The sequence below is a fragment of the Chenopodium album genome, chromosome 17, assembly GCF_948465745.1.
Source record: "Chenopodium album chromosome 17, dcCheAlbu1.1, whole genome shotgun sequence".
Classification (NCBI taxonomy): domain Eukaryota; kingdom Viridiplantae; phylum Streptophyta; class Magnoliopsida; order Caryophyllales; family Amaranthaceae; genus Chenopodium; species Chenopodium album.
Window position 1 is genome coordinate 743210 of NC_137850.1, and position 60027 is coordinate 803236.

Consider the following 60027-nt stretch of genomic DNA (forward strand, 5'->3'; position numbering starts at 1 on the left):
TACTCCCTATTTATTTCAATGTAGAAAGCATGGTTAGATTTGATTAATTCCTAGTATCATGTTAGGATGTTCTTTATTGCTTTCTAGTATCATGTTTAGGGTGCTTCCTATGCTTTCTAATATCATATTGATATCATGTTAGTATCATGTTAGGTTTAAAGCTTTGATCTTTATTGTTTAGTGACATGCTAGGGTTTGTTATTAATCTTGTTAGTATCATGCCTAGGATCTTGCTATTGTTATTATGCTTTATTATTAACATGGCTTATATTATTATTATTATGATTATGATTGTTATTATTATTATGCCTTATTGTCATTATTATCATGTTGCTTGATAAATATTGTTGTTATTGCTTGATCATGTCTTTTATGCAGGTTTGAAGGGAATTTGTACTTAAAATCACACCTAATAAGATATTTAATAATTTGGTTTAGGCTAATATGATTTTAATTCAAGTGATCACCAATAATAGTTTTATTTGTGCATTAATATTCAACCATCATAGACTAAACAGGTTTAGGATTAATCTAATGATTGCATGTTAGTCAAAAAGCGCACATGAATACGAGTAGAATAAAGTAGAGGCCTATTTCATAGGTGTAGACACCTACTTTTGGCCTCTTGTCCCGACAGAAAGTGCAATGACGATAAATAAAACCATCTTCGTGTTGGATCGAAGTGAAGAATGCTTATGGATAACTGGTTTAGCCACAAAACACAAAAGACTAGCCCAAACCAAAGAATAAGGCCAAACAAGGTCCAATTAATTAAATCCGATCATAATTAGGCTTAAGCCCGCGCTTAAAACCCAATAAAGACGGATTTAGGAGTGCCTAGGTTAAAATAAACGCTGCCGCAGAAAATGCCGCGCGCATCTCAACGAGTTGCGCTGGGTAGTCGCACGCAACTTATTCGGTTGCGCGCGACACTCCGCGCAACTGCTAGAGATGCGCTCGCGAGAGATTCAGAATTTCAAAAAATTGGAAAATCGAATCTTACCATAAAGCCGCGCGCAAGATAATTTGTTGCGCTGCCCATAGCAGCGCAACATAATCACTTGCGCTGGGATGCCGCGCGCAACTTATCCAGTTGCGCGTGACACCTGATGTGGCAGAATGCTCGAAACCCTAAACCTATTCATTCCCTATAAATATAGGCTTAATCCGAGGCTTAAACACACAGAAAATAACCCTAAACTCTGGCAGAATACTTTTGAACTTGTGCTATCTAACCACTCTTGTCCTAAACACTCACCCCTTTGATATTTTGTTACTACGGTGGAGGTTCCCGAATAAGAAGGAGTCCATAAGTGTTCTAAACGGAGATCTAGCAAAGAGAAGTGGTAAATTCCCGAGCACTTAGTTAAATCATATTTATTTTCTTGTTTAAAAGAACTTTAATTAATTAATTAGTGTTGCTTGATCACCTTAAAGGATTAATTAATCAATTCCACATAGTATCTTGCGTTAAATAAGAATAGAATTGAATTAAATAATTGTTGGTTGATCACTTAAGCCAAGGCGAATATTGTTTATTTCTTGTTCTCTTCACGAATTTGATTAAATAAATAATAACGACATTGCAATGTAATTCCTACGTGAATTGATGTGTGTAAATAAAATTAACTAACTTAGTTTTAGGTATCGCATTGCATATATTGTTTGGTGATGAAATTGTAAAAAAGGAAGAGCTAGTAGAGGCCGCACTAGGGCTAGGATAGCGATTCCCCCCTAAAGGGAACGTTATTTTAGTACCCTCGCTCCCGAACTCATTTCTGGTTTATAGACCAATTTGGGCATGGGTAAACTTACGATTTGTGCTAATTATTCCATGAACTCCACATGGAAGAAAGGCATGAACGAGGTTTATGAGTTTTCCCAAAACTCATTGGCGACTCCCTACTTGTTTCTTACAAAAAAGCGTGATGATAGAATCAATTCTAATTCAAGGTCCCCCAAACAGTTAGGAATTCAAATCCTACTACACCTTAACAAGTGTAAAGTCCTAGGCTTCTAAAGGGCCATGGGCATTTAAGGAGAATATCCCCTACAATGGGAACACCCTCCTTACAATAGGGCGGGTCCTTTCTCTTTTAGATTGGATTCGTACCCTCATCCTCGAACACCAGTCATGGTTCCAGGCCTATTGGAGTTGACGATCTCATGGATCGTTAAGGGGTGTAACCTTCACCCTGTGAACGGTTTACAAGTTCCTAAAACTTGTTTACGACTTTTTTGCTCTTGTTTCTTTCCCTTTGGACGCCACCATGCTTAAGTGTATATGATCACAGTGGGGTTCAAGTTTGGGATAATGCTTGAAATATTCCCTACGGTTTTTGGCAACTCCACTAGGGAGGATTAATTCCTGAAATTTATTTTGGCAATGATTTAGAATGAGCGGATGAGACTCGAAAAGTTCTAAGTATTTCATGTGTGTAATTTTGATTAACATTATTGTCATATGCATAAAAAAGGTCCTCATTGGATAGACCATCCAAAATGAGTCAAAAACATAGGATTTTTACACGTAGGAAATTTGAGAAATATCTTTCACAACAAGAATCGAAATAATACTGCGAAAACTAGAAAATTCTAAGAACACCGACACCTGTTGAGGCATGTAGGAACTAACGTCTAGAAAACAGAGCCCGTCGCCTATAAAATAGTTCTGTTGCCTGGAGACGACTTCGTCGTCTGCGACAGGGTTATTTTTTAGCGACAGTCTCTGTAGTCTGGCGCCAAGTTCTTCTAATACCGAGCCAAAACTCTGCCTTCTTGTTTTGAATGGTTCTAGCACTGTTGGCTCGATTCTACTTCCTGATTGAGTTTTTCTCTCTTTTCTGAAACCCATATATGTTCTAAATATGGCCATAACCCTCTGGGGGTTCACGCTCCATCTACCTAATCAAACGCTCCTGGCAACAACGGGTACATCCGAGTTTGTGAAACCACCAAACTGTGGAAGCAAGTTTAACTTGCGGGGTCCCATCCATACGCGCCAACCCTTCCAAAGGTAAGGCTTCCGCGCGATGCCTATGGACTCATAACCATGGACCCTATTTGACTAACCCATATCCTTGAACTTTAGAGAACTAGAGCCATGGTTAGGTTGCAAACTCATTGCATCATATTGTGTCTACTTGACTACTTGTGCATTATTTGCTTGTGCATTCTTATTATGTGACTAAACTAACCATTTGGTTTGACTTGTGATCATAAATATGCTTAAATAAACTAACCAATGACTAAAGGACTTTGTTTAATTAATTGATTAATTAATTTTAATTAATGAATATACCTTAAATCGAGTCATAGTTCCTTTGAGTCAACTCGGATTTTTATTTCTGTATACTGCACAAGTGTCAACTTGTTTTGGTCATAGATGAAGTTTTAGGAAGAACTACAAGTTTTAAAACCTATGGATCTGTAGCCTCAAGTTTTATCTTTCATTAGGCGTTGGTTTCGCCCTAATCAGCGTCACGGATCAAAAGTTATGACTAAAATACTACAGCCTGTCCAGTTTAATGCATGTACGTGAGGTTTTAATTTAGTCTTTGTCCAAGTCTAGTCACATAGTCTAGCCACATGGTCATGACACAAGTCTTAACATGTCACCTACACTCACTAGTCTTAGCACACACACTTTGTATACGTCAACATGACCCTGTCTTAGGTTCATGCATGAGTCGTTTTTTCGTCATTTGAGTTGAGAGTTCATCTCATTTCTATTCTCTTCCATGATCTCTTCCCATCTATGCATGTTAAATCGAGTTCGAGTCATGTGATTGACAAGAAAAAAAGTAATGATGACAAAATACAACACGAGGCGAGCTTTAACGACAAGATTTCGTGACCTTTTTTCTATTTCTTTTTCATTCTTGGTTTCCCCAATAAGTCTAGCATATGCACCTTTTTTCCCTTAGATTTTATTTTGTAGGTTTTTTCTTTTTCCCCTTTAATAAAATGAGCATTTTATTTCTTGCATATGATCATTGCATTACATTCAAAAAAAAAAATTATCGGACTAAGCACAAGGTATACCCAGATTAGAGGCACCTCTTGTAGCCATGTTATATCATCTTCACCCTTTCAAATATACATAATCCTTTCTTGATAAACTACTTTGAGCCTTGTCTAACGATAGACCTTTCTTTCTTCAACCCGCATCTACTTAACCTTCGGATGAGATGGTGTGTAACTTATGCAATTTTCAAAGAACAAAAGCTTGAGTGAATAAAAAAAAAGATTAAAATAGCAAAAATAAGCAAATAATAACAAAAGTGTGCAAAAGGGCAAGTGTTCCAATGTCTTTCATATGAAAATATCTTTGATAAGAACACGTCTCGGATTGCGTTTCTTATCAAGTGCTCGGTACCGTGCCTAAGAAACATGAATGCCAAGTGAGTGATAGACCGCATGATCGGGATTGCCCACACTTATCAAAAAAGGTTCAAAATAAAAAATGCAAAAGCAAAAAAGAGAGAGCAAAAATATAAACGATTTTCGACTTTAGACCGCATGATCGGGAAAGTTCGCATGTGTTTCGACTTTAGGGACCTTAATAAAGCTAGCCCTAAAGACGATTTTCCTCTACCACATATTGATATATTGGTAGATAACACGGCTGAACATGCGATGTTATCCTTTATGGATGGATACGCTGGTTACAACCAAATTTTAATGGCAAAAGAAGACGAAGAAAAGACATGCTTTATCACCCCTTGGGGTACATATTGCTACACGGTCATGCCATTTGGTTTAAAAAATGCGGGAGCTACGTACCAAAGAACGGCTACGACTCTCTTGCATGATATGATGCATAAAGAAATAGAAGTGTATGTGGATGATATGATCGTAAAGTCCAAAGATAGAATGGGACATATAAAAGCTTTATGCAAATTTTTCACTCGCATGACAGAATACAAAATGCGATTGAATCCACAAAAATGCGCCTCCGGGGTAACTTCTGGCAAGTTACTCGGATACGTAGTAAGCACACGCGGTATTGAGATCGATCCCTCTAAAATAAAGGCAATTGTTGACATGCCTCCCCCTCAAACAGAAAAAGAAATTAAGGGGTTCCTTGGCAAACTACAATACATTAGTCGATTTATTAATAAGTTGACTATGACTTGTGAGCCAATATTTAAAAAATTGAAAAAAGAAGAAAAACGTGAATGGGACGATTAATGCCAAAAGGCCTTTGAGAAAATCAAAGATTATCTCAAAAGTCCACCAATTTTAACACCACCAGTACCCAAACTACCTCTTAGGCTATACACAACAGTTATACACACGGCCACAGGCACCATGTTAGCACAAGAGGTAGAGAAAGTCGAGCGTGCAATATATTACATAAGTAAAAAGTTCATTCAATATGAAACAAAATATAGCACCTTGGAAAAGAAAAGTCTAGCATTAGTGTGGGCCACTAAAAAATTACGACATTATATGCTACCGCACACTAATGTGATTTCTCAACAAAATCCGATAAAGTATTTGTTTGAACAACCACCTATACAAGGAAGAATATCCAAGTGGTTGGTAATGTTGGCCGAATTTGAGCTAAAATATATTCCTGAAAAATCAATGAAAGGAAAAGTAATTTTCGACTTTCTGGCCCAACATCCAATTCAAACAAGTCATGCAGAAACTACTCATCTTCCGGATGAAGAGATTCTCATAACACAAGATGACAAATGGGTAATGTACTTCGACGGTGCGTCCAATCAAAAAGGATGTGGCGTAGGAGTGTTATTCATAAGTCCAGAGGGAGCACATACTCCAATCTCTGTTAAACTAGACTTTGAGGTTACTAATAATGTCCTGGAATGTGAAGCGTGTATTATTGGATTAGAAGGAGCAGCTAGCATAGGTTTGCAAAAATTAGAGGTATATGGAGACTCTAGTTTGATTATAAATCATATACTAAAAAATGGAAAATAAAGAACTACACGATGATATTATACCAAGCACACCTAGAGCAACTCATCGAGCATTTTGAACATATTGATTTTAAATATCTCCCAAGGGATGATAATCAATTTGCCGATGCGCTAGCAAAATTAGCCTCAATGATCAACATTCCAGATCACTTAAATATGATGCCATTATGCGTTGATAGAAGAGAAGAACCAGCATATTGTAACGCAATAGAGAAAATAAATGACATCGAAGGAGACAATCCTTGGTATGATCATATCCTCCAATATATTACCCATGGCACATATCCCGAAAATACTTCATCAAAAGACCAACGAGCCCTACAAACACTTTGCGGCCCAATATGGTCTAAATGGTCAATTATGTAAAAAGGGACCTAATGGTCAAAGTTTATTGTGTATAGACCAACCTGAAGCCACACGCCTTATGGAAAATACTCACATGAATGGTAAAATGCTTTCAAAAATAATTTCACGACAAGGGTACTATTGGTCCACTATGGAACATGATTGCATACAATATGTTAAAAAATGTCCAGAGTGTCAAATGTTCGCTAATTTACAACACCTTCCACCATCCGAACTATACAATCTCCCTTCCCCTTGGCCTTTTTTGACTTGGGGAATTGACATAATTGGAAAAATCTCTCCAACAGGAGCAGGAGGGCACGAGTACGTATTAGTAGCCATCGATTACTTCACCAAGTGGATTGAGGCTGCTTCTTATGTGAATATCACTTCTAAACATGTCGCAAAGTTTCTCGAACGAAACATATTTTGTAGATATGGAGTTCCACATGAACTAATTAGTGATCAGGGATCTCAATTCAAAGCTGAAGTCGAGACCCTCTTAACTCGTTATAAAGTAAAACATCATCACTCATCTCCATACAGACCTCAAATGAATGGAGCTGTAGAATCGACAAATAAAAACATAACAGTCATCATTAAGAAAATGGCAGAAAATTACAAGGACTGGCCGAATAAACTACACTTCGCACTATGGGCTTATAGAACGTCCATACGAACATCAATAGGAGTAACTCCAAACTCCTTAGTTTTTGGAATGGACGCAGTTCAACCAGTCGAACTGGAAATACCATCCCTACGCATCGCACTCGAAAGTAAGCTACCGGAAGCTGAATGGGTAAGAGCGAGGTATGAAGAGCTTTTATTCCTCGATGAACGACAATTAAGAGCTTTGCATCATGTACAAGTCTACCAAAGCCGCATTGCGTGTCATTTCAATAAAAGGGTAAAACCCAGAAATATCAAAGAAGGTGACTTCGTACTAAAAGAGGTTAGTGGTTCACCAACCGATCCAAGAGGGAAATTAATTAATTATTTTATTTAGTGAATAATTGGAATTTTATTAATTAATTATTTTATACAATAAATATTATTTACACAATTATTTTTAATTCCTTAAAACTAGCAAATTAATTCCCTAAATATCTAAAGCCACCATGATGGATTTTTGGGTGATTTATTTTGGTAAATTATATTTTTAATTATCTCCTTAAAATATCTTATTTTCCTTAATTCTATTTCTCCATCTTTTTAATATCTAATCATCATATTTTCTTGTCAATCATTCTTCTTAATTATTCCCCAAGTAATTCCAATGTCCTTATTATTTTTCATGATTTACATACATTCCATATTCAATTATACACAATCACCTTAATATCCAAACTTTCCTTAATTCTTTTATTCACTTCTCCAAGTAATTTCCTTAATTCTTTTTACCATAATTCTTCCCACATTCTCTTGCCATAATTCTTGCATGAGCTAGCCTATAAATACCCCTTCATACCTCTCATATTCTTCACACCAAAAACCCAATTCTCTTCTTCTCTCTTATTCTTCTTTTCCCTAAATATTTTCATACTTTTCTTCTCCTCTTTTCATACAAATATTATCCCGTATACCTTTGAAGCCAGTTTTCGGGCACTTCTGGTCAGTTTTTGGGGTATTGATGTTTCACAGAAGATTGTTTCTCTCGGAAAATCCTTGAGGTTAGGATCAAGAATCACCCAATTTGGAGTTATATTAAAGGAGTTATGACCTCTGCAAGTTCTGCCTATTCTTTCCAATGAAAATTCAATTCTCTTTAATCCTATTCTTTTATCTTCTTCATGGTTAGTTTTCTAAAATACAAATACCTATTTCAAAGCTATAATTTTATATTAAAGTATTATTTTAAAAGAGTTTTATAGTCCATGCACATTAGATTTGAGTTTATGTTGTGATAACCTTATGGTTATGTTATTTGCAAGGTATATTCGTGATTGAACTTTGAAAGTGTGAAGTGTTGATTGATAGTCGGAATCAAGGTTCTTGAGATTCTTTTTGTGTGGTTTTTCTAGCAAGGATCAAGGTACGTTTAGGTGGCTAGATACCTTTGAAAGTGATTAGTTTGAATAACATGTTTTACATGATTTGATTGGTAATTGAATTAAATTGATTTAAATTATGATTTTGAAATAAATTATGTTTAAAGGTATTGATTTTTAATAAAAGTATTTTGAATGATTGATTTTTAAATCATATTTTGAATGGTTTGAATTACTTATCGTGTTTAAATAAAGGAATTGACTTTAAAAGGTTTGTTGAATTAAATAAAAGGTTTTTCAAGGAAGAGTTATTGATTTTGAAAAGTTATTAATATGAGATTTTATTCTCAAGTATCTATTTAAAAGGTTTTGATTTTGAAAGTATGTGGAATTATTAAAAAAGGAGTTTGAATTATATTGGAATTTATTGGATATTAAAAGGACTTATTGAACCATTGAATTATTATTATTATTATTAATGCTTTATAAGCATGTTGGTAATCCCACTATGCGGATTTGGTTTATTGATAAGGCCTTGGACTTTGTATGACCGGGTCTTTCCTCAAGATAGCCTTGTAATATAAGGAGACTAGCTTGGGGGGTGTGCACACTTGGGCGAGGAATTGGATTAAAATAAATTGGTTCTTAATAAAGGAATTGTTTTATTAACTATTATTTTGAATATTGAATCATTGGAATCGGTTTTGGAATAATGAGTTTGGACTTTATTGGATTAATTATTGGAAATGATTTTTAAAGCATGTTTGTAAATAAATTGAGTTTACATTATCTTGCACTTGTCGTACTTAGCATAATTTGCTAATCCGTATTTCTTATTTGTTTTGGTTCGCCCTGTTAACCGTAATGGTAAGCAGTGTTGACTATTTTCAGGTGGAGTCAATAATTGAGCATATGGAGTCCCAGGAATGGTTTCACCTAGATTAGGAAATGTTGGTCTTGTGTCTTTATTTTGAGTACTCATAACAATGTTACTATTTTTATAAGTATTAATAAAAGAAAGTTGAGTTTCCGCTACAAGTTTTGTTATTGAGTTAAGTATTTTGAGTAGCCTTGCGTTATCACGCGGCGGTAATACACCTAAGTCTATCTCTACGGTATAATTATACGTATTATACTGGTATTTCCGTAAAGGGAGATTTGGGGGTCTTACAGATTTTTTCGAACATCACGACAGGCACGCGCAATCTCAGATGTTGCGCGCGCCACCTGATAACGAACTGCGAATTCGGATTTTTACGCTTGAATGAAGTTGCGACTTCTACTTGCGACAAAAATAGGGTGTTTCTTGAATATAACATGTACTCGGAAAATAAAAATTAAACTTTGATTTAAATTTTTAAACAAGGTTTGATTAAGGCGGATTCCACGAAAGATGTTATCATTGGTACTTTTTCTATTAACTCTATTCCTGTTAAAGTATTGTTTGATTCTGGTGCAACTTTTTCTTTTGTTTCAAAAGGTATTGTTTCAAAACTTAAAGACTGTTTAAAAACAATAGAAGTAGTTGATCTACCTATTACCATTCCTACAGGTGGGGTAGTGAAATGTACACCTTTAGAAACGTGCCTTTAGGAATAGAAGGGAAAGTATTTTTGTCTAACCTCATTGAGTTTGGGTTGAGTGACTTTGATCTCATTCTGGGAATGGATTGGTTAAGTAAGTACAATGCTGAGATCAGTTGTCGATCACAAAAAGCGAAAATGACCACAAGTGGGAATGAGTTAGTGACTTATTGGATGCATGGTGAAACCAAGTGCCCAAGGTTAATATCTGTGCTAAAATTGGCAAAGTACATTAAGAAGGGGCACCCAGTATACTTCTATAGTGTTAGAAACATGGATCATGAGCAAGTGACTAAACCGAAAGATATAGAAGTAGTGAATGAATTCCTGGATGTATTTCCAGAAGAGATTTCTGGAATGCCACCTAAGAGAGCAATTGACTTCACCATAAATTTAGTTCCAGGAACATCCCCAATATCTAAAGCACCATATCGAATGGCGCCTGCAGAAATGAGTGAGTTAAAGTAGCAATTGCAGGATTTGTTGGAAAAGGGGTACATTAGGCCAAGCGCATCTCCTTGGGGAGCGCCAGCCCTATTTGTGAAAAAGAAAGATGAGAGTATGAGGTTGTGTATTGACTACAAGAAACTAAATAAGGTGACCATAAAGAATAAGTATCCCCTACCAAGAATTGATGATTTGTTTTACCAATTAAAGGGTGCAACAGTGTTTTTAAAGATTGACTTGTGGTCTAGGTATCACCAATTGAGGATTGCGGATGAGGACATCCCTAAAACTGCATTTAGGACAAGATATGGACACTACGAGTTTACAGTGATGCCATTTGGATTGACAAATGCACCGGCAATCTTTATGGATTTGATGAATAGGGTGTTTCATCAATTTATGGATAAGTTTGTGGTAGTGTTCATAGATGATATATTGATGTATTCAAAGAGCAAAGAAGAGCATGTAGAACACCTAAGGGCAATGCTGCAAACACTAAGAGAAAACCACCTTTATGCAAAGTTCTCTAAGTGTGAATTTTGGTTGGAAAAGGTAGCATTTCTAGGTTTTTTTTTGTCTAAGGATAGAGTAGAAGTAGACCCAGCTAAGATTGAAGCTGTTAAGAGTTGGCCTACGCCTAAAACAGTATCTGATGTGCGCAGTTTCTTAGGTTTAGCAGGGTATTATAAGCGTTTTTGTTAAAGATTTCTCAAAGATCGCTAAACCTATGACTTCGCTAATGAAAAAGGATAAGAAGTTCGAGTGGGATGATAAGTGTGAGGAAGCGTTCCAACTCTTGAAACACAAACTAGTTACAGCACTAGTGCTTACATTGCCAGATGATAGTTGAATGTATGATGTGTATAGTGATGCATCAAAGAATGGCTTAGGGTGTGTGCTTATGCAAAATGCAAAGGTGATTGCGTATGCATTAAGGCAATTAAAGACTCATGAAGTGAATTACCCAACCCATGATTTAGAATTAGCTGCAATCATTTTTGCCTAAAGATTTGGCGCCATTACCTATATGGAGTGAAATGTAGAATTTATACAGACCATAAGAGCTTGAAGTACATTTTCACCCAAAAAGACCTGAACTCTCGTCAAAGAAGATGGTTAGAATGTACGACGGATTATGACTTAGATATATAATACCATGAAGGAAAAGCAAATGTAGTTGCAGATGCTCTAAGTCGTAAGATCAGTCATGGACTAAACACATTAGTAGTAGCTAATGAGTTGTGTAGAGAAATGATGAAATTGAATTTAGAAGTTGTAGAATGGGGAGTACCAGCAGGTATTCTTGCAAACCTAAGCATCCAACCAACAATATTCGATGAGATACGAGCAAACTAAGAGGGAGATGTGAAGTTGGATAGGATTCGCGAGAAAATTAAACAAGGAAAAGCTACAGACTTCAAAATTCATGAAGATGGGAGCTTGAGGTACAAAGGTCGATGGTGCGTACCACAAAAATGTGATGAAGTAAAAATAAAGTTGATGGACAATACACCCTACTCAGTACACCCAGGAGGGGACAAGCTATACAAGGATTTGAAAAAGATGTTTTGGTGGCCTAAAATGAAGAATGAGGTTGTAGAATTTGTAGCAAAGTGTTTAACTTGCCAAAAGGTGAAAATAGAGCACAAGAGACCTCAAGGGACTGTGCAGTCATTGGAAATTCCTAGATGGAAGTGGGATTGCATTTCAATGGACTTTATGACTTGCCTTCCTAAGTCGAAGAGTGGAAATGACACCATTTGGGTAGTGGTGGATAGACTTACAAAATCCGTAGTGTTTATACCAATGAAGGAGACTTGGAAGATGGAGCAACTTGCAAAAGCTTACATCAAAAATGTTGTGAGGTTACATGGGGTTCCAAAGGATATTGTTTCTGATAGGGATTCCAGGTTTCTTTCAAAATTCTGGAAAAGTGTACAGGAAAATTTTGGTACAACACTTAAGATGAGTACAGCGTTTCACCCTACCACAGATGGACAAACCGAGAGAACCATTCAAACCTTGGAAGACATGTTGAGATCTTGTGTTATAGACTTCCAAGAAGGGTGGGAAGATAGCTTAGATTTAATTGAATTTTCCTATAATAATAGTTATCATGCGAGCATAAGAATGGCTCCATTTGAGGCTTTGTATGGGAGGAAGTGTCGCAGTCCAATCTGTTAGAATGACATAAGCGAAACAATGATTCTAGGGCCTCAAATGATTGAGGATATAGTAAAGCAAGTAAGGGAAATTCAAGCTAAGATTCAAGTAGCTCAAGATCGCCAAAAGAGCTACGCAGACTTAAAGCGTAGAGAAGAAGAGTTTGAAATTGGTGATAAAGTGTTGTTAAATGTGTCACCAATGAAAGGAGCAATGAGATTTGGGAAGAAAGGAAAGCTTAGCCCAAAATACATTGGCCCATATGAAATACTACAAAGAATAGGCAAAGTAGCTTATAGGTTGGCCTTACCTGTGGAGCTTAGTAAAGTACATGACGTATTTCATGTTTCTCAATTGAGAAGATACATACCTGATAAATCCCATGTGCTACAACCTGAAACCATTGAGTTAGACCAGAATTTAACCTATGAAGAGAGACATGTCAAGATCCTTGATAGTAAAGTGCGTAGTACACACAATAAAAATGCTAAGATTATGAAAGTGCTATGGTCTAACCAAGAATATGAGGAAGCCACTTGGGAGGCAGAAGATGAAATGAAAATGAAATAGTTGTTTCAGGTATGTTGAGTTACGGGGATGTAACTCGTTTTCTTTAAGGGGGGTAGAATGCGGTAGAATTTCGCGCTTTTTCCCTATGTTTTTAGTTATTTTTGTGCTTTTTGCACAATTTTACCAAGTATTTTGAGTAATTGTGTTCTCAAAGAGACACAAAAGGGTAAAGCAATGACAAAAAGTACAGCAATATTATACAAAGAGAGGAAAATTTTGAATTTCATTCCCCCAAGTTTCGAGACAAAACTTCTTTTAAGAGGGGTAGACTGCAATACCCCGTATTTTTATACGTATTTTATTTAAAATATGTATTTTGTAAAAGTCTTTAAATAATTTTAATGTTTTAATTATGGCATTTTAATTATTTATTCTATATAAGTTTGGAAATATTTTTTAAAAGGAAAGTTTATTTGATTAATTATTTTATAAAAGTTGGGGTTTATTTTAGGAAAGTATGATTTTAACAAGTTTTATTAGAGTAGGGATTAGGAAAGAGTAAAGAAGGAAAGTTTAGGTAAGAAGGGTTTCTAGAGAAAAGGGTATATATATTCAACACTTAAGACAAATCAAAGTTTGCCTAGAGTGGAGAAAACCCAAGGTAAATTTCTCTCCCTTCCCCTTATTTTTCTTTCTTTCTTTTTCTTTCTTTTCCCCTTCCCCTTCCTTTAATTGCACGGCCGGCCACCACCATCACCACCGGCCACCACCGCAGGCCACCGGCACACGGCTAGCAGCCGCGGCGGCACAGGCAGGATGCGGCAGCAACCCAGCTATGTTGTGGTGGCTGCTGCTACTGCACGGTTTTTCCGGGAAAAAAAAAACCCCTTGATTTTTGTTTTAAATCCTAAACTAATCTTGAATCTAATTGTTAATTATGGGTTTTATGATTAAGATTATGATGTTTGAATATAATTAGTATACTACAAGAAAAAGGTGAATTAGCAACTGATTTTTGCGACTACCATAATAATTAGTTGCAAAAATAATTTTAGCGACTGAAAAAGACAAGTAGTCGCAAATTTTGCAACCGAATTTGCAGTAGTTGCTATGCGGTCGTTAATTAGCGACTGATTTTTGTGACTACAATAATAATCAGTTGCAAAAAATATTTTTGCGACTGAAAAAGACGAGTAGTCACAAAATTTGCAACCGAATTTATAATAGTTGCTATGCGGTCGCTAATCTGCGACGTTCTTATAATAATTTGCAACTAACACGGTAGTCGCTACTATTATTTTTAATATTTATTAAAAAGAAATAAAAAAAACCCTTAGTATAATATAAAAAAAACCCTTATTCCTCCAAAAAAAAAAAAAAAAAAGTTATTGCTGCCAAAAAAGACAAGAATTATCATATCAGTCTTATTCACCGTCAAAAACAAGAACTCTCATACTCTTCCTCGAAAAAAAAAAAAGGTTCAGAACTTCAAATCAAGCATCACCGTCGTCTTCCTCTGTTGCCATTGTGCCACCACTACTTCACCCAGGTTAGTACGCGTTCTTCCCCTTCCTACATTCCATTCAATCTTTCTCTTACTGCATTATATCAATTGCGAATTTTAGGGTTATCTTTGGGTTTTTTTGTCCAATTTTTTATTTTAATTTGGTTTCTATTGCGAATTGATATTAATCTGATTATTGATTGAATTGCAAATTGGTTTTAATCTGATAATATCACAGAAGCGAGAATTATTCTTGAAAATAATACGAATTAAGTAACTAGAATTAGGAATTATTATTTCTCGATTATGTTTATGGGTAATAAGGGGTTATTCTTGAAAATAATACGTAGTAAGTAACTAGAATTAGGAATTGCAAATTTTAGGGTTATCATTGAGTTTTTTTGTTCAATATTTTATTTTAATTTGGTTTCTATTGCCAATTGCGAATCCAGAAATATTGTTTTTTGTTTTTTTTTCTTCACATTAGAGTTATAATTAAGCTTAGAGATTCATCAGTGCTCTCACCTCTTTCTCAAAACTTCAAGGAAAACAACCCTTACTAGCATACTGTCTTTTTCTGTGGGGTCATGAATCAAAATATGTCACATTGTTATCAGCATTCCTAGTTGTTATCTTCCATACTTTAGTGGCTGGTATTGGTTGAAGCTTTACTGAAATGGAAGGAATGGGCATTTGGGAACAATTTATTGCTCGGTCTTAGCTTCTTTTTTTTTATGCAAGCTGGGGATTAGATTAAAAATAAAAAGGTTTAAAGGTTTACAGAGTAGTTAAGGAGGTCTGTCCTCCAATAAAACATCAGCTAGAAAGTTAGGACAAGAGTTTAAAGACAGCAGGTTATAATCATTAGTCGTACTAACTCTACAGTTCTTAGCCAAAAGGTCAGCTGCCTTGTTACATCTTCTAGGTTCATGGCTGATCTGGACACTAGGTAGCACCTCAAGCAGGTCCCTGCATTGTTTGGCAAGTAACATGTTAGCATCTCTAATTGAATCTTCTTGCTTCACTCTATCAATAGCAAGTTGAGAATCCGAGCAAATCTGAATGTTAGTCCACCCTCATTGCTCGGTCTTAGCATTTTTTGCCGTTGCAGTCTTTGTATTTGTCTGTTCTTCAGTAGCTTCAATGGTCTAATTCAGTTCAGCTCTCCTCCTCTAAATTGCCTGTGTACATCAGGATCAATTCAGATATTGGTTCACAGATGTAGCAGTAAAGATACTAAAGATAACACTACACCTGCTACTTCAAATAAAAATCCAAAAGTCTAAATAAATTAATTTTAATACATGACAAGGGGTGAGACTAGGTCGTTGGACTAATCCTCCCTTGTCAAAATGGCGCCGTTGCCGGGGAACGGTGTCTATGTTTGAGTGTTTTTGCTTACTTGTAAAAAAATGGCATGTCTATCTTTTCCTCAATATGATAATGAGCCTTTTTGTGAATATTTCCATAGACTTAAGGGATTTCTTAACTATCATCGTTGTAGTCTTTGAGAGGCTTGTGAGATTTGTTATTTTGGTTTGAATGAACAAACTAGGAATGAAGTTGAATGCATGCATAATGGTAGATTTAGAGCATTGTCAATTGATGATGCTTGGGATTTCTATGTTTGGTTTGCTAGAGATGTATATAATAGGGGTTATCATGTTTCTAATTTTGATGTGCAATGTGTTGATTCTTCTAATATTAGCATGACTTCCCATGATGTGTCACATGATCCCATAGTTGAACCTAGAACAAATGCTCCCGACTCTATTTTCTCTTTTGTTCATGATAATGAATTGCATGCTCAAGTTAACAAATCTCATATGTTTGAATGTGCCCCCACCCCCCAATGTGATATATACGCTCGTGATCTTAATGTTGATTCTTCCAATCTTGGTTGTACCTCTTCTTCTCTTGTTGAGCCTCAACTTTTTACACCTCTTGAATCTCCTAATGCTACTTGGGAAGCTCTAATGGAGGAGAGAAGAAGGATTAGTGAAGAGCTAGAACGCCAAATATCATCCTTGACGCTTGCTATTAAAAACTCCAAATCCAATGTGTGTGTTGAGAATGATAATGAGGATATTCACGAGCAACCAAGAGTGTGTGAGAGTCCTATTAGTGAGCATATGAGTGAAAAAAAGGGAGTCGAGAGTGATGATGATTTTGATGATATTTTGAATCTTGACATCTCTTCCTTTGTTGATTGTGATGAGTCTCAAGTGTATGTTTGTGACCCTTCAATCTATGAATACATAAACTCTTTTGAGGTAATGTCCCATTTGTTTTGTGAGAGTCATATAAAGATTTATAGATTTTTGGATGAGTTCATCGAGAAAGCTTTTTGGGATTTAGATAAGTTTATGATGACTGTACCTCCACTCATGCCCCCAAGCATTACGTATTGCGGCAGTTGGAGGTGTGTGAGGTGGTGGAGATTGCGGCTGACTGGTGGCGAAAATGGAGAGCTGCGGTGGCTACTTTGCGGAGGTAGAAGGTGGCTCTGGTGGTTGACTAGAGGTGCATGATTGGTAGCTATTTTGGGAGTTAAATGCGGTTGTTGTTGGAGTTGTCGCTGCTGTTGGTGAATTGGGGAATTAAGGAGGTGCGTGAATGTTGTGAGGTTGATGGCAGGTTGGTGCGTAAGGGGAGCTTTGATTAGTGTTGCTGTTGTGTGCTGGAACAGGGGAACAGGGAAAGCAAGGGAGATTGCTTGAGGTTGAGTAGTCGGTGGGCGCGAGCATCACCCTCACAACATGCTCTTGATGAACACTAAAGTATGCAGTCCCAAAACACTCCCACGGTGGGTTCAACACTACCCGACTTGAGAGCGCAACTTGAGAGCGCAAGGAGTTGAACTTGGAACATCCACCTACAAAACACACATGAAACCGAGGAGAAAAATAAAGTAAAATAAAACTAAAACCAACAATTAAAATTAAAAGAAATAAAATGAAAATGAAAATAATAAAAGAAAAAAAATATAATAAAATGAAAAGAAAATAAAAGAAAGAAAATGAAATGAAAATGAAAATGAAATAAAATAAACTAAAATAAAATAAAACTAAATCTATAAAATCTAAAATAAAGGAAAAGCAACTAAAATAACGAAAATAGAACAAATAAAGGAGAAAATACTAGAAAAGCAATCAAAATGCACAAAAGCCACAAAATAAGAGAGGGAAGGTAAAATAGAGAGAGAAAGCATAAAACTAAACATTTATTGAGAAAGAAAGCTATGAAAAGAAGGTAAAAACGACCTAAATACTCATCAAATGGGTGCCATTTATGACACCCATCAATACATATAACAACTTATGTTTCAGAATTTAGGCTTTTAAATAGGCTACAGTTATGTGAGTAAAATGTATAAAACAGAGCAAAGAAATTGCATAAAACTTCAAGGAAAACAACCCTTACTAGCATACCATGTTTTTTAGATTTTCCAACTGTACCACTTGACAAAAACTGACTTAAAACCCTGTATAATAATTTTAGATTATTTTTCTAATATTTTCCCTTAACACTAGATATCCTATTCTCATATATATGCTGCTTCATATTTTGATGTATGTAGTTTCCGGCTTTCTGTTGTTCTAAAATTTTGTTTCTAGATTTGGTAAAATATATTGAGTTGTACCTATCATTGTTTTGTTCTGCTTGTTTCACTATAAGCATATGCAAATTGTGGATATCATACACTGATGCATTAAGTTTCATTTTTTTGTTCCTATTAAGTTTCTTTTTTGGTTTTCTCTCTATTTATGTTGTCCCACCTAATGAATTGAACACTTCTTTTTCCATTGCTTCAAAAATAAAGAAAAAGGATTGTGTATACACTATATGACTTAACTGCTGCACCTTCTCTTGCTTATCTTTCTTTTGTCTTCTAAGTAATTGCCTAAATAACTAAGTAACGTGTATAATAAGAATAAATTACATATATAAGAAGACTATATTACATATGTGTGTATGATTAACAATGTCGTTTAATAGTTAGGATCATGGAGAAATTGAATCGAAAATGGATGTATGAGAGATTAGAAGGTCGACTACTAAGAAAAGAGTTCACAATTGGCGTGCGAGGGCTTATTGAGTTTGCTAAACAACACCGTGATTTTCAAGAATCTTCAAAGATCAAATGCCCTTGTTCAAAGTGTAAAAATGTTCCTTGTTTAGATGTTGAAAGTGTAAGAGAGCATTTGTATAAAGAAGGATTTCTTAATGACTACTATGAATGGGTTTGTCATGGAGAGGATTTTATATTATATATTAGTAGGGTTGTTCAATGTCGGATATCCGATCCGATCCGATCCAATCCAAAAATTCGGATATCCGAAATTTTCGGATCGGAGAAATTGCGATCTGAATCCGATTCGAAATCTTCGGATATTCGAATTTTCGGATTGGATATCCGGATTTTCGGATTGGATATCCTGATTTTCGGATCGAATAGTCGGGTTTTCGGATCGGATCACCGGGTTTTCGGATCGGGTAGTTAAAATTTTCGGACAAAATCCGATCCGTATTCGATCCGAAAATCCGAAATTTTTTTCGGATATCCGATCCGAAATATCCAAAACCTTAAAAATCGGATAGGATATTCGAAATTTCGGATCGGATAATCGGATTTTCGGATCGGATATTTTTGAACACCCCTATATATTAGTGGGCTTGACAATTCTATGAGAAATAGCTATTATTGAGATATTTAGTTTTTTTTTTCTTTCTTTATCTCATAGTAAAGATTGAGGAGGTATCTTTGGTTATTGAGCAACTATAATACTTTTTTATATTATCCTCAATCTATGAACATCTATCTCATAGATATTTGGTCGTTGAGCATGTATGATCTTTTTATATTTCGTTTGTAATAGCACCAGTTCATATGTGAGATCATAATAATAGTACTAAGTAGAAGTAAAATGATTATAGTCCTAGAATAAAGAATGAACTAAACTGTATGAAATAGCCCAAAATTTCTTACGGTCTAATGATTTATCCTCATGCAAATCCATATACCTCATATCCTTCCTAACTCCTTCCAACCAAGTCATTTTCGGTCTCCCTCTCCCTCGTTTAAGCCCTCCATAGTCCCATTCTTCCACTATTCGAACCGGTGCACCCTCGGGTCTCCGTCTTACATGCCCAGACCAACGCAAGCGGTTTTCTCTTAGTTTATCTGCAATGCCTACCACACCTACTTACTTGCGAATAACCTCATTTCTGACTCTATCTCTTAGAGTGTTCCCACACATCCATCTTAACATGTGCATTTCCGTAACCTCCATCTTTTTAATGTGCTCCTTCTTAAAATCATTAGGGCCAACTGCCTTCTTACGCTTCATCTTCTTCAGTGCAATCACCACCTCTACTCTCCCAATCCTCCGCACATACTCCATGTTGATTTCTTCATCCCTCACGGAGGTATCTCCTGTCACAACTCCATTACTTCCATTAAAAAATTCATCGAAATACCCCTTCCACCTGTCCTTGATGGCCTCCTCTTGTACTAGGACCATTTGGTTCTTATCTTTGACACACTTCACCATACCAATATCCTTCCTTGCCTCTTGTCTTCTCTTTGCCATTTTATAAATGATCTTTTCTCCCTCCTTGGAGTCGAGCTTTTCATAAACCTCCTAATAAGCCTTTTCTTTTGCTTGGCAAACAGCTGCCTTTACCTTACTCTTAGCCTCCTTATACGCTGCAAAGCTTTCATCACCCTACATTTTCCTAAGGCTTGATAGCATGCCTTTTTTTTGCTTAATTACTACTTTGACCTCTTCATTCCACCACGAAGTATCTCTGTGTATCGAAGCTCTTCCCCTTGATTCTCCTAAGACCTCTTTAGCCACTCTCAGGAAACAATTCTTCATTCGTAACCAAGTCATGTCTGGATCCACCTTTCCATCCCAATCCGCCTCCTTAATTACCTTTTCAGTAAAAACCTTAGCATTTGCATCCTTTAAAGTCCACCATCTTATCCTTGGCTCCTGTTGTCTTCCTTTTTTCTTCGCCTTCTCTTTTAAACGAATAGTCATAACCAAAAGTCGGTGTTGGGTGACCACACTCTCTCCTAGGATGACCTTGCAGTTTAAGGAACTTTGTCTATCCGTGCTCCTTGTGAGCAGGAAGTCTATTTGAGTGACCACCTATTTGACTTTTTTCAGTTACACGACCTTTTCCTTGTATTGTTATTTTGTTATTTATAACTTTCCCATGGTTATTTATGTATAGTCATATTTCTTTGGTTTTTTTGCAGATTCGCTTTGGTTACAAATCGGACTTGGACTTTTGTTTGTTTATGTTTCCCTTTGGATCATTATGTAATTATTCTTCTTTTTGATGGTTTATTAATTTTTATTATGGGAATTTCGTTTCTAATGGAACTTATGATACTATTCCTTTATGGAATTTTGATACTAGTCCTTTGTGGACTTTTGATACCCTACTTTGTTTCCTATATTGTATTCTCCTTTTGGTCTATTTTTCAGCAAGTTTGTACCTTGGTCTATTCTAGGTGCAGCATGTTCTTTTCTAGGCATTTTGACCTTTGGCGTAAAAATACATACTTTAACGTTCATTGCTGCTATTGATTATGGTGCATTGGCACCATACATCGTCCATATGGAGATGTATAAACTTTGTTGGAATTGCCAGATAATTGCATATGTCATCAAAGCCGTAGGTTCTCCGATAAATCAAGCAAGAAGAGCTGGGAAAGGTGGTGTTGATGACTAGCTAGACAATAGCTCATCCGTGGATGTAAAAACATTTTCGTAATTTAATGTCAAATGTATTAGCATTGAGATCCGAGATATTCAGTAGATGTTCTCCGTGTATATTGGTCATGGGAAGAGCTAGGAAAATTGTTGCAATTGAATTGACATTTGTGTAGAAGCTAAGTCAGGTAAAACATTGTTGGAATCAACATTGGTATAGTTAACAAACTCATAGGCATAAGAAGCGGTATTGTTATACAAGGCCGTCTCAACTGTTTAAAGGCCCTATATTACTCCAATATTTATATTGGGCTCTCACACTATTTCCGTTATATATTGTGTGTAACAAATGTTGTTATTTTTAGTTTTAATTTGTCATTTCTTTTATTTTTCTGTTGATGACATGTATTTCTACCTTTTTCTCTTTCTTTAACACTCATAAATAACATTTTTCTTAGGAGTCCATGTAAACTCATTAGTTAAAAATAGAGGTAGTAAATACTTAATCAACATGATTGTAGATTAGTAGTATTTTATGATAAAAACTCATTGAGTATTTTTATTAACATGAATACATGATTTTCAAGTGGGAAGATAAATAAGTATTTCAAAAAAAAAAAAAAAAAAAAAGTCACGGTGACTATTTGTTGACTACTCTATAATATTCAAGATAAAGTAAAAAAAATAAGGCAAGTAAGGATGTAAACTCGATATTAAAGAGTAATTTTGTTAAATACAAATGGATCGTGTTAATTAAAACACCCTAAAAGGAAAACTGAAGCGTGTAACATATACTCTGTACTTTGTATTTCATAAAGTAAAAATAACAATTTTTTTCGGAAAAATTGACACGAATATTATGACCTTTGCCCGATCCGCCATAAATAAAATCACCTTTTGATAATCCCCCAATAAAACGACCTTTGCACATGATCTTCCATAAATGGGGCGAAACTGGTTGGTAACCTGTTTAATAGGTTGATATGACACGTGTCACTTTGTAATTGCTTTATTGCTTTTTTTTTTACAATTTTCTTATTTTTTTTAAAAAAATGATTTTAAATTACAAAAAAAAAAAAAAAAATCCCCCATTCTCTGAACCTGGTGGTTTGGTAGGCGGTGGCCTGATTTTTAGTTGCTTTGCACTGATTTTTGTTCTATATTTAGGCCCAAATTGATGCTTCTTGTTCGAGATGTTACGATGTTGTGGAGTTGATGGCCGGTGTTGTTGATGCGGTGGGTTGATGTTGTTGTTGGTCGGCGTTGTTGCGGGGTGATGGAGGAGTGCAAGGGCTGCTCTTGATGGCGTTGCGGGGCTGCTTTGTTTGTGGCAATTGGGCTTGCAAGTGTGGCTGGTGGAGGTAGGTGGTGTGAACGGTGATTGGTGATGAGGGCGTGGATTATTGCGGCTAGGCAGTGATTGATGCGGACTGGTAGCTACCGTTGGTGAGGCTGGTGCTGCGGGGGGTAGTGAGGGAGCAGCGAGTGGAGTTAGTAGTGCGTGAGAGGGAGATGCGGGGCTGCAGTGGGTGAGGGTTGCTGAGATGGGCTGGAGGCGATGCAAGCTGAGGTGGCTGATGGGGGACTGGTGCCCTGGTGGCGGTGATGGTTCAAAACGGGGAAGGGGGGAGAATTTCTTTTTTTCACAAGTTTTTTTTAATTTTTTAAAAAGAAATATGTTAAAATTAAAATTAAAAAATTCTTTTATCAAAATGTAAAAAATAAAAAATTCTAACCAATCGTAATGTGACACGTATCCTTCATTAACCTATTAAACAAGTTGCCGGTTTTTTATCCTATTTTTGGAAGATGATATGCAAAGGTTATTTTATAGGGGGATTATCAAAAGATCATTTTATTTATGGCAGACCGAACAAAGGTCATAATATTCCTGTCAATTTTTCACCCAAAGTAAAAATAGCATAAGTGTGGACTAAAGTTTGACAATAAAAAGCTTAATTATAATGAGGATTGGCGGGGTCATATGATAACATAATATCCCTACTTTATAAAAAGTAGAAAATTACTCTTATAAATAGTACACATACCATTTTACCCTTCAAAATGTTTGTTTACCTTCTTACCCCTATTTATTATTTCTTATAAATTTTCGTGCACTTTTTTTCATGGTAAAAAATTGTCCTCACACGTCAACTTTTCCCCGGTATATAAAAAATTAAAATTGTTTGAGCTTTCTCTCTCTTTACCGTTTCAGCATTTCTATTCACCATCTTCATTGTTGAGCATTTTTTTAAACCTTTCTCACTCTTCTCCAGATCATCTTAGTTCATAATCACAATTGAAAAAGAAATCCAATGAAGAAAATGAAGTTAGCGCTCTGGAGATAGAGGGTTTTGGCCACCAAATTACTCCAAGCTCTATATAGTACTCACGTTAGAGGTTAAAGTCTTCCATTATTATTGCTCATCTTATTAGTTTATTTGATTATTAGCTAAATAATTTCCCAAATGATCATATCTTTATTAAATTATTATGCTTCTGTAAGTTTTACTACTACTACTATTAGAAAGTGAAATGACCTTAAATTAAAGGCATCATATTTAAGTTAAAGGTTAATTTGTTTGGACTAAAATGTGTAATATTCATTGCCTTATTAGAGTGAACATGCATGATATTTCAAGAGTAGTTATATGTAATTATTGATTTATCTTGTATGCTATGGATTTCATTTGACATGTATGGCTGCATTTTCACTTATTTCATCTGCTAAAGCCCTTGACTTATGTCCTTGTATTAGATTCAAATAATAGAAGTATTTTTACAGTTCTGGGTTTATGTTTTGCAGATTCCCTACCCGAGGCCTACCGAGTAAAAGAGAAGCTGAGTGCCCAAGAATAGGTGTACAGTCAACCGTCCTTATGGAGGTGTTCTAGCTAGCACTGAAATATGTGAAAGGTTTGTTGACATGGCTGAATTTGAAAGATCCATCAATCAATTAGAAATTAAATGGGCAATAGAATAATAAAGTTTACTATTTCTCATAATTAATGGGGGTTATGGTATAATTATATGACAACATTAGTCATTGGATAACGAAAAGATTGTTGTTTTATGTGGGCGTTTTATTTTGTGAAGGCCAAATTAATGACTTACACTTAATTGTGTTTATTGTGCCGGAGTAGATGTACTACGGATAAAGGAAATCAAAAGGGAAAGAAAGCAAGAAGGGATTTTAGGGGATTGTCAAGGGTGGACAAAGCCATTACAAGTGGAGCTGCATAGTGCATAGAGCTTACGAGTATTTATCAAGGGTTAAAAGGACAAAGAGGTTTCAAGTGGGGCTACCTGAAGCTTTAGTTGCAAATCTCATATTATACGTCTACGTCATTTGTAATACTAGGCTTAACCTAGGCATACGGGATATGTAACAGTTATCACCTTTGACCTCTTTCATTACTATCATTAGAAACAATTTAATGGCTTTACATGTTGTTATTATACAGCAAGCCCTCAATGTTATAGTCATTGTACTACACCATCTCATTGAAGCTTTACAATAAACCTTTTATTGTTATTATATGTTATAACATTGATGCATTCCATATTTCCACTAAAGGTCTGTTCACATTTACTTAATTTCAATTCAGTTCAGTTCAGTTCAGCTCCAATCAGTTCAGTTCAGTTCAGTTCAGTTCAGTTCAGTTCAGCTCCAATCAATTCAGTTCAGTTCATTTCAGTTCAGCTCCTAATTTCCTTCTCTCATAAAATATTCATTTCAGCTTAGTTCAGTTCAGTTCAGTTCAGCTCCAATCAGTTCAATTCAGTTCAGTTCAGCTCAATTCAGTAAATGTGAACAGGCCCTAAATCACATTGTCCTTCATCACAACACGTACTCCTTCACACATGATAATGTTTTACCTAACTATTTTCCCCAATAGCCGAATGTCGTGAAAGAGTTTAATCACAAGTTCACAACCCAATACAAATATCAAGCAAGGGCGCATTGGCTGCCCTATTAATTAGTAAAATAAGTAATGATATGGATTAGAAAATATCTTAGTATTTGTTTATTCCTAAATTATCTACTTAATGATTGATTGATTAAGTTAACCAAATATTAAAAAGGATCATCTACCAAATTATCCAAACCGCCGCGATACTTCCTCATTTCTAGAGAGAGAAAGTTTGAGAGAGAAAGTTTGAGAATCATTTGAGCAAGCAGTCTACTCACATAGATAGAGAGAGTCAAAAAGATAGAGAGAGAAACAAGAATTTTGATGAATTTGAAGTTCAATTGTTCTTGCTGTTGAATTTTATATGGTGATTTTGGGTCCTAAATTCCTGAATTTGACCAATTGCAGATTAAGAAGAATGAATGACTCAAGGGAAGTTTGATTCTTCAAGGTAATACCCAGATTATAATTTTTTAATACCCTAATTAAAAAATTGTATTTTTGTTCTAGGGATTGATTTAGCTTGAAGCAATTGTTTGAATTTGTGCCTCATTAACTATTTTTTTCTGCAATTGAATGCATATATTAATTGAAATGCTTCTATTTAATTTCTGTGTTAATGGGTGTGTAATTTCAATTCGAATTATAGGTTAGAGATGATGAGTAGCAATGATTATATACCACTGTTGCTTAATCTTAATAAATCCCCGATTAGTCGGAGTCGAGTAGGCTCTAGATTACCGGGTACGCGCCGTAGTTGTATATTGTGGGTCACTCTCATCATGTTGATGTTGAAATATTGAATTAATGAAGGATGAAAGATGCCAGTGATTGCCCCTCTTCTTTTGGCAACTTGGAGGCCCTTTAATTATTATAAATTTAGGTAGGTGCAAAGAACCCCAGAAAAAAGTCCTAATTATGTAAATTAATTGTCTTTTACTTCACACAAGGTGAGTGAAATTGAGGTTGGAGGTGTAAATGAGCAAATGCAAGTAGGGTATTGCTGGGACCAACTTAGCTGACCCCATCTCATCTTCTGCAATTTAGATAAAATCCATCTACATCATTCATCATTTCCATTATTTGCCTACTTCCTTGTAATTTCCTAATTTTGAAATAAATTTTTGATTTTTTCTTTTTTCTTTATACCTACAAATCGGTATATAATTTATATGGGAGTGAATTTTTATTTTATTATTAATGTTTTTCATTTTTTTGAGGTGGGGGTTTTTTGCTTTCTAGATGCTTTCCTAAATTGGTTATATTGTTAGGGCTGGCAAAATATCTAACAATTTATTGCTATCTTTGTATGAACTTTTCCTGCCAACTGTTGTAATAATCTTTGTGTTTATTTTCTATCTTTGATGTTGGAAGTTTTGATTCAATTTTATTTGGGTTTTAATGGAATTTCATACTGTCAGATGCTTGGTTTAATTCTTTAGAGTTTTCATTAGCATTATATGTGTGCACAAGGGGAATTTAAAAGGGAAGATGTAAGAATAAGAAAGGTGTCGGTTGGGTTGTCATGTTATGATACCTATTTCGTCGTTTCGATATTTCGAAACAGTAATTGCTATAATTTAGAAAGCTGAACTAGAAAAGGAGATTAAAGTTGGGGATTATGTGTCTTTTAACTTAAAGGTAGAGAAAAGATAAAAGCTTGCCTCACTTTTATTGTTTGAATTTTGTTCACCTTCAATCCTGAACTAAAGTTACCAAACATAAAAAATTTACTGAAAGAAAGGGATAGAAACCATCAAAATCACAGTAGGAGTGAAAGACTAGTAAGTTTGTTGTGGGCCTGTGGCTGTAAGTTCTGTCTTTGTCAAGTAGGAATTGGTGGTTGTATACAGAAATGGTAATTTGAGTGATATTTTTATTTTTATGAATCTATCAACCACCAATTAGGCTATTAGCTTCTCTGTTTTGTATGATTTGTTTCTCTACAGGCAGCAATCCATTTCCCTAATTGTGTGTAGCCTAAAACTCTTTTTTCTTTCTTTTTTTTTTTTTTTTTTTTTTTTTTTTTTTTTTTTTTTTTTTTCATTCAAGCTCTTTTTTATTTGGCTGAGCTTGATGCCATCTATTTCTTAATATCCACCTGTCAAATCTTGCATATATGATTTCATGAGTGTTACTCTTAAGATATTTTTTTGAGGTGTAACTGAATATTGTTTTTGCTTTCAATAAATAGGTCCACATTTCACATGACTCCAATTGTTGAGTTATAGTTCAGTCACCTTTCATTCCACCCCCTCTTTGTTCGGGATTTCATGAATCTGATTGGAGGTAGCCGCTAGTCACCGCATCACCGGTCAGCTCTGATTTTTTTTTTTGAGTCTGCACCTTTCTTGTTTATGAATCTTGTCTGAAACACCTGTATCTCACTGCCCTATATCCTAGTTAGTTATTAACACAGCCGAAGTAAGTTATATTATCTTTATTTCCTAGTACTGGATCCTGTGCTTTTGAAGCCCACATTGGTCTGGCTGTTGCTTCAATTGCCTAAACCTATTCAACTGTACTGGCTGAATGTTTGAGAGTAGATTCAAACAAGATTAGATGACTGTAGACGAAAAGGGCGATAGCAGTTTTTGGAGTAGAGAGCAGGATAAGGCATTTGAGAATGCAATTGCCACTCATTCTGAGGATTTGGAAGATAATTGGGAAAAGATAGCCGCAGATGTGCCTGGGAAGACCTTAGAAGAGGTCAAGAATCACTATGAGCTTCTATTTGAGGATGTAAAGGAGATCGAGGCTGGTCGTGTTCCGTTGCCTTCGTATAGTTCTTCTTCAGAGGGATCTTCAGGTCTTGCTGCTGAAGAAGGAAATGGTGGGAAAAAGGGTCAGTTAGCTAATGCAGGTAGTGAACCCAATCAAGGCAGCAAGGCATCAAAGGCGGATCAGGAACGCCGGAAGGGGATTGCTTGGACAGAGGATGAACACAGGCAAGTTTGCTATCTGATTTTGGTTTTGTATTTAGGTTTCTGTGTTCCTCTACCTGCCTGGCATAAGCAGCTGCTTGCCTGCTGCTATTTTTTTTTTTTCCTGATAATTGGTTTACTTCGGCAAATTGTTGTCACCTTTTCATTAGATGTTTTCATATTTAATTTTACTCTTGTGATTAGTGATGAGGCAAAAGAGAAAACACTGTAACATTCATTTCTCTTCCCCCTTCTCCTCCTTGAGAAAATGCCAAGTAGAGAGATAAGAAATGAAATTGGTGCTGCTTCTTGCTTATATTAGAGTCTTTTGTTTTGCAAAAATAAGACATGGCAGGTTTTTTTTCCATAATATATAAAACTGGCAGCTTCTCACCCATCTTTTCCGTGTCCAACACTCCAACTGAAAGATGCTTATTCATTTAGTCTGTATATAGGTTGGCAGACCTCTATTTACTTATAAGTCAGGCTTCATTCACAATGAAAAAGTTAATATAGCATAAGTCTATATATTGGTGCAGAATGTTATTTTATGTACGATTTCCATTTCTTTCATCAACTGGGAGCTGTATGATGCCCTGATGAGTGGGCAATGCACAAATTTGCACCAATTTGAGGAAGCTACAGTAAAGATAGTCATAGTAGGTTTGCCTAGCTGTCCCCTTTTTCTTGGGATTTTTTTTTCTTCTTTTTTTGATGGAAGAGAGGGGGGGGGGGGGGGGGTGATGGAAGCATGTCAAGGGAAAAGTCTAAGTTTGTATCATAAAGTAGTTGCTCTTCAAATGAGAATTCAAATCTATAGTAAGTGGCTCATGACTTTTAGCCTGTTGCTGTCACCTGCTATCAATAAATAATTGAATTATTGTTTTAGACATATATCAATAATGCTTTTAAAACTGTGTCATACTGTGCTAGCCAATTAGGTTGTTTATTCTACGAATTTTCCAAACTTCATGTAGTGCAATATGTAGTCGTACTAATTTACTTTTTGTCTGCTCAAGAATTGGTTGGTGAGAGGAGGTAAAAGAAAAACAATTATTGAGGGGTAGATAATAGGAAGTATTAAAGAAGATGGACAGGGTTAACTTAGTGGACATAGTTCAATATTGGATTATATTGCAGTGAATAGCAGTGCATATTAATGAAAAAATTTGGAACTTTGTGATTTAGTTATGGTTCAGTTGGGTTTGCAATTTGCTTTTACTTAATGATGAAAGTGTTAAGTAACAGGAATGAATAAGTTTATGTTGAGTAATGCATTAAACACATAGATAGAATTGACGATTAAGTTAATTATAATCTATGTATATATTAAAATGGAAAGGAAATATATGCTGATTGTGATTAGGGAGTATCTAAAGGCTGTTGGTGCTAAAGAACAATGGCCAGAGACCGATGATGGAGAGGATCTGTGGCAGTTTTGAAATTAGAAAAAGGAAGGAGGTCTAAATACGCTCGAGTGAGATAGCTAGATGCATTTTTTACCTTGCCCCTGTAAATGGACTGAGATTACTCATGCTAATAACAATAAAACAGAGAGAAAAGATTGGTTCTTTGATTAAACTAGATAATTTTGTTTTGATAAATTGATTTATTAAGAAGAAATAATAAAGATGGAAGCTTGAAAGATAGGTTAATAGCTTGAGGCTATCATTCTCTAACCGTGACTTGAGGCCATAACTCTCCAGGTTTCCCAATACAAATTTTTGCATATCTTCCTTCTACTACTCTCTACCTATTTATATCACTTAGCTAAGCAAGTACACTCTCAAAACAGCTTGAGGCTATCACTCTTTAACCATGGCTTGAGGCCATAACTCTCTAGGTTTCACAATAAAATTTTGACTATCTTCCTTCTACTACTCTCTACCTATTTATACTACTTAGCTAAGTTTATAAATTTTTGTCTTTATCCCTAAAAGCCAACTTGGCAGCTAATAAGCCAACACAACAACTACAGCAGCTTCAAGGTAGTGCTTCCTCTTGTGGTGGTGTGTTAGCCTACCCCTTTTTTCTACCTCTTGCTGCAACTGTGAAAGATAGGTGGTGTATTGGCCTGATTCTTACAGCCCCCAACAGCTAAACCACCTGCATAATATGAAGAGATTTTGTTATTATGCTTGAGCATCCAGAAAAAGGATATTTAGCAAGGATGTTACTGGTGATTCCTCTAATAATTACAAATTTACAATGAAGAGGAAAGATGTCAAGGAACAAGGTGTTTGTCAAAATAGGGCGATAAAAACTAAATAGGGTAAGAAACTAGAGTTAACATAAATCTATGCTGTCTATCATATGAAGCATTTATTTTCAATAGGATGCTAGGGATCACACATCTTGGCCAATATCGGTAGGGATTTAGTAATTATGAAGTCCTAATTTCATGTGGATAACTGTTATTCATTTCTGATTTCTGTTGGGACCATTATTTTAACTCGTGAAATATGAATATGGGCCATATGGCTCAGTCATCAAGTGTAAGACAGTAATATAGTTTGGTTGTACATTGTGTCAGCTGTCTCTACTCCCTTCTACATTTGGCTGATCTTGTGAGTTAGTGATGCCTTTTTTTATGACAAGAGCCAAGCCTTTTAGTACATGGCTTATTTTCTTCAACATTTACATCAGTTGTGAGAAGACTTGAGAGTTGAGATTGTCTTGTAAATGCTCCTTGATGTCTCCTGCTCTTCAGTTGCTTGATTTGCTTGAGAAGATGGTAGGGAGCAGAAGCTTACTATTCAAAAAGCTTTCTTCTGAAGCAGTGTTTCAATTGCACCAGAAATTTCTTTTAAGATCATGCTTTGTACTAAGTGGATGGTCACACCAACTTTATGGATCTTGGGGACAACTGTTTAGTTCGTGCTTACATATTATAAGACAAACCTGTTTCCACGAGGGTTTTGTTTGTGACCATATGACAAACTCTGATGTTCTAGCGTTCTTATGTGCTGTCAAGTAGTAGGTAGGTCAACAAAAGATCCTCTTTGTAGTTGTATAGAGAAGGCTGTGAATGTCTTCCCCTTCTCTAACTCCATCTGGAGCTAATTAAGGCACTGGGAAAATGAAGAGGCAGAATCGCACCATATTTTATATGCAGTAATTAATAGCAAAATTTTATATGTGGTACAGGGAGCATTTAAATTGCTTGCACGACAGAGTTAGTCATTATGTTCCCTCTAGTTTTAATAACTAAGATTCCTATCGTGAGATCGTATTTATCATGGTGCATTGCTGTTTACGTCTTTTCCAGCTAGTGTTATTAGAGATTGGGGTGTCACCATATGGCTACAAAGAGGATGTACTTTAATTCTAATAAAGTTGTTTTGCTTCCTTATTTGAGCATTGTTAGCTGTGGTGTGACTATGGATATTACTGTGTTGTGCCTTCGTGCCTGTGGGCTGACCAGGAATGGCCTGTGGTGTGGCATGGTGGCCTCAGGCCATGCTGTTTGTGCCATCAAGTACAAAGGGTTGGTCCATAGCACAGCATGACCCCACATACCTTTTGTGCTGTGCCTATACTTAATTTTTGTGCTTTATCATACTTTGCTGTTGTGGCATGATGGGAGTTCACTTCCCAAAATTGTGGCCTAGGCATGATCCAGAACACAAAGTGTCATGCTGGGTTAGACCATTCCTTTCTCGTGGTGTGTTCAGACTGCGGCAGCCCAGTGAGAACTTTAATTTTGTCATGTAAATGACATGTCCAGTTCGGACCATTTGTTTCAGAATGATTGCAAGTTCTAGTGTCATGTCTCTTTTGAAAGTCTCTCTATTGTGTGTGTTTGATTGCGAGTTCTAGTATTATGTCTTTTTTAAATGTAATCTTAGAGCCACCAATACTTTGTTTCTTGTCTTTGCTGTCATATCCTGGAAAACCAGGGACATTGTTGAAAAGGAGACTCCATGCATATGGGGAGTTCATTGCGTTGGCCATACTTATTGGCTTGCTCATCGTATATGGTAAATACGACTATGTTGTTATGTTTACATAATAGATAAAGGTGTGTAGAACTGTAGATTGGCCTCAAGTATTTCAATTGGAACCTCTATTTACTTAAATCACTGTTTTTGAGAATTCTTTGGTGAAAATTGACATGATTGTGGTAAAAGGTAAAGAAGAACTGTGATTATTGATCAAAGCATCAATCGCATGTATTAGGGTTCAATGTCACGAGATGGCTTTATAAAGAGTCAAAATTATTTCGGGCTTCAAGTATGTTGTTGCCTTACTGTAGAAGTGGTGGTTGATTTACAACCACCTCGTCATTGATACGACAGGAGCTGCCATGAGATTCAGGAAAGACCTGTCTGAGTTCCTGCTTCAGATTACCTTCATAAAATGAGTTTGATTGGAATTTCTTTGATTGTTACAGTTGATTTTCTAACTTAAAAAGTTTTAGTATTTTCATTTCATAGCTGTTTCGTTGCCTGTCTTAAGCAGTTGTAACACCTGTAAGTAAAATACTCATGGTGCATGGTTGAAGTATAGGGATCAAGTTCGATGATTATTTTGTACACAAGAACCCCTCTACTTTTTTGTTCATTTAGATCACATTGCACAGTGTATGTCAGTTTGCTGTTTGTTGTTCATTTTACTTTTATTCTAGAAACTGCTGTAACTTTGTAAATTAATAATAAAAATAAAAAATTGCATACTTTTTAGCGCTGTGCAATTGAGCAATGAAAGTGGAAACTCAAAAACAGTGTTGTTTATGCCTTCAAAGTGTTCAAGGGACTTACCCATGTGGTTGTATATTGTAACACTCCAATGATTCCGTTCCATTGTTAGAAGGACTTAGGTGGGGATTGAAGAGTCCTAGGATATCGTATAATTACAGGCAACTTCAGTATATTCTGAAGTTGCTTCTATTTTGTTCGCGTTAGTTACATTGTTGCCTTTGTTGGGTGTTTGGCTATGTTTCTGTTATGAACCTTTTTTGTGTTTCTGGTGGTTACTACTCTATATGAGGCAGTGTACTATCTATTTAGGAATTTAAAAAAATAAAAAATAAAAAATATTAACTGATCTGGCCATCTGGGGAGATTTAATTGGGGTAACACAGTGGTATTTAACTTATTTAGCTGCTAAAAAACTAAGTTGAAGGAAGAACTTTTACATTATATGTATTATCTATATATCCAATTTATAATTTATTTTATATATATATTTTGTGACAAAATCCAATTTATAATTTGATATAAAGAAGAATAGTGCTTGAGCACAAAGCATGTTTATGCTTATATTTTTCTGTTCAGCTATCATTATACTTTGTATGCGGGTCTCTTATTTTACATTGCTTACCTGTTGCATGTTATATACTTGGTGTGGTTTTCATTTTGGTGTGCATCTTTTGTGAACAGGCTATTTCTTCTTGGCCTGGAAAAATATGGAAAAGGTGATTGGCGGAGTATATCTCGGAACTTTGTGGTAACAAGAACACCAACACAAGTGGCAAGCCATGCTCAAAAGTATTTCATTAGGTTGAACTCTATGAATAAAGATAGGAGAAGATCGAGCATTCATGATATCACCAATGTGAACTCTGGGGATGTTTCAGCATCCCAGGGGCCAATTACTGGTCAGGCAAATGCACCTGCATCTGGGACTGCGCCTGGAAAAACTGAAAAACAGGTTGCTCAGCCCCCTGCTGCTCCTTCAGGAGTGGGTATGTATGGCACTCCAACTATTGGACAACCAATTGGTGGGCCATTGGTTTCTGCTGTTGGGACTCCGGTAAATCTTCCACCTCCTCACATGGCTTATGGTGTGCGGGTACCAGTGCCTGGGTCAGTGGTCCCTGGAGCCCCTATGGGCATGGCTCCTTTGACGTATCCGATGCCGCACACCTCTGCTCATAGGTAAGATAATTGATGATCAACTATATTAGATGTACAAATGGAAAGGAAAGAAAAGTTTGCTTTCCCCCATGTTTGGGTGGGTAATGGGTTTTTATTTTCTAAAATGAGTTAGAATATGGTTGCCTTGCCTGGGAATACCAGTTGTACTGAGGAACCTTGGTCACTCAAAATTATCATTCTTATACAAACCTAAAATAATTCATAGGGAGGTGAAACTATGCAGTCTTCTTTAGTTTAATTTGTATAGGCAGCTGTGGTAGGATATTGCTGCTCTTAGGGGGAACGACATTATCGTTCCCTAGTTTATTACAAAGATTGTCGTGCTATAATTTAGCGGCTAATTAGTGCAAGTAGTGTAGGAGCTTCTCTTAGCCAATGTTCATCAGTGGATTGTTTTTTTAATAAATCCTTTGAGCTGTTTTCATTTAAGACCTCTTTTATTTGTAATTGGACTTTTTGCAAGCAGTTCTTGTGCTGTGTTTTTACATCACCCGATAACTGCAGAAGAAATGGCTACATGTTGCTATGATAAATTTCTTATTTTTTATGTTTTCTTCAGTCTATTTCTCGTTTTGGGATAAGATATGCTATTGTTTGCGTTATCTGGTTGTTATTAATGTTTTTTAAGAGAACCATCAAGAACAAATGACATTGACGGAATATGATCACTCTTGTTTATTGTGTATGATGATCCAGCACTGACGTGCTGCACCTTTGTTTGTCATATTGCACTGACATGCGCCTTTATTGTGTATATAATTGCACACATGTAGTCAATTAATATGGCTTGTTATTGTCTTGCTGATCTGGACATGCGCCTTATCTAAAAATTCGCATGATATTTTACATCAGGCAGTATGTAATCTTGCACTATATGAGGAAGGAAGAATAACGGAATTACGATGGTTTTTTATTTTTTATTTTTTTTTGACGGAATTATGATGTTAGAAAGGCATGCGACAAAATTAAATGGAAGTTGGGTATTCGTCAAAATTGTAGCTGAGAAGACCATCCATATATCTTGGCCAATAATAATTCTTAGATTAATAACTTCGGTTTTCCACAATTTATTTGAATTTCAATCTAAGGTCCAGTCTAATCTGGTCTAGTCTGATCAATTGTTTTCTATCTATAATCAGATTATGAATAGTTGACGTCCAAGTATTGACATGGCCGTGTTTAACTCTATGATTCTATCGTTTATAAATAATCACTTCAGTCTAACATTATGTAGCTGCAATCTACTGATTAAGATAGAAGATTTTTTTGACTAGTGAATTTAGTTAGTCATACTCGGTAAAAAGCTATAAATAGTTTTCTTCGGATACTTTGAGGTGGTCAAGCATACCACTTTCTCATACCATTTGTAGACCTCAATTTAGAACTTCTCATATCTCAACGCTCATCTTTATACTGGGTCATTCTGCTTGTAAGGAGCATATTTTTGCTTGTTTCGGTTTTGTCGGTCACCTAGTTTAACCAACACATAGTATAAATCTGTCAATAAACGATTCCATGCCTGTATTTGGATTCTTTACTCTTGGGCATAAAAAATGCAAATGCTATGTCGATAATGAAGGGAAATTAGCTTGTTATTGTAGGATACAAAGACAGTTTGCATCTGTGTTGATACTCTGCCGACGTCTGTTGAGCTGAAGTTAATTTTACTTCAGTAATCAGTGCTAATTGTTACAGATAGAAATGTTTCGCCCAAGCTTGTTAATTCTTAGCTACTGATTGAAATGTAGTGCTTAATTGGAATGAGAAACATAATTAAGGAGTAATGTAAAAAAGCAAATTGCGTGCCATCAAAAACTCGAGGGGAAAAACTTCTTTCCATCTCAGAGAAGCTGATGAGTTAACAGTTACAGAGCTAGCCATTCACTACTGTCTACACCTAGCTACATCAGAATCCTAGTTAATTCGGAATATAACTAGTCTGTAGTATTTCTATAAATGTAGCTTTGTGAGACTGCTTGTTGTAAGCATTTCAATGTTTTGTTGTAGTTAACGAATCCCATGAACCAGAACTCAAATTCATCCGCTGTCACTACTTGTAGATACTTTTGCGAAGGCTTTTTCATGTCTTCACTTGGATCCCATTTTCCGATCTTCATTAATGGTATTACTATCTGCATATACATAAATATTTCCACATTAATTAAGTTATTCAATTCAACATACATCAGTATCAGTACTCAAAAAGTTGAGAGTTAAGTGTTGTTAGTTGCATATTGCAGTACCTTGTAGTGGAACCTAAGAGGTTCTCCTGTGGGGGAGGAAACTTTCGCGATTGGCCTGTCACTGCAGAAGGCGAGTTTCTCTGTGGAGATGAAGAGGCGACCTGCTATGGGACCTGCTGTGGTGTACAAACTGCAACGAGAAGCCCTCAACAACCGCTCCCCTTCTCGAAGGCTAAAGATTCTTCTAAACAATTTATCAATCCCTCCTACTAAGCTCAGTTTTCCTTTCACTGCATAGTTGGAATTAAATTGTCAGCAAAAATTAATTCTGATCCATACATTATAAAACAGTAATGAAAAATTAAAGCGTGATTTGAACATTAGTGTACATAAAGGTAACATGTATACACGTACCAAGCTTATTCATCGTGGTAAAAACTGATTCCACTTTACGCTGTTTTGTAGTGATCAATGATTTATCTACTTGGCCTGTAGAAGGTCCAGGCAATAGTTTGACGGTAGATGTTTTTCTTGATTGATCATAGCTTATTTTTGACAACCCATTTCGAAGGAGATGATCTCCTAGCATACTCTTCATATGCCTTGTCTTAAACGCCTCAGAAGCATTCATTTTACCTTAATTAGTACACTAGTCGATCTCGATATATCAATTTAAGTAATTTTTTAAGACTATAGAGAAGATTGTTTAAGGTGATGGAGAGCAAATAGTGTGTATTTTGGTAGTTGATGGTGGGAAGGGAGTTTGTGAAGGTAAGATTGAATCTATATATACAGGTCCATTGGAATATTTTTTGAATAAAATTTAGTGGGAATAAATCATTAATGACTCAGCAAAAGTAAATATGACCACAAATGATTCCTTGCTAAGTAAGTTGCTGATCCAATTCAACTCTCATGCATTTTTATTTGATTTGCTTTTCATAAAGTGATGACGAATTAATATGTAATCACTTCTATAATTAGAGTAAAAATAAAGCCATCTTTAATTTATGAACCCAACTTCTAACACTATTGAAGCCAAGGAAGTTTATTTAATGTAATCTTATGGCTTAAAGTATTGAAGTCTAAAGAATATTCTCCTCCAATTAACTCCATCCTTATTATTATGACACCCTCGTTCAAAATTATCTATCATATTGTCGTATAAAACTTCTTGTAATTCACCCCTTATTTTTTAATCGGTTAGTATTGATAATATAAAACAATAATCTGTATATATGACTATTATATTGAACGGAGAGATACAAGTCTAGTTTACATGCATGTAGTCATACATAACCACAAAGTTACATTATTACATTAGGAAAGGTTTTAGTGTTTTACCCATATTTTATACAAGTATTTCGCAGTTGGATCATACTAGACACATCTCATGGCTGACCTATGTAAGAATGACTATAAGAAAATAAGTAAAGATAGATGATAAAGTTAAAAAAAAAAAGTTAAAAAAAAGCTATCAATCTAGGTATAAGCATGATGTTAAATCAACATTATTACAATTCTAATTAATTAAACCATAATCATCTTTTTGATGGACCAACTTATATAAGGTGATGTTTATACTAATTTAGTACTTCTTTTCTGCAAGAAAAACATCTTCACATGCATGCCTACGGCCCTAAGCATGCATACACGTAGGCCACAAAAATCGATCAGCTGATCGGATCAGTGTTTTTATAAAAAAGTGGATAAGCTAACTTAAACCGCTAATCAAGGAGGTGGGTGTGGCATTGCATCACAAAGTTGTTCTGCCACCACAAAAAGCTCTATTGCTGATAGATTTATCATACTCAATTAACTGCTTCAACAGCTTTTAGCCTTTTACAAACTGTTATTACAAAACAGGGAAAATATAACAGAGGAAATCAAGTGTTGCCTGATTGACTAGCTCATTGTACAAGGGATCAAACATGATGACATGGCGACATGAGGGACGCCTTCTTGAATGTGAAATCTTGCCTGAGATCATGTCTTAGCTTCATGATTTTTGTCGTGAAGAAGGTAATTAAATTACTCGTTTAAGTTATCATTTAATATGAAGTAATTTATATATGAGCAATTTGTATGATCTATACATATGTTATATGTTGATATTAGTGTGCATGTGTTGCACGAGACTTTGTTAAAATAAGACATAAACCGATTGTTCAATGGCGTGAAAATAAACCTACAATATCGAGTTACAATACTGTAGAGTAACATACATATCTACATACAAAATTGAGTTACAATCGTACGTAGACATTAAAGTACCATACATACCTGCCCTAAAAATAAATTAAAAAAAAAAAAAAAAAAAACATACATGCCTACAATATTGAGTTATAATCCTAGAAAATAACATGATTTTTTGGTACATTATTTCAAATATTATATATGGACTGAATGCTAATCATCATTTAGGATTCGGTGCTTAATGCTAAACTAAAGGTTATGGCTCCATAAAATTAAAGCAACAACTGCTTAGCACTGAAGAATTAGTACAACCACCCAAGCCAACTAATTAAATTCTTTGCATAATCATCAAAAAAGATGTATGCTTCATTCAAAAATCAGCCAATCACACAACAAAATCCAACTAAAATTTGCAAGTAATTAATTCCAACAACTCAATATTAGGTGGGGAATTTGTTTGATTGGACAATAATTTATATTTTGGACGTATATTTCCTCCAACCACAAATTTACATGAGAATATATTCATGCATGTACGATGTATCACTTTTATAATAGTAATAATGTCTAATTTTTAAGAAAATTAAAGAAGATTTGCTAATATTCATGAAACTATTCATGCATATTCTTTGAAGGTACATAGGTTACGACTTACGATCATCAACTCCATATCTTAGAAAGCATGGTAGGATATCTTCTTTTTCTTTTTATATTAATCTTTTTGCATTATATAGTTTGTTACTTTTATGTATAATTTTGCAATAAATTCTCAAATGTTATTATTGGTTGTAGTTCAAATATAATGAATGATTTCCTTAACAATAGGAAGACAAAATTTGATTTGGTTTGACCAACTAAACTGATTGTTTGTATAATGATAGCTTTAATACTTTTGAGCTGCCATCCCTCCTGGCATAAATTGAATCATCTTTCTGTTATATTGTGTATTACTTTATAAATACTTTGTATTTCATTAATTTCATATGACTTGTGCAATATAAATCAAGAGCCCGCTAAAAAAATATATATAATACTTTGTTTAATTGTATTAATTTCATACAATACTTTGTTTAATTGTATGAATTCTCCGAATTTGTTATATTTTGCTTAATTAAGAATGTCCGTAAAACTTACTACTATACATCACACTTACTACAAAGGGAGGATTGATATATATAATATCTCCAAAATCACAACATATTAATCATGTTAGACACATCTTGTGGCAGACATATATGAGTTCGGATTCTTACGTGCTACACATAAGAACCTGTAACAAATAACAATCATTGAATTTATTGAAGTAAATGGGGTAGAAAAGGTTATGACTTTAGGTAAGCAATTTGATAAATTAGCAAACAAGAAATCTTATACAACCACTAGCTAAATCTTGAATTAGCTACATACTTATTTTTGATGGACAGTCTTATTAAGGCAATGTTTAATATTATTGTACTAATTGTTTCTGCATGGTAAAAAAAACATCATCACATGCAAGCATGAATATTTGATCAATCATAAGTTTACAACAAAAGAGACTAGACATCAGAAAGTTGCATTGCCAACACAAAAGCTTCAGTGTTGATGCTCAAAAAATATTAAAGATTTACTCACTTTTACCCAACTAACATCCCTTAACTGCCTCAACCGCTTTTGATTTTTTTTTTTTTTTTTTTTTTTTTTTTTTTTTTTTTTGAAATTAAATTTTATGCCAATAGGTATAGTAAAACCAAACAAAGCTTTTCTTGATTGATTATTTGTAAACAGAACAAACAAGGCATCTTTTTTTTTTAAAAAAAAAAAGAAATATTTTTCCAATTTCCATCTTTATTTGAGTTGGGCTAATCGCCTAATTACAATTAGAAAATTACTTTTCCCCGTCCCATTATATATGAGTTAGACAATCGATCACCAGACGCCTAATAATCTTTTGGTTGTACTATGTGGTATTTTCAAAAGTATTATGATCTATTTTGATTCATTAAGGATGAACCCCTTTCAATTCGTGTTACTTTAAAATTTTGAGAGATTCTATGATAGTACAAATGAAATCAAATAGTTCAACGATTTTTTTTTTATTTTTTTATTTTTTTTTTATTTTTCAAAACAGTCATGTCAAATCTTTATATTAAATTTATATTAATTTTTAGTTTTCAAATATTTAATTTTTATATATTTCTTTTGTAATAATAACTTATTAGGATATTTTAGTCACAATATTGCATTAAAAGTTGTGCAACAAAACAAAATAGTTAATTTAAAGAAAATAGAGGGAGTAACCCTATATTTATTTTGGATTAGTTGTTAACTTGTTAGATCCTTAATACATGTATTAAACTTGTATTAGTTGATAATTTGAAGATCCAAGGACGATGTGAAATGTCTTAAAATTACAAGATTTACCAACCAACCTCATTCCTCCTTTTATATGCATGTATACATTAATACATATATACCACCTCATGAGTCATGACATAAATGGTTTCCTCCACTACTTACTAGATAACATTTCTTGTTCTGTATTCAATTAAAATAGTATTGTAACTAAGGCTGAATATCAAAGTAGTAAGATAGAATATGAATGCTCGAAAGAGTTTTAGTGATGATTATTGTTTATGTACAATTATGAAGAGTTTGCTTCAAGATATTGTACTGTTTTTCGAAATCAAACATCAAAACCAACAATAATAATGTACAGCGAATATGATCAAGAAAAGAAAATGCAACCTAATTAAATTCTTATTATAACGTGAACCAAACAAGACCTAATTATGTAGTAACACCAATACGAAGAGAGAACAAGGGAAAAGAGGGAATACTCTATATGTCATTGTATGTAGTGATTTATATCCGAATGTTAAACAAACTTTTGGGTGTTATGATTTATGAAGCTAAATTAAGAAAACTTTGTTGCATACGAGCATCCTTAAATTTGAAAAAAACTTTTTATCTTAACTATTTAAATCTTCCTGATATGAAAAAAGCACTTTTTCAACTTCCAAAAGTATGTTTTATGACTCAAAAGTTAATACGCATTGCAACGATATGATGCTGATTCAAGCATGAAATGGTGGCCATATATGTTTTACTAATTCAATTCTATGGTGGCAAAACTTGCCATGCATGAGTCACACTCACACCTCAATCCTGCAAGTTCACACATCAGCAAGAAAGTGAAATTTAACTGAAATTAAACGTGTCTAACTAATTCAGGTTTGGATATGCGTCGACTTTTTAATTAAATTGGGATAGGAAATAAAACATGTTCCAAACTTTAACTTGTCGAGTGGTTCTTCTTCGGGTAAACAGTTTTAAAAAATGTTTAAAGATATACAATTCGATATCAAAGAAAATGTCATATAAATTTCATACTATATATTAACGTCGTCACATTAACGAGTGCACCTAGCTAGCGCTAGATTATTCCGGCCTCTAGTAATTAATTAGATCAATTAAAGTAGTACGAAGTATGTAAACAATCGAAGAACCTCTTTCAAAATAATGGACAATAATGATGTTGATCAATAATTCAATGTAGTAATTTAAATTAAAACAATATACAGTATTGTTAATTATCTCGACGTACCTCTAACCCTTCTCTAACAGAATTTAATTAATTGCTAATACAAAATTCTTTGGTTTTAATAAGGTAGGTTTTGATAGATTTGTACTGATAGTTTGGCCTTTCAGATTCTTCAAAAGCTTCTTTGCTTACACGAGCATACGTGGATGGTTTGTGCATCATCATCACCTTACTCATATATATTACTAATTATGGTTATACTAGATTAATTATGTAACCAAAAGAAAGATTATAGGTAAAACTTAAATAAACGAATTGAGGCCAATTTTTCTAAAGTTGAGTTTGGATCTATTTGTTTCCTCTTTACAAAAAGGAACAAAACATCAGAACATGGTATCAACTACCAACTTCTTGAATAAGAAAAATAAATCATAAAATTTTGGATGCTTGTCTAAAAGTTTCAAGATTATTCTATATCCAACTTGCTCCATTCTTACAACTAGTATATATATACATATTCTCGTCTTCATTCACCATCATAAGCATCCTAAGTCCTCATTCGATTTCAAACTCGAAAAGAGCTTACTGATAGCAAAAAAAATTATTTAACAAGGTCTAAATTTTTACAAGAAATGGAAGGAGCAGATGCATTCAGATCCTTAAAGTGTATGCTAGGGGATCATGTCCTTAGAATTGAGTCGTCGATAAATGATCAAAACAAACGTGTGAAGTTGTTACCAGCACCATCTAGCCGTATTGCAGATGGGTGTAACTCAAAAAATATGATGCAGAGTAAAAAAGAATCAGTTATCAGCACAATGAACAAGCTCGGTATGTTAAAAACAGAATAATATGTGCAATTTTAATAATCAAACTCTTTATGATTTCTAGGACTAAATTTTTGTATATACTGATTTGTTTTAACAGCAAAAGGGAAGCTGAGTTTAGGAGCAAAGATTCTGCAAGTAGGCGGGGTTGAAAAAGTATTCAGACGAATATTTACTGTCAGTGAAGGAGAAAAGCTTCTGAAGGCTTCTCAGTGCCGTTTGTTCACCACAGCCGGAGCTCTTACAGGCCGCCTTTTTATCTCCACGGAAAATCTGGCTTTCTGCAGCGACAAAGCCATTGCCAAGTATTCTTCTCCTTCAGGAGAAACTTGTAGATATCATTACAAGGTATATCAATTTTACTAACTAATTTAATCATATAGTACTGTCAATCAATCTGTAAAATATTGCAGACTGTTCTGTTTTAATGTTTAAACTGATGAAGTGTATTATTGATCTAAATGCAGGTTGTCATCCCTCTAAGAAATATCAAGCAAGCCAACCAAAGTGAAAATGTAAAGAAGCCATCGAAAAAGTACCTACAAGTTGTGACCAATGATGAGTATGAGTTCTGGTTCGCGGGATTCCTGAATTACAAGAAAACTTTCAAAAGCCTACAACAAGCAATTTCTGGGACTCTATGAGCAGTAATTACATGATTCATAATTGAATGAAAGTTAGACATGGATTAATTAGTAGGAAAATCATTTAATTTTCTACAATGATCAATCAGGCTAGCTTTCTGTAGATAAATATATGTATACATGAGTAGCTTTGTAAATGCTGTTTAGGATTACTGAAACATTTTATCTTCAGTAAATGAACCTGTCCATGCAGCAGTATTAAGTAGACAAAAATTGTATAACTCAATTTTCAGAAACAGGATGGTTTAAATCCATCTCTAATTTGATGAATAATGTTACCGAAAAAAAAAATTATGACTCGTGATTTGATATGGTTATCTTTAGGCCTCACAAGATGTAGTAGACAGCACATATCTGAGCCCTGAATTGATTTTCATATTGTACTACACTATTACAACTCGATAAAAATAAAAAATATTATATATAGCAGAGTACTGAATAATTTTAAGATGAATATTTTCCTATAAATAACTCATGCCCAGTCAAAATCAAGGAATTCAGTTGTATGAAAATGAGAGATGGAAAATAAGATATACTTTTTCTCAAATTATATACAAAGAAAGACTCGTGGAATTCAATTGATTTATTTGTTCTTGTTTAACATGCTTACTTGCAAATGGAAAAACTTACATATTTAGAGGAAAATCAACACAAGTTTCTATATGCTTATGTACCCTCTACAATATGTAGAATGAATAGACTAAATCTGGTAAAAGAAGGGAGAAAATACAAAGGATGTTTTTATGGAACAATGTGAATTTCTACCTAGAATTACGACTGCGCCAAAAAAGTACAGCATATTGTCTACATAGAAGAGCTTACAACATGGTGTACCTTAAGGTTGCATAACAGCTACTGTCAGGTTTGTTGCCTTAATTTTTTGTTTTTTGGCTCCTTGGTTGCTTAACAAATACAGTTGGGTTTGTTGCCTTAGGACGTCTACATGTATGGAACACGGTCACATAATAAAGATGGTTAGTAGTTACTTAGGTTGACCAAATAGATATGGACCAGTAGTTGATCATACAACTAACCCATCACCAAGTGGACGCGCAGGACAGAACAACAGTTTTAAGTACTTGCTGAAGTATTTGGATATGCCAAGTGTTAATAGTCATACATGGGGTAACCTTTACCCCCAAACTCATACTCTTACTTAGTGCTATACTGTAATATATGCTTCTTCCTTGGTTAGTACATATATACAACATTTTGACTTCTGAACTATTCACATACAAAATTTAACTTTAATTTTGACTAAATAAATAAAACATAAATGTTATTATATAAGATGTCATGACATTTGATTCAACATATATATTCAGTGTATCAACGTTTGATTATTCATTCTTGAAATTTTTTTAGAGATGTTGATGATCAAAGTTCGACATTAATTCATAAGCATGAAAGTCAAATCGTTACATGTATTTAGAAATGGAGTAAATAGTCGATGTCTAATCTTGAAGCTAATTTTATTTTATGTAATTATGAATCTTAATTGATAGTGAAAGAATCAATGGATGTCCAATTCCAGATATTTTATAAATTATATATCAACCTCTTCCTGATATTTTTCCTGTCAACAGACTTTCAGATGACCAGAAGCTGATTCAGCAAACTTTTTGTTGCATGTGAGTATCCTAAATGTTTGGGGAAGCTTTAATTTTTAACCTTTCCAAAGAAAATCTACCTGAATCCAACCTAAGGAATATCCTTCATTAGGAAATTAAAGGAAAAAGTAAACTATCCTTGCCCAAAGTATATGATTTCTGACTCAAAAGTTGTTATAGACTGCAATGTTGCTGATTCATATATGACATTGCTATTGTCCATGATTTTTTTTAATCTTTCCCACGACGGAAATCCTTGTGTCACACTCACACCTCTATCCTGCAAGCTTACACTTCAGTAGAATCAACCAAAAACAGAACAACAACATAGACGCGACCAAAAGAATATCAATACAATGGAATTAATGAGTGGAAATGCTGATCGATGTATAAATCAACATCAGTTACTAGCAAACTATCAAATCTGTCAGCCAAGTCAGTTTTAAGTTGGCTAAACTCAGATTTGTACAGGTCAATTGTTAGGTCTTTTTTTAAAAAATCAGCTTTATAACAGGCTGCAGGCCTTGTAAAAAATCTGTTCAGCACCATATATTTTTGTACTCCACAAGTTTTGTTTTGTACAAGAATCTGACCCTTAAGATATTAATTTGGCATATTAAGTAAAAGCGACATAAAGTTTTATTCATATAAAAACCTCTGCCTACAATACAGTCACAATTAAGATATGTATAGTCACAAATCTTGATGTGTTTTGAAACGATCTTTTGATTGTTTATCAAGAAGATAAACTCGGAAACTAACCTTCACAGCGAGAAATTCCCTGCTTACCTATTTATGTATACAAACATGTTACATTAAATTATTTGAAGTCCACCAACACCACTTGCTAATTTTTATCAACTGTCTCCACCTGTTACTATAACAAAACAAAACAGATTTAAACCTAAAGAAAAAAAAAAAAGGGAGACAAATTCTTTTCTAAAGTAGATTTTGCCTCTTTATAAAAAGCAATCATACACAGTGGTATCAACTTCTTGAATAAGAATTCATACTTGCTGATCCTTGGATGACTCATTCCTTGTAAAAGTTTCAAGATCCTTTCACCAACTTGCATTGCTTCACTTCTTTGCTATATTATATATATCCATGGTTGTAACGCGCTTCATTCCCTCCACTAATCATCACATAAAACTTGCTACACCCATTCTCAAGTTTCAATCCATAGAGACTCAAACATAGAAACAAACAAGGTAAAAAAATGGATGTTGCTAATGCATTTCAGTCCGCGAAATGTACACTTGAGGATCATGTCCTCAGACATCAGCACAAGCCAATGAAACTATTGACTGCACCCTCTAGCCATAATGTAGACGGGTTTGACTCTAAAATTATGAAGAAGGGTAAAAAGGAATCAGTAATCAGTGCAATGAACAAGCTTGGTATGTCACGATATATGTATACTAGTGTATCATGTCATCTCAGTTTATTTCTGTAAATTTTAAGGAGGATTCTGTTTTACTGAAGACTAATTAAATTTTTTGTGTTAATTGATTTTGTTCCACAGCAAAAGAGAAGCTGAGTTTAGGAGGAAAGATTCTAAGTGTAGGCGGAGTGGAAAAAGTATTCAGACGAATGTTTAACCTGAATGAAGGCGAACAGCTTCTGAAGGCTTCTCAATGCTCTTTGTTCACCACAGCAGGACAGCTTACAGGCTGCCTATTTGTCTCCACAGATAAGATAGCTTTTTGCAGCAACAAAGCCATTGCAAAGTACTCTTCTCCTTCAGGGGAAACTTTAAGATACAATTACAAGGTAAATTAAATTGAATGCCTTTAAACATACCATAGATACAGTACTACTGTCAGTAAAATTATTTATCAGCTGCTTTTTTTGTTACTTAGATTGTACTGTTATATTATTTTAGCTAAAGTGCATTGATCTGTATAATGCAGGTTGTGATCCCTTTAAGTAAGATCAAGAAAGCCAACCAAATTGAGGACATGAAAAAGCCATCAAAAAAGTACCTACAAGTAGTAACTGATGATAAATTCGAGTTCTGGTTCATGGGATTCCTAAATTACAAAAAGACATTCAGAATCTTGCAGCAGGCACTCTCTTGTGAGCCTTTGTTACACAAGATGAACTGAATGTTGAACTCTAGAAAAACAGGAAAATGAATTGTTTTCCTAAAGCAATTAGGCCTTCTATATAGAGGTAGATACACATGATAATACAAGTAGATAGCTCTGACCTGTAAATACATTGGTTGGGACTTGGGACTATATTCGGCGATGAAGGGAAGGTATGCAGGGAATGTACAAGCTTTCCAGTCAGACAAATGTGAACATGAATGTACGCGCTTCTAATGGCATTGCAGTGGCCGCAGTAGAGGCAACTTCACCTGTGTATATGATTGGGTATTTAAATGACACAGGCCAAAAAAATGTGATAGTCTTATTCTCTTTAGTGAAAATGATTGGGTAACTAAGCTAGTAGTACTAATTATTCAACTTAGCTCACAACTCTTGATAGAATTTTAAACATTAAATGATCAATCTAGATTATTATATGAACAATACTCCCTTTGTCGCTATCTAAATGTTGTTCCTACTTTGACTTTTATGAGACAATAATCACCATTAAAATAGGTACAATATTTAATTTATTTAGAGAGGGAATAATAAGTACCATATGTTGATCATACATCAAATAAGTGACTAGTATCTCTTGACGCATGTGACGAACCTATAACTATATACTAAAAGAGAATTCAGAAATGACTCATGTCAAATTCTATTTAAAACTTTCTACCCTAGATTTGTTTTCCTTTAATAATTTTTCTCTTCTCTTTTTATTTTTGTTAGACATAGTAATTAATATCTATAACAATTTTATACATGGAAAGGTTTTCAATATATTTTAGGCAAAATTGACCTCAACATCACAAGGTTTTCAACATGACTTTTAATTAATAGCCAAGTGACAAGGCATAATCAAATTTTATCCTAATTAAGATTTTAAGTGGACATATAAGGCCATAATAACTTTGTAAATGTACATAGCAAAGACCGAAGGCATAGTCAAATTTTGTCTAGTATTATAGAGATAAACGGAGAATATATTTTATGTTCATTGTCATAGTCTAAATAATATCTATTTATCACTCAATTTATAATCAAATAAATATGTGCATTATATTTGGGTGCTATACAAATATCAACAAAATCTCGTTCGTAAAATATTGTCAAGTCAAGATGCATGTATTTTGGACAATGAAATAATGACAAAATATAAGATTTCTTCGCTTCCAATTAAGTTGAGTTGAATTTTAAGTGGCAATAGTTGGTGTTAAGTTCAACAAAATTAAATTGCACGTTTCGACAATTCCATGTGTCATCTTGTCAGCAACCAGTCATCATGTTTTTGTTCTTTTTTGGAGGGACCAGTCATCTTCTATAATGCTTATTCAATGAATTATTTAAAATAAAAATCCGGAGTATAATCAAAAGAAAGAAAAAGAAAAAGTAGTCAAACATACTATAGTAGTCATAAGCTACGAACTTGGCAGGTTAGCGCTACATATTGGTTTGTGTTGGTGGCTGGACTCATAATGCATGCCGGATTCTGGTCTATTAAAGTTATCTAAAGATCAAATGACAAAGCGAAAATACGTTAAATTTTCAGATAAACTTTATGATAACTTTTTTCGTTTAATTTATAGATTTCTTCAAAATGACATAACACAGTCTCAACAATCAAGTTTAATTAATCTTGCGTTTGATCTTGTCAGGTGTCTTATGTCGTAGTTATGTTGGTCATTAGATCAACTACCAAGTATATTGTATATCCTTAGTTAAACAATAAGCAAGCCGATGTCAATCTTCATTTTTAATACAAGAGTATATACCTAGCTTTTTTTTTTATTTTTTATTTTTTATATATAGTATATTTTTCAATTAGACAAGGTAAATTAGTATAGTAAGAACTTTTACAAAAACCTACCTTGCCTCTTTCAATTTAGGTCTAAAATGTTCGAAAGATAGCATCAGAAAGTCACATTGCCGACTCAAAAGCTACAATGCTTACACATGGATGATATATCCTCAAACCCCACACCACTTTCTAATTCATTCTACGACTTAACATTTTTGAAAATATATAATATTATGACTTTATTAATTTAAAGATATTTTAATTAAAAAAAAAAAAAAACAGATCGTCATCACTTTTGGAAAGCAAATGAAATATATATACAATAATTATACATGCATGAAACCATCAACTTACCTAGCTAGAAATCTTGCATTGTATGGTGGATTGGTGGTGGCTTTTTATTTTTTTATTTTTATATGAAGTATATATCTACTTCCTTTGCTGACCAATGAATGACCTTAAATTAATTTTATAATCATCAAAATTTTATTAATTTTATAATCATCAAAATTTTATAATGTTTTAAAACATTTTCCTCCTATATATACCGTATTATTTTAATGATATATAATATGATCGGTTCATTTTTTTTTTTGCGCTACAAAATAGCCACAATTACTCTTATAATATCTGCAATGTAAATATAAATTTTGAATATTTTAATTCAACATAAAATAAATATTTTTTGAGAAACTATAAAATAAGAATAGAAATTATATAAATGAAACTAAAAATTTGATAAACCAAAAAAAAAAGTTGATAATACTATTTAATACCATTAATAAAGTAATATAATTAATTACTTGAAAAAAATATGTCAATTATGAACCATATAATCATTAAAATATTATGGTAGTCATATTTCAAAAGACTACTGTAAAATTTTCACCTATATATACCTCCCTTTGACAAACATATTTTCCATCACCAACTACAATTTGCTTCAATTCATCTTTAAGAGAAACCTCTAGTCTTATCAAGAATTAAAAAAGAGATCATTTATTCACACAAAGTTAGCGAAAATGAACGTTTCAAAGGCATTTCAATCATCAAGGAGCATGAAGAGTATGCTCGGAGATCACTTGCTTCGAAATGGTTTGCCAAGAATAACTTATGATCGAACAAGAAAAACATCATCGATCAAATTATTGCCTGGACCTTCTTCCGGTGACCAAGTGGATGGAGCTTTGATCACTTCCAAACAACGCAATAAAGGGCAATCAATGTTTACCACGATGAACAAACTTGGTACGTACGACCAACCTTCAATTTATATATGTGTAATAATACTTTGGTAGTTTCCTATATAATTTTTACTTATCATTAACGTACAATATTTAATTATCGTCGTTTATTTTAATTAATGCAGTGAAAGGAAAATTGAGCTTGGTAGGAGGGTTTGACAAAGTGTTTAGACGAGTATTTAGTGTACGAGAAGGAGAACAATTGCTAAGGACTTCTCGTTGTAGCTTGTACACCACGGCCGGTCCCATAGTAGGCCGCCCATTCATCTCCTCGGAAAAACTTGCCTTCTGCAGCGACAGGCCAATCGCGAAAGTCTCCTCCCCCGCCGGAGAACCCCTTAGGTTCCACTACAAGGTAATACCACCCTTAATTAAGTTAATGCCCTTGCTCAAGCCTAAATTATTTATACGTACGTTTGTACATGTTTGGTATCAAATGAATTAAATTTTAACGCGAATAAAATTGTGTTCGTGCAGGTTGTTATCCCGTTAAGGAAGATCAAGAAATTGAATCAAAGCGAGAACTTGAAAAGGCCATCACAGAAGTATCTAGAAATAGTAACCGCGGATGAGTTTGAGTTTTGGTTCATGGGATTCCGATCATACAACAAAACTTTGAAATGCTTACAACAAGCAGTCTCCCAAAGTGAAGAAGAATTTGATTAATCAAGGAAGGTTTATATCTAGTTGTAGTGTACATATATAATTAAGGCTATATAACTCTGTAAATACTAGTACTAGCTAGCTAGAGTATGCACTTGTTTGTCTAGGATTGATAGCAGCGGAGCTTGTACATAGTGATTTGTTTGAGAACATCCAATTCAAATTTTTTATTATTACTATTATCATATATAACTATTCAAATTCTAAAACAAGTTGATTACTAAGATTCAAATTTTAATTAGGTGAAATATATAATTACATTGATAACATATACCTAGCTCACGTAGTAACTTTGTATGTACTATGTACTTATGTAGTAATAAACAGATTTTGCGTTCAACTAATGCGATGTATTTGATACATTCATGCAATACGTATAATCTCTTAATCTTATATTAATAAAGTTGCGCAAATAGCTATCTAGTGGATCAAGAAAATTCTAGTTCCAATACACGAAATTATGGCAAAAATTAAACAAAAATGATTGCAAATGAACCACTGCACGTACTAGTCCACAACTATTAAACTATATGGGTTATTTTTAAGGAATTCATCAGTATATATAAAGTACAACAACATTAATTAGGCTTACACTTATAATTTTAATTCTCTATCATACCAGCCCTTATAAATTCTAGGTGAATCGCATCGTGCATAAATAGAGAGTATTATTATTTGAAATTTGATGTAAATTAAAAATTTGGTCTATTATCATTAAAGAATAAAGGGAGTATCTAGTACAAGGCATAACTAAATTTATGTGTTATTCTAACAATCATGAAAATATGAAATACCATGCGTATATACTTATCAAGGTGTATCAGCTAGATATGATCAAATTATAACCATTATCATGTAGAGATTATGGGATTACTATGAATATTTTGAGGTGCGAATTTCACTTATCTTTTTTATATATTCTCAAAAGGCCTAACCTTTTAAGTACATAAAAGCTAAAAGATATTTCCTCATATTCCTAAGGAAGCTTTTAGTCAGAGCATTAAAAAAAAAAAAACAGGTCATCATCAATTTGTAAATGAAAATGTTGTTTATATTAGCATTTGCAAAATTAATAAAATATAGATTTTGAAAGATGTGATAAGATGGTTTAGCAATTAGGCGCTAGCAGTCATGCTTTACGCACGTTGGTCTAACATTATCGACAATCTCAAGTGTCAATTCAGAGCATTAGGTAGACTTTCAAAAACCGCGTTACATAAATATGAATCCATGTGGCCTGCCTGTTGTTACGTGACTAGGATCTTCGACTATTCCACCTCATCTTATATCAACAGAGCAATAAAAAAATACTACTCAGTATAATAACATCATAGATAAATAATAATAATGTATACTTACGTCTATTGGAATACTTCATCTACTATATATATATCATTTGATTTTATAATCGAACCTAGTTACGAATAATCAAAACTCCCTACAAACTAAAAAGGCCCATGTTATAAGCATGCTCACATAACTTTTATTATAATATTATTTTTCTCGTCCATTATCACAAACAACCATGCATTTCTATTAGCAAACAAAAACTTAATTTATTAACTTTAGATGGTCAAGTTGAATTGGTGTCAACGATCTTATCTATTATGGTAATGTACGTGCATGGTAGTTTCCATTCGTTGATAACGATTAACGCATGATATTATAGCTTCCGCGAAAGTATACATACCACTAATGTTTAATTCACAAATTTAAAAATAGATAAGGTTAATTTTTAATTGGAAAACTAATTAACCCTTAATTAGTTCCTTGACTTCAATAGTGTATGTTAGAAATTAGAAAGGTGCAGTGTGTGATGGGTGGTTGCATCAGAAAGTAACACTGCCGACTCAAAAGCTAAAAGGCTTAAACACGAATGAATATATTTCTATGATCTATTTGTGCTTTAATTTCACTCTAATTAATTATTTAAAGATGGAAAATATTACATAATTTTTCGTCATCACTTTTAGAAAAGCCGATCAAAATATATAAAAGGATTTGAATCATCGCATCACCAACTTACTTAGCAAGTAATTAAATTGATGGCCCAAATTTTTACTTTTATTTTTCCTTTTGCTGAGTCATGGATGACTAATTCCACCTAATCTTTATTTTAAAAAATTGTACAAAATATTTCATACAACCCTTATATATATATATATATATATATATATATATATATATATATATATATATATATATATATATATATATATAACTTAAATCTCACCTTCACAAACTCCCCTTCCACCACCAACTACCAAAATACACACTATTTGCTCCATCATCGTAAACAAACTTCTCAATATTCCCAAAGATCGATTAATTATCGCAATTAATAAGCTAAAATGAATGCTTCCGAGGCGTTTAAGTCAAGGAGTATGAAGATAATGCTAGGAGATCACCTTCTTCGAAATGGGTTGTCAAAATTAAGTTATGATCAAACAAGAAAAACATCTACCATCAAATTGTTGCCTGGACCTTCTATAGGCCAAGTAGATCAATCATCGTTGATCACTTCAGAACATCGTAAAGTGGATTCAGTTTTTACCACGATGAACAAGCTTGGTACGTATATTTTGTAAACTTTCACCTACCCTTACATTAATGTAAAATCATCTGATTTTTTTAAATCTGAATTAGGATTATAATTAACTTTTGTTATTTATTTTATTCAAACTATGCAGTGAAAGGGAAATTGAGCTTGGTAGGAGGAGTTGACAAGTTATTCAGGAGAGTGTTTAGCCTTCGAGAAGGAGAGCGGTTGTTGAGGGCTTCTCGTTGCAGTTTGTACACCACAGCAGGCGCGATAACAGGCCGCCTATTCATCTCCTCAGAGAAACTCGCCTTCTGCAGTGACAGGCCAATCGCGAAAGTTTCCTCCCCCACCGGAGAACCTCTTAGGTTCCACTACAAGGTACTACATTATGCAACTAAACGAACTCTAAATCATAGATTATATATATATATATATGTACATGCTAATTTGGTGATGTATATATATGTTGAATAATTGAATTAATGTGTGATAATATTCATGTATATGCAGATAGTGATACCATTAAGGAAGATCAAAAGATGGAATGAAAGCGAGAACATGAAAAAGCCGTCACAAAAGTATCTACAAGTAGTGACCGCGGATGAGTTTGAGTTCTGGTTCATGGGATTCGTTAACTACTACAAAACATTGAAATGCTTACAACAAGCAGTCTCACAAAGCTTGATTTGCTAGCAATACACTGCAAGCCGGATTGCCGGAATCATACAACAAAACTTTAAAATGCTTACAACAAGCAGCAGTCTCCCATCAAAGCTTAATATGTTGACTTGTACCTTAAATTTGATTGATTAACGAAGATTTATGTCTAGTTGTAGTGTACATATATAAGGCTATAATAGCTCTGTAAATACTACTAAATACTAACTAGTGTATGCACTTCTTTGTCTAGGATAGATAGTAGCTGAGCTTGTACATAGATTTGTTAATTTGGGACCATCCGTTCCCATTCAAATTTTTTTTATATATAACTATTTCAATTTTAGGATAAGTTGATTGCTAAGATTCAAATCTTAATTAGGTGAAATATATAATTACAATGATAAAAATTACGAATCACCTAGCTCATGTAGTAATGTTGTATACAGTATACTTGTATGTACTATGTAGTAAATTGATTTTGCCTTCAACTATTGCAGTGAATTGGGACACGTATAATAATCTCTTAGATCTTATTGTAGACACGTAAATTTTATATAAGTGCCACATTGAATATTGCCCATATTAGTACGGGTCAAAAGTCAACATATTGACTTGGGTTTATTTGACAATTAATTAAATTTAATTATTTTGGGTGAAATACAACTTATTCCATTTTAATTATTTTCATTAAATTGTTCATTTAATAGCAAAAACCTACTAAAATGGGCTAAGCTACATATATGAGTCAAGATTACCAAGTCCAAAGCCCAACTCCATTGTACATCAAACTCTAACCCTAAGAGTCACTCTCTCTACAAATAGAGCTCTCTAACATCATTTGGAGGAGAGAGAAAAAAAACCTAGAGGAAAACAAAGAGAATCAAAATACAGAGAAAACCTCTCAAATGTTAAAAACCTCTCCAAAGTAAACCTCTCATCAAATACTCTAAACTTTTCCAAAGAACAACAAGCATTCGACGTGTCGTTCTACTCTAAATGATCACCCGTGGAAGAGATCAAGCCTCGACAGCCCTCAATAAGAAAGAAAGAAAGAAGGAATTCAAATCATCAAGAACACCCGTCCAACCTCTACATCAAATAGTCATTGATCGAGATCAAGCCTCGTTGACCCTCAATCAAGAATTCAAGTCAAAGGGTTATATCAACAACAAGTCAAAGGTCGATCTACATCAACATAAGTTAAATTTTTGCATCAAATCTTAGATTGAGATCAAGCTTCGTCAGCCCTCGTTCAAGAATCAAGTCAATCTGTGAATTACGTCAAAGTCAAAGTGGAGATCGAATCAGAGGATCAAATTAGAGATTGTACCCAAACTTCTCAAATTAATAAAATTAACACTTTGCTGCATTTGTTTTGAATCTATATTTACAGATTTAAAATTTGTGTTTACAAATTTGGCACGCTCGGTGGGACAATTTCTACCTTTCATCTCATTCTGCACGAATCGAAATGATGAAGCACATAGAAGAAATGATGAAAAGACGGTGCACAAGACGACGTCGTTAATGCATGTCATGGCAATCAAAGCAAACACCGTCAAGGAGGAGTTAGCAAAATGAAGCTACTTCTTGAAAAATTTGTCAAGGACAACGAAGAAAAGGGGGCACAAATTAAGCTCCAAAGCGAACAAATTGCTTACTCAAAAGAAAACTCGAGAAACGCCCAATCGAAGAAAGTGAAGATGATAGCAGCGGGTCGGAGCTTAGCACAAAGACGAAGCTTAGTTCGAAAAGTGAATAACCCCATGGTGATTCATTCAGCTTTCAAGCAATCCAAGAGATGATAGCCAGACCAATGTTATTAAACAACAGCTTGGTAGAGATGTCAACAAAGATGATTGCTACAGCAAACCTTGTACCAAGAGGATTGACAAGATGAGAATGACAAGCGATTATCAACCTCCAAAATTATATTCCAGCAATTCAATGGGACAGGCAACCCCAAGCAATATATTGCACACTTTATAGAGACTTACAATAAGCCAATAATGCTCTGGAGATTTGCTTGTCAAGCAGATTGTTCACTCTCTCAAGAGTGTTGCGTTTGATTGGTACAATGATATACCTCAAAAATCTATCGATAATTGGGAGCAAATGGAATAAATGCTCCTCGATTGCTTCTTCAATACACGTCACATTGTCAGCATGACTGAGTTGACACAAACCAAACAGTCGGAGGATGATCCAGTCGTGGACTACACCAACTGATGGAGAGGATTAAGTCTTCAATGCAAAGATCCCTTGTCCAAAACTTCTACAGTCGAGATGTGCATCCAAGGCATGCATTGGGATCTTGCTTACATCTTGCAGGAAATCAAGCCCAAAACATTCCAAGACTTGGCGACTCGAGCTCATGAGATGGAGTTTACGATAGCCAATCGTGAAGACGGATTTGATTAGACGATCATCAACATCCAAAGGGGGCAAAGATGAAAAAACAGTCCTCGAAACTCCTAAGCAAGAGCTTAAACTGCATAACAAAAAAAAGATAAAAAAAAAAAAAATCACATATTGAACTACGTTTGGCTTGGTCCAAAAAGTAAATTTTAGTTAGTTATTGGTACGTAGGAATCTTGGATACATAAAAATTATTCAAGGGCAGCCATAAAAAATTTTGTACCAAATTTATTGGAAGATTCCGAGAAAGCTGTAAGCACTAGAGATTCGTAAATTGTCGAACATGGACATTGGAGAAAGCTTCCAAGCACCAGCGATCCACCAAAATTTTTGAAATCTAGAGAAAGCTTCTAAGCACCAGAGATCATCAACTCAAAGTTTTAACGTACACGAAGATAGGAGAAAGCTATCAAGCACCGGTCCGCCGAAGTTCTCAAGATCTGGAGAAAGCTTTCAAGCACCAGAGATCAACTCAAACGAAGATTGAAGAAAGTTGTTAATCACAAGTATTTCACCAAAAAATTTTGAAGATCTGAAAAAGGCCACCAATGCAAAGCACCAAAGATCTGCAAAGGAAACAAAAAAACAAAAAAAACAAAAAAAAAAAAAAAAAAAGGAAATTTGAGGTAGCCTCCAAGCTAAGCACCAATGGCCCATCATTCTTGAGATTCGGAGAAAGCACTACACCACCGAGTCAAATAAACAAACTCAATTTGACATGGATCATGAAGAAGACTTCCAGCAACCTTATCGTTTTGAGATTGATTTGGAGAAAGCTTTAAGCACCAAATCACTGTTGTCGATAGATATGGGCACTCATGGACCACAAGAGGTTCTAATTGTCAGCTCTGCTTCTCGGCGATATTGCTTCCTACTTCATGTAGTTAAATAACTTCTTGGTCAGCATCAACAAGACAATGTTGGGAAAGCAAACTCATCACTAACATGGTTTCATGCGAGTTGAAAGTCGATCAAGATCATGATTGTTGCACCTAGAATAGATGATTTCATTTTATGTATAAAAAAATTAATACATAAAAAAGAAAATAAAGTCACGTGGATGTCATGATCCCGTCATGATCATGATCATAATTTCAAAATAAAAAAAAAAGGGAAAGAAAAAAAAAGAATTGGTAGAAGCAAGTAACACAACATTGCAGCCACGAAATTCTTTGAGCGGCTTTGATCAAACATTCGATCAGATGGGCAAACATGGTCCGATTTGCTTGAAATTTTGACATGTGGTCGAAAAAACATGTAGCTGCAATCAGGATAGTATGATCTTGCAAATGTTCTCTGGTTCATAAAAAATAGAGGCTCGACAGAAACATCATCTTGGAGTGTGCATGGCTTTGCAGGGCTTGAGTTGCATAGCTTCAAGCCGTCAAGTTACGGTTGTGAGGCTCGAGAAGACTTCAATATGTCAAAGTTTGGGCTGTGAGGCTTGCGAGGGTCGATTTTACAGCCCCGATTTTTCAAGTTTTGTGTCACGAGGCTGAGTATAGCTTTGATATGTCAAAGTTCTTTGTGACGCTTGAGTGCTCGGCATGTAACTCTAAGGTGTAACTTCTCCAATACCTCGACACACTCCGTGATGAAGGATCTCTCCATTGATGAAGGACAGACTATCACGAACCTGAAAAATTAAATGTGTGAGGTGAATCAATCGCTCATCATGGCTTCAAGGTGCTGAGTGAGTGTTCATTTCTTCTTGGTGCAGCTCCCTTTCGGTGCGTCAAACAACAAATTCTCCATGGCGTCGAAGTAGATGGTGTGGCGTGGCTTAGTTGCTCCTTCATTCTTTTATAGGCATCAAGACTCTTCCTCCATGTATTTAATATGGATGGCTTGGATGCTGCTTCATTGTTGGACTTTTTGTGGTGTGTTGCTAGAGGACACTGCGGCGACTCGATGATGCTAGGAAATACTACTTCTCCGTGTTACTGATGGTGAGTGGCGCTCTTTCGTAGTACATGACTTCAAGATATTGATTTGAGACCTGACATTTGAGTAGCAGCTCCACCGTATCGTTGGATACAAAAACAATCACCACCACGGTCTTATATTTATAGTCGAAAAATGAAGTTATCATTTGCTAACTCAGAAGTGATAATGACGCTCAATGAGAAATGTTGATAAAGTTAAACTTATCTTCAAAAGTTGTTAGAGCCTTTCATGGAAATTGGTTGCTAGGAGCTTTATCTTAAGTCCAAAAAAAAGAGAGACAAACGAGAAGATATGCATTTCGTGGATATTGGATAACAGTTCAAATATATCTCACAAAAAAAAATATATATATAAAAAAAATAAAAAATAAATAAATAAATAAAACAGAAAAAAAAAAACGGAATGAATTGAAGTTCCAATTCATACGGTACATGAAATACTATTTAGGTGCGTAACCATGATAAGGTCATTGCTATCATAGATTAAACAACTAAAAGCATTACGTGCTTTTACTTTGTATGGCAAGTAGCCAAATTTGGCCGACTAAAATTAGCTAATTTGAAAGAGAGTGAAAAAAAAAAGGATTTTGAGCTCAATCAAGATCAAACACTCCAAAGTCGTGTCCGTGACCGATCTCAAAGCGGACAATTTGTAGGCACGTAAAATTTATATAAGTGCCACATTAGATATTGTACGGGTCAAAAAGTCAACATATTGACTCGAGTTTATCTGATAATTAATTAAATTAAATTATTTTGAGTGAAATAAGATATATTACCCATTTTAATTATTTTAATTAAATTGTTCATTTAATAGAAAAAACCTACTAAAATGGGTTAAGCTACATAAATGACTCAAGATTACTAACTCCAAAGCCCAACTCCATTGTACATCAAACCCTAACCCTAAGAGTCACTATCTCTATGAATAGAGCACTCTCACATCATTTGGGGGAGAGAGAGAAAAAAACCTAAAGGAAAACAAAGAGAATCAAAATATAGAGAAAACCTCTCAAATGTTCAAAACCTCTCCAAAGAAAACCTCTCATCAAATACTCTAAACTTCTCCAAAGAAATTTTCTCAAAACCTAGAAGAAGAACAACAAGCATTCAACGTGTCGTTCTACTCTAGAAGATCACCCGTGGAAGAGATCAAGCCTCGACGGCCCTCAACACGAAAGAAAGAAGGAATTCAAATCATCAAGAACACCAGTTCAACCTCTACATCAAATAGTCATTGATCGAGATCAAGCCTCGTCGCCCCTCAATCAAGAATTCAAGTCAAAGGTCTATATCAACAACAAGTCAAAGGTCTACATCAAAATTCTGCATCAAATCTTAGATCGAGATCAAGCTTCGACGACCCCCGTTCAAGAATCAAGTCAATCCGTGAATTACGTCAAAGTCAAAGTGGAGATCGAATTAGAGGATCAAATTAGTGATTGTACCCAAAATTCTCGAAATAATAAAATTAACACTTTGCTGTATTTGTTTTGAATCTATATTTACAGATTTAAAATTTGGATTTACACTTATAAATTTAAAATAAAGTTGCGCAATTAGCTTAAAATAAGGGAGGTTTTCTCAAGCAAGGCCCAAGCTAGCTTAGCATCAACGAACCTTTGCTACAAGGTGCAAACAGTACAAGAAAGAATGGAACCATGCATGCATCAAAGAACAATCCCTCGATCATGGGTGACAAGGTAATTTATGGTGAAGCATGCAAATGAACCATTGCACGTAC

The 60027-nt window shown here is 34.5% G+C and overlaps 6 protein-coding genes and 1 long non-coding RNA gene across 7 annotated transcripts; 6 read left to right on the forward strand and 1 right to left on the reverse strand.

The window, feature by feature from the left end:
- The first annotated feature begins 23438 nt into the window (after positions 1–23438).
- Positions 23439–24718, forward strand: LOC145587296 (uncharacterized). The gene is made up of 3 exons (XR_014101244.1): positions 23439–23616; positions 24023–24132; positions 24360–24718. It is a non-coding gene; the product is annotated as an uncharacterized LOC145587296 (long non-coding RNA).
- A 648-nt stretch (positions 24719–25366) lies between these two features.
- Positions 25367–34480, forward strand: LOC145589315 (transcription factor SRM1-like). The gene is made up of 3 exons (XM_081645837.1): positions 25367–25581; positions 27325–28078; positions 33436–34480. The coding sequence occupies exons 2-3, from the start codon at positions 27693–27695 to the stop codon at positions 33935–33937; spliced, it is 888 nt and encodes a 295-aa protein (XP_081501963.1). The 5' UTR covers positions 25367–25581; positions 27325–27692; the 3' UTR covers positions 33938–34480.
- A 1239-nt stretch (positions 34481–35719) lies between these two features.
- On the reverse strand, positions 35720–36861 carry LOC145587297 (GEM-like protein 4). Its single transcript, XM_081644029.1, has 3 exons — positions 36531–36861; positions 36177–36406; positions 35720–36065 (listed from the first exon to the last, which is right to left on the reverse strand). The coding sequence occupies exons 1-3, from the start codon at positions 36745–36747 to the stop codon at positions 35868–35870; spliced, it is 645 nt and encodes a 214-aa protein (XP_081500155.1). The 5' UTR covers positions 36748–36861; the 3' UTR covers positions 35720–35867.
- A 5533-nt stretch (positions 36862–42394) lies between these two features.
- LOC145587298 (GEM-like protein 4) lies at positions 42395–43512 on the forward strand. The gene is made up of 3 exons (XM_081644030.1): positions 42395–42666; positions 42763–43010; positions 43130–43512. The coding sequence occupies exons 1-3, from the start codon at positions 42468–42470 to the stop codon at positions 43304–43306; spliced, it is 624 nt and encodes a 207-aa protein (XP_081500156.1). The 5' UTR covers positions 42395–42467; the 3' UTR covers positions 43307–43512.
- A 2684-nt stretch (positions 43513–46196) lies between these two features.
- LOC145587300 (GEM-like protein 4) lies at positions 46197–47454 on the forward strand. Its single transcript, XM_081644031.1, has 3 exons — positions 46197–46316; positions 46442–46689; positions 46830–47454. The coding sequence occupies exons 1-3, from the start codon at positions 46211–46213 to the stop codon at positions 47022–47024; spliced, it is 549 nt and encodes a 182-aa protein (XP_081500157.1). The 5' UTR covers positions 46197–46210; the 3' UTR covers positions 47025–47454.
- Positions 47455–49752: 2298 nt separating this feature from the next.
- Positions 49753–50867, forward strand: LOC145587301 (GEM-like protein 4). The gene is made up of 3 exons (XM_081644032.1): positions 49753–50058; positions 50180–50409; positions 50532–50867. Exons 1-3 carry the CDS (start codon positions 49833–49835, stop codon positions 50718–50720), a joined length of 645 nt encoding a protein of 214 aa, XP_081500158.1. The 5' UTR covers positions 49753–49832; the 3' UTR covers positions 50721–50867.
- Positions 50868–52966: 2099 nt separating this feature from the next.
- LOC145587302 (GEM-like protein 4) lies at positions 52967–54262 on the forward strand. Its single transcript, XM_081644033.1, has 3 exons — positions 52967–53288; positions 53408–53637; positions 53770–54262. The coding sequence occupies exons 1-3, from the start codon at positions 53069–53071 to the stop codon at positions 53950–53952; spliced, it is 633 nt and encodes a 210-aa protein (XP_081500159.1). The 5' UTR covers positions 52967–53068; the 3' UTR covers positions 53953–54262.
- Positions 54263–60027: the final 5765 nt, after the last annotated feature.

What these genes read in the sequence shown, in the direction of transcription:
- LOC145589315 (XM_081645837.1), top strand. Translation starts at nt 27,693, where the DNA reads ATGACTGTAGACGAAAAGGGCGATAGCAGTTTTTGGAGTAGAGAGCAG. An exon ending in TGGACAGAGGATGAACACAG is followed by an intron (nt 28,079 to 33,435) that starts GCAAGTTTGCTA and finishes TTTTGTGAACAG; the next exon opens with GCTATTTCTTCTTGGCCTGG.
- LOC145587297 (XM_081644029.1), bottom strand. Translation starts at nt 36,747, where the DNA reads ATGAATGCTTCTGAGGCGTTTAAGACAAGGCATATGAAGAGTATGCTA. An exon ending in TACCACGATGAATAAGCTTG is followed by an intron (nt 36,407 to 36,530) that starts GTACGTGTATAC and finishes CCAACTATGCAG; the next exon opens with TGAAAGGAAAACTGAGCTTA. An exon ending in CTCTTAGGTTCCACTACAAG is followed by an intron (nt 36,066 to 36,176) that starts GTACTGCAATAT and finishes ATGTATATGCAG; the next exon opens with ATAGTAATACCATTAATGAA.
- LOC145587298 (XM_081644030.1), top strand. Translation starts at nt 42,468, where the DNA reads ATGGAAGGAGCAGATGCATTCAGATCCTTAAAGTGTATGCTAGGGGAT. An exon ending in CAGCACAATGAACAAGCTCG is followed by an intron (nt 42,667 to 42,762) that starts GTATGTTAAAAA and finishes TTGTTTTAACAG; the next exon opens with CAAAAGGGAAGCTGAGTTTA. An exon ending in CTTGTAGATATCATTACAAG is followed by an intron (nt 43,011 to 43,129) that starts GTATATCAATTT and finishes ATCTAAATGCAG; the next exon opens with GTTGTCATCCCTCTAAGAAA.
- LOC145587300 (XM_081644031.1), top strand. Translation starts at nt 46,211, where the DNA reads ATGAAACTATTGACTGCACCCTCTAGCCATAATGTAGACGGGTTTGAC. An exon ending in CAGTGCAATGAACAAGCTTG is followed by an intron (nt 46,317 to 46,441) that starts GTATGTCACGAT and finishes TTTGTTCCACAG; the next exon opens with CAAAAGAGAAGCTGAGTTTA. An exon ending in CTTTAAGATACAATTACAAG is followed by an intron (nt 46,690 to 46,829) that starts GTAAATTAAATT and finishes TGTATAATGCAG; the next exon opens with GTTGTGATCCCTTTAAGTAA.
- LOC145587301 (XM_081644032.1), top strand. Translation starts at nt 49,833, where the DNA reads ATGAACGTTTCAAAGGCATTTCAATCATCAAGGAGCATGAAGAGTATG. An exon ending in TACCACGATGAACAAACTTG is followed by an intron (nt 50,059 to 50,179) that starts GTACGTACGACC and finishes TAATTAATGCAG; the next exon opens with TGAAAGGAAAATTGAGCTTG. An exon ending in CCCTTAGGTTCCACTACAAG is followed by an intron (nt 50,410 to 50,531) that starts GTAATACCACCC and finishes GTGTTCGTGCAG; the next exon opens with GTTGTTATCCCGTTAAGGAA.
- LOC145587302 (XM_081644033.1), top strand. Translation starts at nt 53,069, where the DNA reads ATGAATGCTTCCGAGGCGTTTAAGTCAAGGAGTATGAAGATAATGCTA. An exon ending in TACCACGATGAACAAGCTTG is followed by an intron (nt 53,289 to 53,407) that starts GTACGTATATTT and finishes CAAACTATGCAG; the next exon opens with TGAAAGGGAAATTGAGCTTG. An exon ending in CTCTTAGGTTCCACTACAAG is followed by an intron (nt 53,638 to 53,769) that starts GTACTACATTAT and finishes ATGTATATGCAG; the next exon opens with ATAGTGATACCATTAAGGAA.